Consider the following 68,504-nt stretch of genomic DNA (forward strand, 5'->3'; position numbering starts at 1 on the left):
TTCGGGTTAGGGTTCGGGTTAGGGTTAGGGTTCGTGTTAGGGTTAGGGTTAGGGTTAGGGTTCGGGTTCCGGTTAGGGTTAGGGTTAGGGTTAGGTTTCAGGTTAGGGATAGGGTTAGGGTTAGGGTCAGGTTAGGTTTAGTGTTCGGGTTAGGGTTACGGGTAGGGTTAGGGTTCGGGTTCGGGTTAGGCTTAGGGTAAGAGTTAGGGTTAGGGTTAGGGTTCAGGTTAGGGTTAGGGTTAGGGTTACGGTTCGGGTTCGGGTTCGGGTTAGGGTTCGGGTTAGGCTTAGGGTTAGGGTTCGGGTTAGGGTTTGGGTTAGGGTTAGGGTTTGGATTCAGGTTCGGGTTCTCATTAGGGTTAGGGTTAGGGTTAGAGTTCGGGTTAGGGTTAGGTTGCGGGATCAGTTTTGGTTTAGGGTTCGGGTTCGGGTATCGTTTGGGTTATGGTTAGTGTTTGGCTTCGGGTTCGGGTTAGGTTTAGAGTTAGGGTTAGGGTTAGGTTTAGGGTTAGTGTTCGGATTAGGGTTAGGGTTAGGGTTAGGGTTAGGGTTCGGGTTAGTTTTCCGGTTAGGTATAGGGTTAGGGTTAGGGTCGGCTTAGGGTTAGGGTTCGGGTTAGGGTTAGCATTCGGGTTAGGGGTACGGTTAGGGTTAGGGTTAGGGTTCGGGTTAGGGTTACGATTAGGTTTCAGGTTAGGGATAGGGTTAGCGTTAGGGTTCGAGTCAGGGTTAGGGTTCCGGTTATGGTTAGGGCTAGGGTTAGGTTTCGGGTTAGGGTTAGGGTGCGGGATCGGTTTTTTTTTAGGGTTCGGGTTCGGGTATCGTTTGGGTTATGGTTAGTGTTTGGCTTCGGGTTCGGGTTAGGTTTAGAGTTAGGGTTCATGTTAGGGTTAGGGTTAGGGTTAGGTTTCGGGTTCGGTTTAGAGTTAGGGTTAGGGTTAGGGTTAGGGTTAGGGTTCGGTTTCGGGTTCGGGTTCGGGTTAGGGTTAGGTTTCCGGTTAGGGATAGGGTTATGGTTAGGGTCGGGTTAGGGTTAGGGTTAGGGTTAGGGTTAGGGTTAGGGTTACGGTTAGGGTTTGGGTTAGGGTTAGGGTTCGGATAGGGTTAGGGTTAGAGTTAGGGCTCAGATTCGGGTTAGGGTTAAGTTTAATGTTAGTGTTAGAGTCAGGGTTAGGGTTAGCGTTCGTGTTAGGGTTCGGGTGAGGGTTAGGGTTAGGGTTAGGGTTAGGGTTACGGTTCGGGTTAGGGTTCGGGTCAGGGTTCGGGTTAGGGTGAGGGTCAGGGTCAGTGTCAGGGTTTATGGTTTAGGGTCAGGGTCAGGGTCAGTTTTAAGGTTAGGTTCAGGGTCAGGTTTGAGGGTTTAGGGTCAGGGTTAGGGTCAGGGTCATGGTCAGGGTCAGGGTTAGGTTTCGTGATTAGGGTTCGGGTCAGGTTCGGGTTCGGTTTAGGGATAGGGTTCGGGTTAGGGTTCGGGTGAGGGTTCGCATTAGGGTTTGGGTTCATGTAAGGGTTCGGGTTAGGGTTAGGCTTAGGGTTAGGGGTTTGGTTTCGGGTTCAGGTTCGGGGTTTGGGTTCGGGTTCAGGTTCGCGTCAGGGTTAGGGTTATGGTTAGGGTTAGGGTTAGGGTTACGGTTAGGGTTAGGGTTACGATTCGGTTTAGGGTTAGCGTTCGGGTTAGGGTTACGGTTAGGGTTAGGGTTCAGGTTAGGGTTAGGGTTAGGTTAGGGTTAGGGTTAGAGTTCGGGTTAGGGTTCGGGTTAGGGTTAGGTTTTGGATTCGGGTTCGGGTTCACGTTAGGGTTAGGGTTAGGGTTCGGGTTAGGGTTAGTGTTCGGGTTCCGATTATGGTTAGGGTTAGGGTTAGGGTTAGAGTTAGGGTTACGGTTAGTGTTCGGGTTAGGGTTAGGGTTACCGTTAGGATTTGGGTTAGGGTTAGGGTTCGGATAGGGTTAGGGTTAGGGATAGGGTTAGGGTTAGGGTTAGGATTAGGGTTAGTGTTCGGGTTAGGGTTACGGTTAGGGTTTGGGTTAGGGTTAGGGTTCGGATAGGGTTAGGGTTAGAGTTAGGGCTCAGATTCGGGTTAGGGTTAAGTTTAATGTCAGTGTTAGAGTCAGGGTTAGGGTTAGCGTTCGTGTTAGGGTTCGGGTGAGGGTTAGGGTTAGGGTTAGGGTTAGGGTTAGGGTTAGGGGTTCGGGTTAGGGTTCGGGTTAGGTTTCGGGTTGATGTTCGCGTCAGGGTTAGTGTTCAGGTTCGGGTCAGGGTTCGGGTTATGGTGAGGGTCAGGGTCAGTGTCAGGGTTTAGGGTTTAGGGTCAGGGTCAGGGTCAGGTTTAAGGTTAGGTTCAGGGTCAGGTTTGAGGGTTTAGGGTGAGGGTTAGGGTCAGGGTCATGGTCAGGGTCAGGGTTAGGTTTCGTGATTAGGGTTCGGGTCAGGTTCGGGTTCGGTAGGGATAGGGTTCGGTTTAGGGTTCGGGTGAGGGTTCGCATTAGGGTTTGGGTTCATGTAAGGGTTCGGGTTAGGGTTAGGCTTAGGGTTAGGGGTTTGGTTTCGGGTTCAGGTTCGGGGTTTGGGTTCGGGTTCAGGTTCGCGTCAGGGTTAGGCTTCAGGTTCCGGTCAGGGTTCGGGTTAGGGTTAGGGTCAGGGTCAGTGTCAGGGTTAGGGTTAGGGTCAAGGTCAGTGTTTAGGGATTAGGGTTAGGGTGAGGGTACGGGTTAGGGTTAGGGTTACGGTTAGGGTTCGGGTTAGGGTTTGGGTTAGGGTTAGGGTTCGGGTAGGGTTAGGGTTAGGGTTCGGGTATGGGTTAGGGTTAGGGAAGGGTTCGGGTTCGGGTTAGGGTTAGGGTTCGGGTTAGGGTTTGAGTTAGGGTTAGGGTTAGGGTTAGGGTACGGGTTAGGGTTAGGGTTACGGTTAGGGTTCGGGTTAGGGTTAGGGTTCGGGTTAGGGTTAGGGTTCGGGGAGGGTTAGGGTTAGGGTTCGGGTATGGGTTAGGGTTAGGGAAGGGTTCGGGTTCGGGTTAGGGTTAGGGTTCGGGTTAGGGTTTGAGTTAGGGTTAGGGTTAGGGTTCGGGTTAGGGTTTGAGTTAGGGCCAGGGTTCGGGTTAGTTTTAGGGTTAGGGTTAGGGTTCTTGTAGGGTTAGGGTTAGGGTTAGGGTTAGGGGTTCGGGTTCGGGGTTCGGGTTCGGGTTAGGTTTTGGGTTCAAATTCGCGTCAGGTTTAGTGTTCTGGTTCGGGTCAGGTTTCGGTTAGCGTTCGGTTTCGGGTTAAGGTTAGGGTTAGGGTTATGGTTATGGTTCGGGTTAGGGTTAGGGTTAGGTTTAGGGTTAGGGTTTGGTTTAGGATTAGGGTTAGGGTTAGGGTTAGGGTTAGGGTTACTGTTAGGGTTAGGGTTAGGGTTAGGGTTAGGGTGAGGATTAGGGTTAGGGTTAGTGTTCGGGTTAGGGTTAGGTTTCGGGATAGGGTTACTGTTAGGGTTAGGTTTCGGGTTGGGGTTATGGTTAGGGTTAGAGTTCGGGTTAGGGTGAGGGTTCGGGTTAGGGTTAGGGTTCGGGTTAGGGTTAGGGTTAGGGTTAGGGTTCACGTTATGGTTAGGGTTAGGGTTAGGTTTAGTGTTTGTGTTAGGGTTAGGGTTAGGGTTAGGTTTCGGTTTTCTGTTCATGTTAGGGTTAGGGTTAGGGTTAGGGTTTGTGGTAGGATTCGGGTGAGGGTTAGGGTTAGGGTTCGGGTTAGGTTTAGGGTTAGGGTTTGGTTTAGGGTTAGGGTTCGGGTAGGGTTAGGGTTAGGTTTAGGGTTTGGTCTAGGGTTAGGGTTCGGGTAGGGTTAGGGTTAGGGTTCGGCTTCAGGTTAGGGTTAGGTTTACGGTTAGGGTTTGTTTTAGGGTTAGGGTTCGGGTAGGGTTAGTGTTAGGCTGAGGTTAGGGTTAGGGTTAGGGTTAGGGTTAGGGTTAGAATTGGTGTTCGGGTTAGGGTTCGGGTTAGGGTTAGGTTTAGGGTTAGGGTTAGGGTTAGGGGTTCGGGTTAGGGTTAGGGTTCGGGTTCAGATTCATGTCAGGGTTAGCGTTCGGGTTCCGGTCAGGGTTCGGGTTAGGGTAGGGTCAGGGTCAGGGTCAGGGTTTAGGGTTTAGAGTCAGGGTCAGGGTCAGGGTTAGGTTTGGGGTCAGGGTCAGGTATTAGGGTTTAGGGTTAGGATTAGGGTCAGGGTCATGGTCAGGATCAGGGTCAGGGTCAGAGTCAGGGTTAGGGTTCGTGTTCGGTTGACAGTTCGCGTCGGGTTCCGGTTCGGGTTAGGGATGGGGTTAGGGTTAGTGTTCGGGTTAGGGTTCGGCTTAGGGTTAGGTTTCGGGTAAGGGTTCGGGTTCGGGTTCGGGTTACGGTACGGGTTATGGTTAGGGTTTGGGTTAGGGTTAGGGTTAGGGTCGGGTTAGTTTTAGGGTTAGGTTAGGGTTATGGTTAGGGTTCGGGTTAGGGTTAGGTTTCAGCTTAGGGTTAGGGTTCGGGTTAGGGTTAGGGTTCGGGTTAGGGTTAGGATCAGGGTCAGGGTTTAGGGATTAGGGTCAGTGTCAGGGTCAGCGTTAGGTTTAGGGTGAGGGTCATGCTTAGGGTTAGGGTCAGGGTCAGGTTTTACGGTTTGGGGTTAGGGTTAGGTTCAGGGTTAGGATTAGGGTTAGGGTTAGGGTTAGGGTTCGGGTTCGGTTTAGGCTTAGGGTTAGGGTTTGTGTTCGGGTTAGGGTTAGGTTTAGGGTTAGGGTTAGGCTGAGGTTTAGGGTTAGGTTTAGGGTTAGGGTTAGGGTTCGGGTTAGGCTGAGGGTTAGTGTTAGGGTTAGGGTTTGGTTTAAGGTTAGGGTTCAGGTTCAAAATCACGTCAGGGTTAGTGTTCGGGTTAGGGTTAGGATAAGGGTTAAGTTAGGGTTAGAATTCGGATTCGGGTTAGGCTGAGGGTTAGGGTTAGGTTTAGTGTCCTTTTAGGGTTCAGGTTAGGGTTAGCGTTCGGTTTAGGACTAGGGTTCGGGTTAGGGTTACGGTTCAGTTTAGGTTTAGGGTTCGGGTAAGGGTTCGGGTTCGGGTTAGGGTACGGGTTAGGGTTAGGGTTAGGGTTAGTGTTCGGGTTCCGGTTAGGGTTAAGTTAGGGTTAGGGTTCGGGTTAGGGATCGGGTTAGGGTTTGAGTTAGGGTTAGGGTTAGGGTTAGGGTTAGGGTTAGGCTTAGGGTTAGGGTTTGGTTTAGGGTTAGGGTTCGGGTAGCATTAGGGTTAGGGTTAGGGTTAGGGTTAGGGTTAGGGTTAGGTTTCGAGTTCGGGTTATGGTTAGGGTTAGGGTTAGGGTTACGGTTAGGGTTAGGGTTACGATTCGGTTTAGGGTTAGCGTTCGGGTTAGGGTTACGGTTAGGGTTAGGGTTAGGGTTCGGGTTAGGGTTAGGGTTAGGTTAGGGTTAGGGTTAGAGTTCGGGTTAGGGTTCGGGTTAGGTTTTGAATTCGGGTTCGGGTTCACGTTAGGGTTAGGGTTAGGGTTCGGGTTAGGGTTAGTGTTCGGGTTCCGATTATGGTTAGGGTTAGGGTTAGGGTTAGAGTTAGGGTTACGGTTAGTGTTAGGGTTAGGGTTAGGGTTAGGGTTAGGGTTAGGGTTAGTGTTCGGGTTAGGGTTAGGGTTAGGGTTAGGTTTCGGGTTAGGGTTAGGGTTTGGGTTAGGGTTAGGGTTCGGGGACGGTTAGGGTTAGGGTTCGGGTATGGGTTAGGGTTAGGGAAGGGTTCGGGTTCGGGTGTGGGTTAGGGTTCGGGTTAGGGTTTGAGTTAGGGTTAGGGTTAGGGTTAGGGTTCGGGTTAGGGTTTGAGTTAGGGCCAGGGTTCGGGTTAGTTTTAGGGTTAGGGTTAGGGTTCTTGTAGGGTGAGGGTTAGGGTTAGGGTTAGGGGTTCGGTGTCGGGGTTCGGGTTCAGGTTAGGTTTTGGGTTCAAATTCGCGTCAGGTTTAGTGTTCTGGTTCGGGTCAGGTTTCGGTTAGCGTTCGGTTTCGGGTTAAGGTTAGGGTTAGGGTTAGGGTTAGGGTTAGGGTTAGGGTTAGGGTTCGGATAGGGTTAGGGTTAGGGTTAGGTTTCGGGTTAGGGTTAGGGTTTGGGTTAGGGTTAGGGTTCTTGTAGGGTTAGGGTTAGGGTTAGGGTTAGGGGTTCGGTGTCGGGGTTCGGGTTCAGCTTAGGTTTTGGGTTCAAATTCGCGTCAGGTTTAGTGTTCTGGTTCGGGTCAGGTTTCGGTTAGCGTTCGGTTTCGGGTTAAGGTTAGGGTTAGGGTTAGGGTTAGGGTTAGGGTTCGGCTTAGGGTTAGGGTTAGGGTTAGGGTTAGGGATCGAGTTTGGGGTTAGGGTTAGGGTTAGGGTTCGGGTTAGGGTTAGGGTTATGGTTAGGGTTAGGGTTCGGGTTAGGCTGAGGGTTAGTGTTAGGGTTAGGGTTTGGTTTAAGGTTAGGGTTCGGGTTCAAGTTCACGTCAGGGTTAGTGTTCGGGTTAGGGTTAGGGTAAGGGTTAAGTTAGGGTTAGAATTCGGATTCGGGTTAGGCTGAGGGTTAGGGTTAGGTTTAGGGTCCTTTTAGGGTTCAGGTTAGGGTTAGCGTTCGGTTTAGGACTAGGGTTCGGGTTAGGGTTACGGTTCAGTTTATGGTTAGGGTTCGGGTAAGGGTTCGGGTTCGGGTTAGGGTACGGGTTAGGGTTAGGGTTAGGGTTAGCGTTCGGGTTCGGGTTAGGGTTAAGTTAGGGTTAGGGTTAGGGTTAGGGTTCGGGTTAGGGTTTGAGTTAGGGTTAGGGTTAGGGTTAGGGTTAGGCTTAGGGTTAGGGTTTGGTTTAGGGTTAGGGTTCGGGTAGCGTTAGGGTTAGGGTTAGGGTTAGGGTTAGGGTTAGGTTTCGGGTTCGGGTTATGGTTAGGGTTAGGGTTATGGTTACGGTTAGGGTTAGGGTTACGATTCGGTTTAGGGTTAGCGTTCGGGTTAGGGTTACGGTTAGGGTTAGGGTTAGGGTTCGGGTTAGGGTTAGATTAGGGTTAGGGTTAGGGTTAGGGTTAGAGTTCGGGTTAGGGTTCGGGTTAGGGGTAGGTTTTGGATTCGGGTTCGGGTTCACGTTAGGGTTAGGGTTAGGGTTCGGGTTAGGGTTAGTGTTCGGGTTCCGATTATGGTTAGGGTTAGGGTTAGGGTTAGAGTTAGGGTTACGGTTAGGGTTAGGGTTAGGATTACGGTTAGGGTTAGGGTTAGTGTTCGGGTTAGGGTTAGGGTTAGGGTTTGGGTTAGGGTTAGGGTTCGGGGAGGGTTAGGGTTAGGGTTCGGGTATGGGTTAGGGTTAGGGAAGGGTTCGGGTTCGGGTTAGGGTTAGGGTTCGGTTTAGGGTTTGAGTTAGGGTTAGGGTTAGGGTTAGGGTTCGGATAGGGTTAGGGTTAGGGTTAGGTTTCGGGTTAGGGTTAGGGTTTGGGTTAGGGTTAGGGTTCTTGTAGGGTTAGGGTTAGGGTTAGGGTTAGGGGTTCGGTGTCGGGGTTCGGGTTCAGCTTAGGTTTTGGGTTCAAATTCGCGTCAGGTTTAGTGTTCTGGTTCGGGTCAGGTTTCGGTTAGCGTTCGGTTTCGGGTTAAGGTTAGGGTTAGGGTTAGGGTTAGGGTTAGGGTTAGGGTTCGGCTTAGGGTTAGGGTTAGGGTTAGGGTTAGGGATCGAGTTTGGGGTTAGGGTTAGGGTTAGGGTTCGGGTTAGGGTTAGGGTTATGGTTAGGGTTAGGGTTCGGGTTAGGCTGAGGGTTAGTGTTAGGGTTAGGGTTTGGTTTAAGGTTAGGGTTCGGGTTCAAGTTCACGTCAGGGTTAGTGTTCGGGTTAGGGTTAGGGTAAGGGTTAAGTTAGGGTTAGAATTCGGATTCGGGTTAGGCTGAGGGTTAGGGTTAGGTTTAGGGTCCTTTTAGGGTTCAGGTTAGGGTTAGCGTTCGGTTTAGGACTAGGGTTCGGGTTAGGGTTACGGTTCAGTTTATGGTTAGGGTTCGGGTAAGGGTTCGGGTTCGGGTTAGGGTACGGGTTAGGGTTAGGGTTAGGGTTAGCGTTCGGGTTCGGGTTAGGGTTAAGTTAGGGTTAGGGTTAGGGTTAGGGTTCGGGTTAGGGTTTGAGTTAGGGTTAGGGTTAGGGTTAGGGTTAGGCTTAGGGTTAGGGTTTGGTTTAGGGTTAGGGTTCGGGTAGCGTTAGGGTTAGGGTTAGGGTTAGGGTTAGGGTTAGGTTTCGGGTTCGGGTTATGGTTAGGGTTAGGGTTATGGTTACGGTTAGGGTTAGGGTTACGATTCGGTTTAGGGTAAGCGTTCGGGTTAGGGTTACGGTTAGGGTTAGGGTTAGGGTTCGGGTTAGGGTTAGATTAGGGTTAGGGTTAGGGTTAGGGTTAGAGTTCGGGTTAGGGTTCGGGTTAGGGGTAGGTTTTGGATTCGGGTTCGGGTTCACGTTAGGGTTAGGGTTAGGGTTCGGGTTAGGGTTAGTGTTCGGGTTCCGATTATGGTTAGGGTTAGGGTTAGGGTTAGAGTTAGGGTTACGGTTAGGGTTAGGGTTAGGATTACGGTTAGGGTTAGGGTTAGTGTTCGGGTTAGGGTTAGGGTTAGGGTTTGGGTTAGGGTTAGGGTTCGGGGAGGGTTAGGGTTAGGGTTCGGGTATGGGTTAGGGTTAGGGAAGGGTTCGGGTTCGGGTTAGGGTTAGGGTTCGGTTTAGGGTTTGATTTAGGGTTAGGGTTAGGGTTCGGGTTAGGGTTTGAGTTAGGGCCAGGGTTCGGGTTAGTTTTAGGGTTAGGGTTAGGGTTCTTGTAGGGTTAGGGTTAGGGTTAGGGTTAGGGGTTCGGTTTCGGGGTTCGGGTTCGGGTTAGGTTTTGGGTTCAAATTCGCGTCAGGTTTAGTGTTCTGGTTCGGGTCAGGTTTCGGTTCGCGTTCGGTTTCGGGTTAAGGTTAGGGTTAGGGTTAGGGTTACTGTTAGGGTTAGGGTTTGGTTTAGGATTAGGGTTAGGGTTAGGGTTAGGGTTAGGGTTAGGGTTAGGGTTAGGGTGAGGATTAGGGCTGGGTTAGTGTTCGGGTTAGGGTTAGGTTTCGGGATAGGGTTACTGTTAGGGTTAGGTTTCGGGTTGGGGTTATGGTTAGGGTTAGAGTTCGGGTTAGGGTGAGGGTTCGGGTTAGGGTTAGGGTTCGGGTTAGGGTTAGGGTTAGGGTTAGGTTTCGGGTTTCTGTTCATGTTAGGGTTAGGGTTAGGGTTAGGGTTTGTGGTAGGATTCGGGTGAGGGTTAGGGTTAGAGTTCGGGTTAGGTTTAGGGTTAGGGTTTGGTTTAGGGTTAGGGTTCGGGTAGGGTTAGGGTTAGGGTTAGGGTTTGGTTTCGGGTTAGGGTTAGGGTTCGGGTAGGGTTAGGGTTAGGGTTCGGCTTCAGGTTAGGGTTAGGTTTACGGTTAGGGTTTGTTTTAGGGTTAGGGTTCGGGTAGGGTTAGGGTTAGGCTGAGGTTAGGGTTAGCGTTAGGGTTAGGGTTAGGGTTAGAATTGGTGTTCGGGTTAGGGTTCGGGTTAGGGTTAGGTTTAGGGTTAGGGTTAGGGTTAGGGTTAGGTTTAGGGTTAGGGTTAGGGGTTCGGGTTTGGGGTCAGGTTAGGGGTTCGCGTTCAGGTTCGGGTTCAAGTTCGCATCACGGTTAGTGTTCAGGTTCGGGTCAGGGTTCGGTTTAGGGTTAGGGTCAGGGTCAGGGTCAGGGTTTAGGGTTTAGGGTCAAGGTAAGGGTCAGCGTCAGGTTTAGGGTTAGGGTTAGGGTTATGGTTCGGGTTAGGGTTAGGGTTCGGGTTAGGGTTCGGTTTCGGGTTAAGGTTAGGGTTAGGGTTATGGTTAGGGTTCGCGTTAGCGTTAGGGTTAGGGTTAGGGTTAGGGTTTGGTTTAGGGTTAGGGTTAGGGTTAGGGTTCACGTTAGGGTTAGGTTTAGGGTTAGGGTTAGTTTTCGTGTTAGGGTTAGGGTTAGGGTTAGGTTTCGGGTTCAGGTTCATGTTAAGGTTAGGGTTCGGGTTAGGGTTAGGGTTAGGTTTCGTGTTAGGGTTAGGATTAAGGTTAGGGTTCGGGTTAGGGCTAGGGTTCTGGTTAGGGTTATGGTTCGGTTTAGGGTTAGGGTTTGGGTTAGGGTCCTGTTTCGAGTAGGGTTACGGTTAGGATTCGGGTTCAGGTTCGTGTTAGGCTGAGGGTTAGGGTTAGTGTTAGGTTTAGGGTTCGGGTTACGTTTCAGGTTCGGGTTCGAGTAAGGGTTAGGGTAAGGGTTAGGATTAGGAGAGGGTTAGGGTTAGGGTTACTGTTAGGGTTAGGTTTTGGGTTAGGGTTCGTGTTAGGGTACGGGTTAGGGTTAGGGTTCGGGTTAGGGTTAGGTTTAGGGTTATATTTCGGGTATGGTTAGGGTTAGGGTTAGAGTTCTGGTTAGGATTCGGGTTCGGGTTAGGGTTCGGGTTAGGGCTAGGGTTCAGGTTAGGGTTAGGGTTCGGGTTAGGGGTTCGGGTTTGGGTTCGTGTTAGGGATTCAGGTTCGGGTTAGGGTTAGGGTTCGGGTTCAGATTCATGTCAGGGTTAGCGTTCGGGTTCCGGTCAGGGTTCGGGTTAGGGTAGGGTCAGGGTCAGGGTCAGGGTTTAGGGTTTAGAGTCAGGGTCAGGGTCAGGGTTAGGTTTGGGGTCAGGGTCAGGTATTAGGGTTTAGGGTTAGGATTAGGGTCAGGGTCATGGTCAGGATCAGGGTCAGGGTCAGTGTCAGGGTTAGGGTTCGTGTTCGGTTGACAGTTCGCGTCGGGTTCTGGTTCGGGTTAGGGATGGGGTTAGAGTTAGTGTTCGGGTTAGGGTTCGGCTTAGGGTTAGGTTTCGGGTAAGGGTTCGGGTTCGGGTTCGGGTTACGGTACGGGTTATGGTTAGGGTTCGGGTTAGGGTTAGGGTTAGGGTCGGGTTAGTTTTAGGGTTAGGGTTAGGGTTATGGTTAGGGTTCGGGTTAGGGTTAGGATCAGGGTCAGGGTTTAGGGATTAGGGTCAGTGTCAGGGTCAGCGTTAGGTTTAGGGTGAGGGTCATGCTTAGGGTTAGGGTCAGGGTCAGGTTTTACGTTTTGGGGTTAGGGTTAGGTTCAGGGTTAGGATTAGGGTTTGGTTTAGGGTTAGGGTTCGGGTAGCGTTAGGGTTAGGGTTAGGGATAGGGTTAGGGTTAGGGTTATGTTTCGGGTTCGGGTTATGGTTAGGGTTAGGGTTAGGGTTACGTTTAGGGTTAGGGTTAGGTTAGGGTTAGGGTTAGAGTTCGGGTTAGGGTTCGGGTTAGGGTTAGGTTTTGGATTCGGGTTCGGGTTCACGTTAGGGTTAGGGTTAGGGTTCGGGTTAGGCTGAGGGTTAGTGTTAGGGTTAGGGTTTGGTTTAAGGTTAGGGTTCAGGTTCAAAATCACGTCAGGGTTAGTGTTCGGGTTAGGGTTAGGATAAGGGTTAAGTTAGGGTTAGAATTCGGATTCGGGTTAGGCTGAGGGTTAGGGTTAGGTTTAGGGTCCTTTTAGGGTTCAGGTTAGGGTTAGCGTTCGGTTTAGGAATAGGATTCGGGTTAGGGTTACGGTTCAGTTTAGGGTTAGGGTTCGGGTAAGGGTTCGGGTTCGGGTTAGGGTACGGGTTAGGGTTAGGGTTAGGGTTAGCGTTCGGGTTCAGGTTAGGGTTAAGTTAGGGTTACGGTTCGGGTTAGGGTTTGAGTTAGGGTTAGGGTTAGGGTTAGGGTTAGGCTTAGGGTTAGGGTTTGGTTTAGGGTTAGGGTTCGGGTAGCATTAGGGTTAGGGTTAGGGTTAGGGTTAGGTTTCGAGTTCGGGTTATGGTTAGGGTTAGGGTTATGGTTACGGTTAGGGTTAGGGTTACGATTCGGTTTAGGGTTAGCGTTCGGGTTAGGGTTACGGTTAGGGTTAGGCTTAGGGTTCGGGTTAGTGTTAGGGTTAGGTTAGGGTTAGGGTTAGAGTTCGGGTTAGGGTTCGGGTTAGGTTTTGAATTCGGGTTCGGGTTCACGTTAGGGTTAGGGTTCGGGTTAGGGTTAGTGTTCGGGTTCCGATTATGGTTAGGGTTAGGGTTAGGGTTAGAGTTAGGGTTATGGTTAGGGTTAGGGTTAGGGTTAGGGTGAGGGTTAGGGTTAGTGTTCGGGTTAGTGTTAGGGTTAGGGTTAGGGTTCGGGTTAGGGTTAGGGTTTGGGTTAGGGTTAGGGTTCGGGGAGGGTTAGGGTTAGGGTTCGGATATGGGTTAGGGTTAGGGAAGGGTTCGGGTTCGGGTTACGGTTAGGGTTCGGGTTAGGGTTTGAGTTAGGGTTAGGGTTAGGGTTAGGGTTCGGGTTAGGGTTTGAGTTAGGGCCAGGGTTCGGGTTAGTTTTAGGGTTAGGGTTAGGGTTCTTGTAGGGTTAGGGTTAGGGTTAGGGTTAGGGGTTCGGGTTCGGGGTTCGGGTTCAGGTTAGGTTTTCGGTTCAAATTCGCGTCAGGTTTAGTGTTCTGGTTCGGGTCAGGTTTCGGTTAGCGTTCGGTTTCGGGTTAAGGTTAGGGTTAGGGTTATGGTTACGGTTCGGGTTAGGGTTAGGGTTAGGTTTAGGGTTAGGGTTTGGTTTAGGATTAGGGTTAGGGTTAGGGTTAGGGTTACTGTTAGGGTTAGGGTTAGGGTTAGGGTTAGGGTTAGGGTTAGGGTGAGGATTAGGGCTGGGTTAGTGTTCGGGTTAGGGTTAGGATAAGGGTTAAGTTAGGGTTAGAATTCGGATTCGGGTTAGGCTGAGGGTTAGGGTTAGGTTTAGGGTCCTTTTAGGGTTCAGGTTAGGGTTAGCGTTCGGTTTAGGACTAGGATTCGGGTTAGGGTTACGGTTCAGTTTAGGGTTAGGGTTCGGGTAAGGGTTCGGGTTCGGGTTAGGGTACGGGTTAGGGTTAGGGTTAGGGTTAGCGTTCGGGTTCAGGTTAGGGTTAAGTTAGGGTTACGGTTCGGGTTAGGGTTTGAGTTAGGGTTAGGGTTAGGGTTAGGGTTAGGCTTAGGGTTAGGGTTTGGTTTAGGGTTAGGGTTCGGGTAGCGTTAGGGTTAGGGTTAGGGTTAGGGTTAGGTTTCGAGTTCGGGTTATGGTTAGGGTTAGGGTTATGGTTACGGTTAGGGTTAGGGTTACGATTCGGTTTAGGGTTAGCGTTCGGGTTAGGGTTACGGTTAGGGTTAGGCTTAGGGTTCGGGTTAGTGTTAGGGTTAGGTTAGGGTTAGGGTTAGAGTTCGGGTTAGGGTTCGGGTTAGGTTTTGAATTCGGGTTCGGGTTCACGTTAGGGTTAGGGTTCGGGTTAGGGTTAGTGTTCGGGTTCCGATTATGGTTAGGGTTAGGGTTAGGGTTAGAGTTAGGGTTATGGTTAGGGTTAGGGTTAGGGTTAGGGTTAGGGTTAGTGTTCGGGTTAGGGTTAGGTTTAGGGTTAGGGTTTGGGTTAGGGTTAGGGTTTGGGTTAGGGTTAGGGTTCGGGGAGGGTTAGGGTTAGGGTTCGGATATGGGTTAGGGTTAGGGAAGGGTTCGGGTTCGGGTTACGGTTAGGGTTCGGGTTAGGGTTTGAGTTAGGGTTAGGGTTAGGGTTAGGGTTCGGGTTAGGGTTTGAGTTAGGGCCAGGGTTCGGGTTAGTTTTAGGGTTAGGGTTAGGGTTCTTGTAGGGTTAGGGTTAGGGTTAGGGTTAGGGGTTCGGGTTCGGGGTTCTGGTTCAGGTTAGGTTTTGGGTTCAAATTCGCGTCAGGTTTAGTGTTCTGGTTCGGGTCAGGTTTCGGTTAGCGTTCGGTTTCGGGTTAAGGTTAGGGTTAGGGTTATGGTTACGGTTCGGGTTAGGGTTAGGGTTAGGTTTAGGGTTAGGGTTTGGTTTAGGATTAGGGTTAGGGTTAGGGTTAGGGTTACTGTTAGGGTTAGGGTTAGGGTTAGGGTTAGGGTTAGGGTTAGGGTGAGGATTAGGGCTGGGTTAGTGTTCGGGTTAGGGTTAGGTTTCGGGATAGGGTTCCTGTTAGGGTTAGGTTTCGGGTTGGGGTTATGGTTAGGGTTAGAGTTTGGGTTACGGTGAGGGTTCGGGTTAGGGTTAGGGTTCGGGTTAGGGTTAGGGTTTGGGTTAGGGTTCACGTTATGGTTAGGGTTAGGGTTAAGTTTAGTGTTCGTGTTATGGTTAGGGTTAGGGTTAGGTTTCGGGTTTCTGTTCATGTTAGGGTTAGGGTTAGGGTTAGGGTTTGTGGTAGGATTCGGGTGAGGATTAGGGTTAGGGTTCGGGTTAGGTTTAGGGTTAGGGTTTGGTTTAGGGTTAGGGTTCGGGTAGGGTTAGGGTTAGGTTTAGGGTTTGGTTTACGGTTAGGGTTCGGGTAGGGTTAGGGTTAGGGTTCGGCTTCAGGTTAGGGTTAGGTTTACGGTTAGGGTTTGTTTTAGGGTTAGGGTTCGGGTAGGGTTAGGGTTAGGCTGAGGTTAGGGTTAGCGTTAGGGTTAGGGTTAGGGTTAGGGTTAGAATTGTTGTTCGGGTTAGGGTTCGGGTTAGGGTTAGGTTTAGGGTTAGGGTTAGGGTTAGGGGTTCGGGTTTGGGGTCAGGTTAGGGGTTCGCGTTCAGGTTCGGGTTCAAGTTCGCATCACGGTTAGTGTTCAGGTTCGGGTCAGGGTTCGGTTTAGGGTTAGGGTCAGGGTCAGGGTCAGGGTTTAGGGTTTAGGGTCAGGGTAAGGGTCAGCGTCAGGTTTAGGGTTAGGGTTAGGGTTATGATTTGGGTTAGGGTTCGGGTTAGGGTTAGGGTTCGGGTTAGGGTTCGGTTTCGGGTTAAGGTTAGGGTTAGGGTTATGGTTAGGGTTCGCGTTAGCGTTAGGGTTAGGGTTAGGGTTAGGGTTTGGTTTAGGGTTAGGGTTAGGGTTAGGGTTCACGTTAGGGTTAGGTTTAGGGTTAGGGTTAGTTTTCGTGTTAGGGTTAGGGTTAGGGTTAGGTTTCGGGTTCAGGTTCATGTTAAGGTTAGGGTTCGGGTTAGGGTTAGGGTTAGGTTTCGTGTTAGGGTTAGGATTAAGGTTAGGGTTCGGGTTAGGGCTAGGGTTCTGGTTAGGGTTATGGTTCGGTTTAGGGTTAGGGTTTGGGTTAGGGTTCTGTTTCGAGTAGGGTTACGGTTAGGATTCGGGTTCAGGTTCGTGTTAGGCTGAGGGTTAGGGTTAGTGTTAGGTTTAGGGTTCGGGTTACGTTTCAGGTTCGGGTTCGAGTAAGGGTTAGGGTAAGGGTTAGGATTAGGAGTGGGTTAGGGTTAGGGTTACTGTTAGGGTTAGGTTTTGGGTTAGGGTTCGTGTAGGGTACGGGTTAGGGTTAGGGTTCGGGTTAGGGTTAGGTTTAGGGTTATATTTCGGGTATGGTTAGGGTTAGGGTTAGAGTTCTGGTTAGGATTCGGGTTCGGGTTAGGGTTCGGGTTAGGGCTAGGGTTCGGGTTAGGGTTAGGGTTCGGGTTAGGGGTTCGGGTTTGGGTTCGTGTTAGGGATTCAGGTTCGGGTTAGGGTTAGGGTTCGGGTTCAGATTCATGTCAGGGTTAGCGTTCGGGTTCCGGTCAGGGTTCGGGTTAGGGTAGGGTCAGGGTCAGGGTCAGGGTTTAGGGTTTAGAGTCAGGGTCAGGGTCAGGGTTAGGTTTGGGGTCAGGGTCAGGTATTAGGGTTTAGGGTTAGGATTAGGGTCAGGGTCATGGTCAGGATCAGGGTCAGGGTCAGTGTCAGGGTTAGGGTTCGTGTTCGGTTGACAGTTCGCGTCGGGTTCTGGTTCGGGTTAGGGATGGGGTTAGAGTTAGTGTTCGGGTTAGGGTTCGGCTTAGGGTTAGGTTTCGGGTAAGGGTTCGGGTTCGGGTTCGGGTTACGGTACGGGTTATGGTTAGGGTTCGGGTTAGGGTTAGGGTTAGGGTCGGGTTATGGTTAGGATCAGGGTCAGGGTTTAGGGATTAGGGTCAGTGTCAGGGTCAGCGTTAGGTTTAGGGTGAGGGTCATGCTTAGGGTTAGGGTCAGGGTCAGGTTTTACGTTTTGGGGTTAGGGTTAGGTTCAGGGTTAGGATTAGGGTTTGGTTTAGGGTTAGGGTTCGGGTAGCGTTAGGGTTAGGGTTAGGGATAGGGTTAGGGTTAGGGTTATGTTTCGGGTTCGGGTTATGGTTAGGGTTAGGGTTAGGGTTACGTTTAGGGTTAGGGTTAGGTTAGGGTTAGGGTTAGAGTTCGGGTTAGGGTTCGGGTTAGGGTTAGGTTTTGGATTCGGGTTCGGGTTCACGTTAGGGTTAGGGTTAGGGTTCGGGTTAGGCTGAGGGTTAGTGTTAGGGTTAGGGTTTGGTTTAAGGTTAGGGTTCAGGTTCAAAATCACGTCAGGGTTAGTGTTCGGGTTAGGGTTAGGATAAGGGTTAAGTTAGGGTTAGAATTCGGATTCGGGTTAGGCTGAGGGTTAGGGTTAGGTTTAGGGTCCTTTTAGGGTTCAGGTTAGGGTTAGCGTTCGGTTTAGGACTAGGATTCGGGTTAGGGTTACGGTTCAGTTTAGGGTTAGGGTTCGGGTAAGGGTTCGGGTTCGGGTTAGGGTACGGGTTAGGGTTAGGGTTAGGGTTAGCGTTCGGGTTCAGGTTAGGGTTAAGTTAGGGTTACGGTTCGGGTTAGGGTTTGAGTTAGGGTTAGGGTTAGGGTTAGGGTTAGGCTTAGGGTTAGGGTTTGGTTTAGGGTTAGGGTTCGGGTAGCGTTAGGGTTAGGGTTAGGGTTAGGGTTAGGTTTCGAGTTCGGGTTATGGTTAGGGTTAGGGTTATGGTTACGGTTAGGGTTAGGGTTACGATTCGGTTTAGGGTTAGCGTTCGGGTTAGGGTTACGGTTAGGGTTAGGCTTAGGGTTCGGGTTAGTGTTAGGGTTAGGTTAGGGTTAGGGTTAGAGTTCGGGTTAGGGTTCGGGTTAGGTTTTGAATTCGGGTTCGGGTTCACGTTAGGGTTAGGGTTCGGGTTAGGGTTAGTGTTCGGGTTCCGATTATGGTTAGGGTTAGGGTTAGGGTTAGAGTTAGGGTTATGGTTAGGGTTAGGGTTAGGGTTAGGGTTAGGGTTAGGGTTAGTGTTCGGGTTAGGGTTAGGGTTAGGGTTAGGGTTCGGGTTAGGGTTAGGGTTTGGGTTAGGGTTAGGGTTCGGGGAGGGTTAGGGTTAGGGTTCGGATATGGGTTAGGGTTAGGGAAGGGTTCGGGTTCGGGTTAGGGTTAGGGTTCGGGTTAGGGTTTGAGTTAGGGTTAGGGTTAGGGTTAGGGTTCGGGTTAGGGTTTGAGTTAGGGCCAGGGTTCGGGTTAGTTTTAGGGTTAGGGTTAGGGTTCTTGTAGGGTTAGGGTTAGGGTTAGGGTTAGGGGTTCGGGTTCGGGGTTCGGGTTCAGGTTAGGTTTTGGGTTCAAATTCGCGTCAGGTTTAGTGTTCTGGTTTAGTGTTCAGGTTTCGGTTAGCGTTCGGTTTCGGGTTAAGGTTAGGGTTAGGGTTATGGTTACGGTTCGGGTTAGGGTTAGGGTTAGGTTTAGGGTTAGGGTTTGGTTTAGGATTAGGGTTAGGGTTAGGGTTAGGGTTACTGTTAGGGTTAGGGTTAGGGTTAGGGTTAGGGTTAGGGTGAGGATTAGGGTTAGGGTTAGGGTTAGGGTTAGGGTTAGGGTTAGTTTTAGGGTTAGGGTTAGGGTTCTTGTAGGGTTAGGGTTAGGGTTAGGGTTAGGGGTTCGGGTTCGGGGTTCGGGTTCAGGTTAGGTTTTGGGTTCAAATTCGCGTCAGGTTTAGTGTTCTGGTTCGGGTCAGGTTTCGGTTAGCGTTCGGTTTCGGGTTAAGGTTAGGGTTAGGGTTATGGTTACGGTTCGGGTTAGGGTTAGGGTTAGGTTTAGGGTTAGGGTTTGGTTTAGGATTAGGGTTAGGGTTAGGGTTAGGGTTAGGGTTACTGTTAGGGTTAGGGTTAGGGTTAGGGTTAGGGTTAGGGTGAGGATTAGGGCTGGGTTAGTGTTCGGGTTAGGGTTAGGTTTCGGGATAGGGTTACTGTTAGGGTTAGTTTTCGGGTTGGGGTTATGGTTAGGGTTAGAGTTCGGGTTAGGGTGAGGGTTTGGGTTAGGGTTAGGGTTCGGGTTCGGGTTAGGGTTAGGGTTAGGGTTAGGGTTCACGTTATGGTTAGGGTTAGGGTTAGGTTTAGTGTTCGTGTTAGGGTTAGGGTTAGGGTTAGGTTTCGGGTTTCTGTTCATGTTAGGGTTAGGGTTAGGGTTAGGGTTTGTGGTAGGATTCGGGTGAGGGTTAGGGTTAGGGTTCGGGTTAGGTTTAGGGTTAGGGTTTGGTTTAGGGTTAGGGTTCGGGTAGGGTTAGGGTTAGGTTTAGGGTTTGGTTTAGGGTTAGGGTTCGGGTAGGGTTAGGGTTAGGGTTCGGCTTCAGGTTAGGGTTAGGTTTAGGGTTAGGGTTTGTTTTAGGGTTAGGGTTCGGGTAGGGTTAGGGTTAGGCTGAGGTTAGGGTTAGGGTTAGGGTTAGGGTTAGGGTTAGAATTGTTGTTCGGGTTAGGGTTCGGGTTAGGGTTAGGTTTAGGGTTAGGGTTAGGGTTAGGGGTTCGGGTTTGGGGTCAGGTTAGGTGTTCGCGTTCAGGTTCGGGTTCAAGTTCGCATCACGGTTAGTGTTCAGGTTCGGGTCAGGGTTCGGTTTAGGGTTAGGGTCAGGGTCAGGGTCAGGGTTTAGGGTTTAGGGTCAGGGTAAGGGTCAGCGTCAGGTTTAGGGTTAGGGTTAGGGTTATGATTTGGGTTAGGGTTCGGGTTAGGGTTAGGGTTCGGGTTAGGGTTCGGTTTCGGGTTAAGGTTAGGGTTAGGGTTATGGTTAGGGTTCGCGTTAGCGTTAGGGTTAGGGTTAGGGTTAGGGTTTGGTTTAGGGTTAGGGTTAGGGTTAGGGTTCACGTTAGGGTTAGGTTTAGGGTTAGGGTTAGTTTTCGTGTTAGGGTTAGGGTTAGGGTTAGGTTTCGGGTTCAGGTTCATGTTAAGGTTAGGGTTCGGGTTAGGGTTAGGGTTAGGTTTCGTGTTAGGGTTAGGATTAAGGTTAGGGTTCGGGTTAGGGCTAGGGTTCTGGTTAGGGTTATGGTTCGGTTTAGGGTTAGGGTTTGGGTTAGGGTTCTGTTTCGAGTAGGGTTACGGTTAGGATTCGGGTTCAGGTTCGTGTTAGGCTGAGGGTTAGGGTTAGTGTTAGGTTTAGGGTTCGGGTTACGTTTCAGGTTCGGGTTCGAGTAAGGGTTAGGGTAAGGGTTAGGATTAGGAGAGGGTTAGGGTTAGGGTTACTGTTAGGGTTAGGTTTTGGGTTAGGGTTCGTGTAGGGTACGGGTTAGGGTTAGGGTTCGGGTTAGGGTTAGGTTTAGGGTTATATTTCGGGTATGGTTAGGGTTAGGGTTAGAGTTCTGGTTAGGATTCGGGTTCGGGTTAGGGTTCGGGTTAGGGCTAGGGTTCGGGTTAGGGTTAGGGTTCGGGTTAGGGGTTCGGGTTTGGGTTCGTGTTAGGGATTCAGGTTCGGGTTAGGGTTAGGGTTCGGGTTCAGATTCATGTCAGGGTTAGCGTTCGGGTTCCGGTCAGGGTTCGGGTTAGGGTAGGGTCAGGGTCAGGGTCAGGGTTTAGGGTTTAGAGTCAGGGTCAGGGTCAGGGTTAGGTTTGGGGTCAGGGTCAGGTATTAGGGTTTAGGGTTAGGATTAGGGTCAGGGTCATGGTCAGGATCAGGGTCAGGGTCAGTGTCAGGGTTAGGGTTCGTGTTCGGTTGACAGTTCGCGTCGGGTTCTGGTTCGGGTTAGGGATGGGGTTAGAGTTAGTGTTCGGGTTAGGGTTCGGCTTAGGGTTAGGTTTCGGGTAAGGGTTCGGGTTCGGGTTCGGGTTACGGTACGGGTTATGGTTAGGGTTCGGGTTAGGGTTAGGGTTAGGGTCGGGTTAGTTTTAGGGTTAGGGTTAGGGTTATGGTTAGGGTTCGGGTTAGGGTTAGGATCAGGGTCAGGGTTTAGGGATTAGGGTCAGTGTCAGGGTCAGCGTTAGGTTTAGGGTGAGGGTCATGCTTAGGGTTAGGGTCAGGGTCAGGTTTTACGTTTTGGGGTTAGGGTTAGGTTCAGGGTTAGGATTAGGGTTTGGTTTAGGGTTAGGGTTCGGGTAGCGTTAGGGTTAGGGTTAGGGATAGGGTTAGGGTTAGGGTTATGTTTCGGGTTCGGGTTATGGTTAGGGTTAGGGTTAGGGTTACGTTTAGGGTTAGGGTTAGGTTAGGGTTAGGGTTAGAGTTCGGGTTAGGGTTCGGGTTAGGGTTAGGTTTTGGATTCGGGTTCGGGTTCACGTTAGGGTTAGGGTTAGGGTTCGGGTTAGGCTGAGGGTTAGTGTTAGGGTTAGGGTTTGGTTTAAGGTTAGGGTTCAGGTTCAAAATCACGTCAGGGTTAGTGTTCGGGTTAGGGTTAGGATAAGGGTTAAGTTAGGGTTAGAATTCGGATTCGGGTTAGGCTGAGGGTTAGGGTTAGGTTTAGGGTCCTTTTAGGGTTCAGGTTAGGGTTAGCGTTCGGTTTAGGACTAGGGATCGGGTTAGGGTTACGGTTCAGTTTAGGGTTAGGGTTCGGGTAAGGGTTCGGGTTCGGGTTAGGGTACGGGTTAGGGTTAGGGTTAGGGTTAGCGTTCGGGTTCGGGTTAGGGTTAAGTTAGGGTTAGGGTTCGGGTTAGGGTTCGGGTTAGGGTTTGAGTTAGGGTTAGGGTTCGGGTTAGGGTTAGGCTTAGGGTTAGGGTTTGGTGTAGGGTTAGGGTTCGGGTAGCGTTAGGGTTAGGGTTAGGGTTAGGGTTAGAGTTAGGGTTACGGTTAGGGTTAGGGTTAGGGTTAGGGTTAGTGTTCGGGTTAGGGTTAGGGTTAGGGTTAGGGTTCGGGTTAGGGTTAGGGTTTGGGTTAGGGTTATGGTTCGGGGAGGGTTAGGGTTAGGGTTCGGGTATGGGTTAGGGTTAGGGAAGGGTTCGGGTTCGGGTTCGGGTTCGGGTTCGGGTTCGGGTTAGGGTTCTTGTAGGGTTAGGGTTAGGGTTAGGGTTAGGGGTTCGGTGTCAGTGTTCGGGTTCAGGTTAGGTTTTGGGTTCAAATTCGCGTCAGGTTTAGTGTTCTGGTTCGGGTCAGGTTTCGGTTAGCGTTCGGTTTCGGGTTAAGGTTAGGGTTAGGGTTATGGTTACGGTTCGGGTTAGGGTTTGGGTTAGGTTTAGGGTTAGGGTTTGGTTTAGGATTAGGGTTAGGGTTAGGGTTAGGGTTACTGTTAGGGTTAGGGTTAGGGTTAGGGTTAGGTTTAGGGTTAGGGTGAGGATTAGGGCTGGGTTAGTGTTCGGGTTAGGGTTAGGTTTCGGGATAGGGTTCCTGTTAGGGTTAGGTTTCGGGTTGGGGTTATGGTTAGGGTTAGAGTTCGGGTTACGGTGAGGGTTAGGGTTAGGGTTCGGGTTCGGGTTAGGGTTAGGGTTAGGGTTAGGGTTCACGTTATGGTTAGGGTTAGGGTTAAGTTTAGTGTTCGTGTTATGGTTAGGGTTAGGGTTAGGTTTCGGGTTTCTGTTCATGTTAGGGTTAGGGTTAGGGTTAGGGTTTGTGGTAGGATTCGGGTGAGGGTTAGGGTTAGGGTTCGGGTTAGGTTTAGGGTTAGGGTTTGGTTTAGGGTTAGGGTTCGGGTAGGGTTAGGGTTACGTTTAAGGTTTGGTTTAGGGTTAGGGTTCGGGTAGGGTTAGGGTTAGGGTTCGGCTTCAGGTTTCGGGTTAGGGTTAGGATTATTGTTAGGGTTCGGGTTAGGGTTCGGGTTAGGGTTTGAGTTAGGGTTAGGGTTAGGGTTAGGGTTAGGGTTAGGCTTAGGGTTAGGGTTTGGTTTAGGGTTAGGGTTCGGGTAGCGTTAGGGTTAGGGTTAGGGTTAGGGTTAGGGTTAGGGTTAGGTTTCGAGTTCGGGTTATGGTTAGGGTTAGGGTTACGGTTAGGGTTAGGGTTACGATTCGGTTTAGGGTTAGCGTTCGGGTTAGGGTTACGGTTAGCGTTAGGGTTAGGGTTCGGGTTAGCGTTAGGGTTAGGTTAGGGTTAGGGTTAGATTTCGGGTTAGGGTTCGGGTTAGGTTTTGAATTCGGGTTCGGGTTCACGTTAGGGTTAGGGTTAGGGTTCGGGTTAGGGTTAGGTTTAGGGAAGGGTTCGGGTTCGGGTTCGGGTTAGGGTTCGGGTTCGGGTTAGGGTTAGGGTTCTTGTAGGGTTAGCATTAGGGTTAGGGTTAGGGGTTCGGTGTCGGGGTTCGGGTTCAGGTTAGGTTTTGGGTTCAAATTCGCGTCAGGTTTAGTGTTCTGGTTCGGGTCAGGTTTCGGTTAGCGTTCGGTTTCGGGTTAAGGTTAGGGTTAGGGTTATGGTTACGGTTCGGGTTAGGGTTGGGTTAGGTTTAGGGTTAGGGTTTGGTTTAGGATTAGGGTTAGGGTTAGGGTTAGGGTTAGGGTTAGGGTTACTCTTAGGGTTAGGGTTAGGGTTAGGGTTAGGGTTCGGGTTAGGGTTAGGGTTTGGGTTAGGGTTATGGTTCGGGGAGGGTTAGGGTTAGGGTTCGGGTATGGGTTAGGGTTAGGGAAGGGTTCGGGTTCGGGTTCGGGTTAGGGTTCGGGTTAGGGTTAGGGTTAGGGTTAGGGTTCTTGTAGGGTTAGGGTTAGGGTTAGGGTTAGGGGTTCGGTGTCAGGGTTCGGGTTCAGGTTAGGTTTTGGGTTCAAATTCGCGTCAGGTTTAGTGTTCTGGTTCGGGTCAGGTTTCGGTTAGCGTTCGGTTTCGGGTTAAGGTTAGGGTTAGGGTTATGGTTACGGTTCGGGTTAGGGTTAGGGTTAGGTTTAGGGTTAGGGTTTGGTTTAGGATTAGGGTTAGGGTTAGGGTTAGGGTTAGGGTTAGGGTTACTCTTAGGGTTAGGGTTAGGGTTAGGGTTAGGGTTAGGGTGAGGATTAGGGCTGGGTTAGTGTTCGGGTTAGGGTTAGGTTTCGGGATAGGGTTACTGTTAGGGTTAGGTTTCGGGTTGGGGTTATGGTTAGGGTTAGAGTTCGGTTTAGGGTGAGGGTACGGGTTAGGGTTAGGGTTCGGGTTAGGGTTAGGGTTAGGGTTAGGGTTAGGGTTTGGTTTAGGATTAGGGTTAGGGTTAGGGTTAGGGTTAGGGTTACTCTTAGGGTTAGGGTTAGGGTTAGGGTTAGGGTTAGGGTTAGGGTGAGGATTAGGGCTGGGTTAGTGTTCGGGTTAGGGTTAGGTTTCGGGATAGGGTTACTGTTAGGGTTAGGTTTCGGGTTGGGGTTATGGTTAGGGTTAGAGTTCGGGTTAGGGTTAGGTTTCGGGATAGGGTTACTGTTAGGGTTAGGTTTCGGGTTGGGGTTATGGTTAGGGTTAGAGTTCGGTTTAGGGTGAGGGTTCGGGTTAGGGTTAGGGTTCGGGTTAGGGTTAGGGTTAGGGTTAGGGTTCACGTTATGGTTAGGGTTAGGGTTAGGTTTAGTGTTCGTGTTCGTGTTAGGGTTAGGGTTAGGTTTCGGGTTTCTGTTCATGTTAGGGTTAGGGTTAGGGTTTGTGGTAGGATTCGGGTGAGGGTTAGGGTTAGGGTTCGGGTTAGGTTTAGGGTTAGGGTTTGGTTTAGGGTTAGGGTTCGGGTAGGGTTAGGGTTAGGTTTAAGGTTTGGTTTCGGGTTAGGTTTAGGATTAGTGTTAGGGTTCGGGTTAGGGCTAGGGTTCTGGTTAGGTTAGGGTTAGGGTTAGGGTCAGGGTAATGGTCAGGATCAGGCTAAGGGTCTGGGTCAGGGTATAGGGTTTGGGTTCTAGTTAGGGTACGGGTCAGGTAAGAGACCACAGTGCCCAGGCACAGTCTGAGCCCTTCCCTCATCCCGGCGGTTTTGCTAGCAGGAGGTCCACCGCAAGGAACACAGCCCGGAGACCCCCTGGGGCCCAAACGGCTTCCGACGAACAATATGCTCTTGCTGCGGAAAACCTATCCCAAGTGGGGGTAGCCAGGTCAACAAAATGCCACACACCCAGGTGTAAGAAACAACATTGCCCAGGCATGGTCTAAGCTACTCACCTCGTCCCTGTGCTTTGGGGAGCTGGAGGGACACCCGAGGACCACGGCCCTGAGACCCCTTTGCAAAAAGCCGGCTTCCCACGGAAACAGTTTTCTTGAGGTGCAGACCCTATCCCAAGTGGTTGTGGCAAGGTAATGCAAATGCCCTCCACTTCTCTGGAAGAAACCACAGTGCCCACCCATGTTCTAAGCCCTCCCATCCTCCCTCGGCTTCTGGCAGCAGGAGTGAAAAGAGAGGAGCAGAGCACTGGGACCCGTTTGACAGAAACCGGCTTCCCACGAGAAAGTCCTTCTCCACGTGCAGACATGCTCCCCAGTGCCTGTGGCAAGGTTAAAGAAATGCCATACACTGATCTGGAAGAGACCACAGGGCCCAGGCACAGTCTGAACCCTTCCCTCATCCCGGCGGTTTTGCTTGCGGGAGTTCAACCCCAAAGAACACAGCCCGGAGACCCTGAGGCAAAAACGGCTTCCGACGAACAAGAGGTGCTTGCTGTGGAAAAGCTATCCCAAGTGGGGGTAGCCAGGTCAACGAAATGCCACACACCCAGGTGTAAGAAACAACATTGCCCAGGCACGGTCTAAGCCCCTCACCTCGTCCCTGTGCTTTGGGGAGCCGGAGGGACACCCGAGGCCCACGGCCCTGAGACCCCTTTGCAAAAAGCCGGCTTCCCACGGAAACAGTTCTCCTGAGGTGCACACCCTATCCCAAGTGGTTGTGGCAAGGTAATGCAAATGCCCTCCACTTCTCTGGAAGAAACTACAGTGCCCAGCCATGTTCTAAGCCCTCCCATCCTCCCTGGGCTTCTGGCACCAGGAGTGAAAAGAGTGGAGCAGAGCACTGGGACCCGTTTGAGAAAAACCGGCTACCACGGGAAAGTCTTTCTCCACGTGCAGACATGCTCCCAGGTGCCTGTGGCAAGGGGAAGGAAACGCCATACACTGACCTGGAATAGACCACAGGGCCCAGGCACAGTCTGAACCCTGCCCTCATCCCGGCGGTTTTGCTAGCAGGAGTTCAACCCCAACGAACACAGCCCGGAGACCCCTGAGGCAAAAATGGCTTCAGACGAACAAGAGGTGCTTGCTGTGGAAAACCTATCCCAAGTGGGGGTAGCCAGGTCAACAAAATGCCACACACCCAGGTGTAAGAAACAACATTGTCCAGGCACGGTCTAAGCCCCTCACCTCGTCCCTGTGCTTTGGGGAGCCGGAGGGACACCCGAGGCCCACTGCCCTGAGACCCCTTTGCAAAAAGCCGGCTTCCCACGGAAACAGTTTTCCTGAGGTGCAGATCCTATCCCAAGTGGTTGTGGCAAGGTAATGCAAATGCCCTCCACTTCTCTGGAAGAAACCACAGTGCCCAGCCATGTTCTAAGCCCTCCCATCCTCACTGGGCTTCTGGCAGCAGGAGTGAAAAGAGAGGAGCACAGCACTGGGACCCGTTTGACAAAAACCGGCTTCCCACGGGAAAGTCTTTCTCCACGTGCAGACATGCTCCCAGGTGCCTGTGGCAAGGGGAAGGAAATGCCATACACTGACCTGGAAGAGACCACAGTGCCCAGGCACAGTCTGAACCCTTCCCTCATCCCGGCGGTTTTGCTAGCAGGAGTTCAACCTCAATGAACACAGCCCGGAGACCCCTGGGGCAGAAACGGCTTTCGACCAAGAAGAGGTGCTTGCTGTGGAAAACCTATCCCAAGTGGGGGTAGCCAGGTCAAGAAAATGCCACACACCCAGGTGTAAGAAACAACATTGCTCAGGCATGGTCTAAGCCCCTCACCTCGTCCCTGTGCTTTGGGGAGCCGGAGGTACACCCGAGGACCACGGCCCTGAGACCCCTTTGCAAAAAGCCGGCTTCCCACGGAAACAGTTCTCCTGAGGTGCACACCCTATCCCAGGTGGTTGTGGCAAGGTAATGCAAATACCCTCCACTTCTCTGGAAGAAACCACAGTGCCCAGCCATGTTCTAAGCCCTCCCATCTTCACTGGGCTTCTGGCAGCAGGAGTGAAAAGAGAGGAGCACAGCACTGGGACCCGATTGACAAAACCGGGCTTCCCACGGGAAAGTATTTCTCCACGTGCAGACATGCTCCCCAGTGCCTGTGGCAAGGTGAAAGAAATGCCATACACTGACCTGGAAGAGACCACAGGGCCCAGGCACAGTCTGAGCCCTTCCCTCATCCCGCCGGTTTTGCTAGCGGGAGTTCAACCCCAACGAACACAGCCCGGAGACCCCTGAGGCAAAAACGGCTTCCGACGAACAAGAGGTGCTTGCTGTTGAAAACCTATCCCAAGTGGGGGTAGCCAGGTCAACGAAATGCCACACACCCAGGTGTAAGAAACAACATTTCCAGGCACGGTCTAATCCCCTCACCTCGTCCCTGTGCTTTGGGGAGCCGGAAAGACAGCGGAGGCCCACGGCCCTGAAACCCCTTTGCAAAAAGCCGGCTTCCCACGGAAACAGTTTTCGTGAGGTGCAGACCCTCTCACAAGTGGTTGTGGCAAGGTAAAGCAAATGCCCTCCACTTCTCTGGAAGAAACCACAGTGCCCAGCCATGTTCTAAGCCCTCCCATCCTCCCTGGGCTTCTGGCAGCAGGAGTGAAAAGAGAGAAGCAGAGCACTGGGACCCGTTTGACAGAAACCGGCTTCCCACGAGAAAGTCCTTCTCCACGTGCAGACATGCTCCCAGGTGCCTGTGGCAAGGGGAAGGAAATGCCATACACTGACCTGGAAGAGACCACAGGGCCCAGGCACAGTCTGAACCCTTCCCTCATCCCGGCGGTTTTGCTAGCAGGAGTTCAACCCCAACGAACACAGCCCGGAGACCCCTGAGGCAAAAACGGCTTCCGAGGAACAATAGGCGCTTGCTGTGGAAAACCTATCCCAAGTGGGGGTAGCCAGGTCAACAAAATGCCACACACCCAGGTGTAAGAAACAACATTGCCCAGGCAGGGTCTAAGCCCCTCACCTCGTCCCTGTGCTTTGGGAAGCCGGAGGGACTCCCGAGGCCCACGGCCCTGAGACCCCTTTGCAAAAAGCCAGCTTCCCACGGAAACAGTTTTCTTGAGGTGCAGACCCTATCCCAAGTGGTTGTGGCAAGGTAATGCAAATGCCCTCCACTTCTCTGGAAGAAACCACAGTGCCCAGCCATGTTCTAAACCCTCCCATCCTCCCTGGGCTTCTGGCAGCAGGAGTGAAAAGACAGGAGCAGAGCACTGGGACCCGTTTGACAAAAACCGGCTTCCCACGGGAAAGTCTTTCTCCACGAGCACACATGCTCCCAGGTGCCTGTGGCAAGGGGAAGGAAATGCCATACACCGACCTGGAAGAGACCACAGTGCCCAGGCACAGTATGAACCCTTCCCTCATCCCGGCGGTTTTGCTAGCAGGAGTTCAACCTCAACGAACACAGCCCGGAGACCCCTGGGGCAGAAACGGCTTCCGACGAACAATAGGTGCTTGCTGTGGAAAACCTATCCCAAGTGGGGGTAGCCAGGTCAACAAAATGCCACACACCCAGGTGTAAGAAACAACATTGCCCAGGCATGGTCTAAGCCCCTCACCTTGTCCCTGTGCTTTGGGGAGCCGGAGGGACACCCGAGGCCCACGGCCCTGAGACCCCTTTGCAAAAAGCCGGCTTCCCACCGAAACAGTTTTCCTGAGGTGCAGACCCTCTCACAAGTGGTTGTGGCAAGGTAAAGCAAATGCCCTCCACTTCTCTGGAAGAAACCACAGTGCCCAGCCATGTTCTAAGCCGTCCCATCCTCCCTGGGCTTCTGGCAGCAGGAGTGAAAAGAGAGGACCAGAGCACTGGGACCCGTTTGACAGAAACCGGCTTCCCACGAGAAAGTCCTTCTCCACGTGCAGACATGCTCCCCAGTGCCTGTGGAAAGGTGAAAGAAATGCCATTCACTGACCTGGAAGAGACCACAGGGCCCAGGCACAGTCTGAGACCTTCCCTCATCCCGGCGGTTTTGCTAGCGGGAGTTCAACCCCAACGAACACAGCCCGGAGGCCCCTGAGGCAAAAACGGCTTCCGACGAACAAGAGGTGCTTGCTGTGGAAAACCTATCCCAAGTGGGGGTAGCCAGGTCAACGAAATGCCACACACCCAGGTGTAAGAAACAACATTGCCCAGGCACGGTCTAATCCCCTCACCTCGTCCCTGTGCTTTGGGGAGCCGGAGGGACAGCCGAGGCCCACGGCCCTGAAACCCCTTTGCAAAAAGCCGGCTTCCCACGGAAACAGTTCTCCTGAGGTGCACACCCTATCCCAAGTGGTTGTGGCAAGGTAATGCAAATGCCCTCCACTTCTCTGGAAGAAACCACAGTGCCCAGCCATGTTCTAAGCCCTCCCATCCTCCCTGGGCTTCTGGCAGCAGGAGTGAAAAGAGAGGAGCACAGCACTGGGACCCGTTTGACAAAAACCGGCTTCCCACGGGAAAGTCTTTCTCCACGTGCAGACATGCTCCCAGGTGCCTGTGGCAAGGGGAAGGAAACGCCATACACTGACCTGGAAGAGACCACAGGGCCCAGGCACAGTCTGAACCCTTCCCTAATCCCGGCGGTTTTGCTAGCAGGAATTCAACCTCAACGAACACAGCCCGGAGGCCCCTGGGGCAGAAACGGCTTCCGACGAACAAGAGGTGCTTGCTGTGGAAAACCTATCCCAAGTGGGGGTAGCCAGGTCAACGAAATGCCACACACCCAGGTGTAAGAAACAACATTGCCCAGGCACGGTCTAATCCCCTCACCTCGTCCCTGTGCTTTGGGGAGCCGGAGGGACAGCGGAGGCCCACGGCCCTGAAACCCCTTTGCAAAAAGCCGGCTTCCCACGGAAACAGTTTTCCTGAGGTGCAGACCGTATCCCAAGTGGTTGTGGCTAGGTAATGCAAATGCCCTCCACTTCTCTGGAAGAAACCACAGTGCCCAGCCATGTTCTAAGCCCTCCCATCCTCCCTGGGCTTCTGGCAGCTGGAGTGAAAAGAGAGGAGCAGAGCACTGGGACCCGTTTGACAAAAACCGGCTGACCACAGGAAAGTCTTTCTCCACGTGCAGACATGCTCCCAGGTGCCTGTGGCAAGGGGAAGGAAACGCCATACACTGACCTGGAAGAGACCACAGGGCCCAGGCACAGTCTGAACCCTTCCCTCATCCCGGAGGTTTTGCTAGCAGGAGTTCAACCCCAACGAACACAGCCCGGAGACCCCTGAGGCAAAAACGGCTTCCGAGGAACAATAGGCGCTTGCTGTGGAAAACCTATCCCAAGTGGGGGTAGCCAGGTCAACAAAATGCCACACACCCAGGTGTAAGAAACAACATTGCCCAGGCAGGGTCTAAGCCCCTCACCTCGTCCCTGTGCTTTGGGGAGCCGGAGGGACACCCGAGGCCCACGGCCCTGAGACCCCTTTGCAAAAAGCCGGCTTCCCACGGAAACAGTTTTCCTGAGGTGCAGACCCTATCCCAAGTGGTTGTGGCAAGGTGATGCAAATGACCTCCACTTCTCTGGAAGAAACCACAGTGCCCAGCCATGTTCTAAGCCCTCCCATCCTCCATGGGCTTCTGGCAGCAGGAGTGAAAAGAGAGGAGCACAGCACTGGGACCCGTTTGAGAAAAACCGGCTTCCCACGGGAAAGTCTTTCTCCACGTGCAGACATGCTCCCAGGTGCCTGTGGCAAGGGGAAGGAAATGCCATAAACTCACCTGGAAGAGACCACAGGGCCCAGGCACAATCTGAACCCTTCCCTCATCCCGGCGGTTTTGCTAGCAGGAGTTCAACCCCAACGAACACAGCCCGGAGACCCCTGAGGCAGAAACGGCTTCCGAGGAACAATAGGCGCTTGCTGTGGAAAACCTATCCCAAGTGGGGGTAGCCAGGTCAACAAAATGCCACACACCCAGGTGTAAGAAACAACATTGCCCAGGCAGGGTCTAAGCCCCTCACCTCGTCCCTGTGCTTTGGGAAGCCGGAGGGACTCCCGAGGCCCACGGCCCTGAGACCCCTTTGCAAAAAGCCAGCTTCCCACGGAAACAGTTTTCCTGAGGTGCAGACCCTCTCACAAGCGGTTGTGGCAAGGTAAAGCAAATGCCCTCCACTTCTCTGGAAGAAACCACAGTGCCCAGCCATGTTCTAAACCCTCCCATCCTCCCTGAGCTTCTGGCAGCAGGAGTTAAAAGAGAGGAGCAGAGCACTGGGACCCGTTTGACAGAAACCGGCTTCCCACGAGAAAGTCCTTCTCCACGTGCAGACATGCTCCCCAGTGCCTGTGGCAAGGTGAAAGAAATGCCATACACTGACCTGGAAGAGACCACAGGGCCCAGGCACAGTCTGAGCCCTTCCCTCATCCCGGCGGTTTTGCTAGCGGGAGTTCAACCCCAACGAACACAGCCCGGAGACCCCTGAGGCAAAAACGGCTTCCGACGAACAAGAGGTGCTTGCTGTGGAAAACCTATCCCAAGTGGGGGTAGCCAGGTCAACGAAATGCCACACACCCAGGTGTAAGAAACAACATTGCCCAGGCACGGTCTAATCCCCTCACCTCGTCCCTGTGCTTTGGGGAGCCGGAGGGACAGCGGAGGCCCACGGCCCTGAAACCCCTTTGCAAAAAGTCGGCTTCCCACGGAAACAGTTTTCCTGAGGTGCAGACCCTATCCCAAGTGGTTGTGGCAAGGTAATGCAAATGCCCTCCACTTCTCTGGAAGAAACCACAGTGCCCAGCCTTGTTTTAAGCCCTCCCATCCTCCCTGGGCTTCTGGCAGCAGGAGTGAAAAGAGAGGAGCAGAGCACTGGGACCCGTTTGACAAAAACCGGCTGACCACAGGAAAGTCTTTCTCCACGTGCAGACATGCTCCCAGGTGCCTGTGGCAAGGGGAAGGAAACGCCATACACTGACCTGGAAGAGACCACAGGGCCCAGGCACAGTCTGAACCCTTCCCTCATCCCGGAGGTTTTGCTAGCAGGAGTTCAACCCCAACGAACACAGCCCGGAGACCCCTGAGGCAAAAACGGCTTCCGACGAACAAGAGGTGCTTGCTGTGGAAAACCTATCCCAAGTGGGGGTAGCCAGGTCAACAAAATGCCACACACCCAGGTGTAAGAAACAACATTGCCCAGGCAGGGTCTAAGCCCCTCACCTCGTCCCTGTGCTTTGGGGAGCCGGAGGGACACCCGAGGCCCATTGCCCTGAGACCCCTTTGCAAAAAGCCGGCTTCCCACGGAAACAGTTTTCGTGAGGTGCAGACCCTATCCCAAGTGGTTGTGGCAAGGTAATGCAAATGCCCTCCACTTCTCTGGAAGAAACCACAGTGCCCACCCATGTTCTAAGCCCTCCCATCCTCCCTCGGCTTCTGGCAGCAGGAGTGAAAAGAGAGGAGCACAGCACTGGGACCCGTTTGACAAAAACAGGCTTCCCACGGGAAAGTCTTTCTCCACGTGCAGACATGATACCAGGTGCCTGTGGCAAGGGGAAGGAAATGCCATACACTGACCTGGAAGAGACCACAGGGCCCAGGCACAGTCTGAACCCTTCCCTCATCCCGGCGGTTTTGCTAGCAGGAGTTCAACCCCAACGAAAACAGCCCGGAGACCCCTGAGGCAAAAACGGCTTCTGAGGAACAATAGGCGCTTGCTGTGGAAAACCTATCCCAAGTGGGGGTAGCCAGGTCAACAAAATGCCACACACCCAGGTGTAAGAAACAACATTGCCCAGGCACGGTCTAAGCCCCTCACCTCGTCCCTGTGCTTTGGGGAGCCGGAGGGACACCCGAGGCCCACTGCCCTGAGACCCCTTTGCAAAAAGCCGGCTTCCCACGGAAACAGTTTTCCTGAGGTGCAGACCCTATCCCAAGTGGTTGTGGCAAGGTAATGCAAATGCCCTCCACTTCTCTGGAAGAAAGCACAGTGCCCACCCATGTTCTAAGCCCTCCCATCCTCCCTGGGCTTCTGGCAGCAGGAGTGAAAAGAGAGGAGCAGAGCACTGGGACCCGTTTGACAAAAACCGGCTTCCCACGGGAAAGTCTTTCTCCACGTGCACACATGCTCCCAGGTGCCTGTGGCAAGGGGAAGGAAATGCCATACACCGACCTGGAAGAGACCACAGTGCCCAGGCACAGTATGAACCCCTCCCTCATCCCGGCGGTTTTGCTAGCAGGAGTTCAACCTCAACGAACACAGCCCGGAGACCCCTGGGGCAGAAAGGGCTTCCGACGAACAATAGGTGCTTGCTGTGGAAAACCTATCCCAAGTGGGGGTAGCCAGGTCAACAAAATGCCACACAACCAGGTGGAAGAAACAACATGGCCCAGGCATGGTCTAAGCCCCTCACCTTGTCCCTGTGCTTTGGGTAGCCGGAGGGACACCCGAGGCCCACGGCCCTGAGACCCCTTTGCAAAAAGCCGGCTTCCCACCGAAACAGTTTTCCTGAGGTGCAGACCCTCTCACAAGTGGTTGTGGCAAGGTAAAGCAAATGCCCTCCACTTCTCTGGAAGAAACCACAGTGCCCAGCCATGTTCTAAGCCGTCCCATCCTCCCTGGGCTTCTGGCAGCAGGAGTGAAAAGAGAGGAGCAGAGCACTGGGACCCGTTTGACAGAAACCGGCTTCCCACGAGAAAGTCCTTCTCCACGTGCAGACATGCTCCCCAGTGACTGTGGCAAGGTGAAAGAAATGCCATACACTGACCTGGAAGAGACCACAGGGCCCAGGCACAGTCTGAGACCTTCCCTCATCCCGGCGGTTTTGCTAGCGGGAGTTCAACCCCAACGAACACAGCCCGGAGACCCCTGAGGCAAAAACGGCTTCCGAGGAACAATAGGCGCTTGCTGTGGAAAACCTATCCCAAGTGGGGGTAGCCAGGTCAACAAAATGCCACACACCCAGGTGTAAGAAACAACATTGCCCAGGCAGGGTCTAATCCCCTCACCTCGTCCCTGTGCTTTGGGGAGCCGGAGGGACAGCGGAGGCCCACGGCCCTGAAACCCCTTTGGAAAAAGCCGGCTTCCCACGGAAACAGTTTTCCTGAGGTGCAGACCCTATCCCAAGTGGTTGTGGCAAGGTAATGCAAATGCCCTCCACTTCTCTGGAAGAAACCACAGTGCCCAGCCATGTTCTAAGCCCTCCCATCCTCCCTGGGCTTCTGGCAGCAGGAGTGAAAAGAGAGGAGCAGAGCACTGGGACCCGTTTGACAAAAACCGGCTGACCACGGGAAAGTCTTTCTCCACGTGCAGACATGCTCCCAGGTGCCTGTGGCAAGGGGAAGGAAACGCCATACACTGACCTGGAAGAGACCACAGGGCCCAGGCACAGTCTGAACCCTTCCCTCATCCCGGAGGTTTTGCTAGCAGGAGTTCAACCCCAACGAACACAGCCCGGAGACCCCTGAGGCAAAAACGGCTTCCGACGAACAAGAGGTGCTTGCTGTGGAAAACCTATCCCAAGTGGGGGTAGCCAGGTCAACAAAATGCCACACACCCAGGTGTAAGAAACAACATTGCCCAGGCAGGGTCTAAGCCCCTCACCTCGTCCCTGTGCTTTGGGGAGCAGGAGGGACACCCGAGGCCCACTGCCCTGAAACCCCTTTGCAAAAAGCCGGCTTCCCAGGGAAACAGTTCTCCTGAGGTGCACACCCTATCCCAAGTGGTTGTGGCAAGGTAATGCAAATGCCCTCCACTTCTCTGGAAGAAACCACAGTGCCCAGCCATGTTCTAAGCCCTCCCATCCTCCCTGGGCTTCTGGCAGCAGGAGTGAAAAGAGAGGAGCAGAGCACTGGGACCCGTTTGACAAAAACCGGCTTCCCACGGGAAAGTCTTTCTCCACGTGCACACATGCTCCCAGGTGCCTGTGGCAAGGGGAAGGAAATGCCATACACTGACCTGGAAGAGACCACAGGGCCCAGGCACAGTCTGAGCCCTTCCCTCATCCCGGCGGTTTTGCTAGCAGGAGTTCAACCTCAAGGAACACAGCCCGGAGACCCCTGGGGCAAAAACGGCTTCCGACGAACAATAGGTGCTTGCTGTGGAAAACCTATCCCAAGTGGGGGTAGCCAGGTCAACAAAATGCCACACACCCAGGTGTAAGAAACAACATTGCCCAGGCATGGTCTAAGCCCCTCACCTCGTCCCTGTGCTTTGGGGAGCCGGAGGGAGATCCGAGGCCCACGGCCCTGAGACCCCTTTGCAAAAAGCCGGCTTCCCACGGAAACAGTTTTCCTGAGGTGCAGACCCTCTCACAAGTGGTTGTGGCAAGGTAAAGCAAATGCCCTCCACTTCTCTGGAAGAAAGCACAGTGCCCAGCCATGTTCTAAGCCCTCCCATCCTCCCTGGGCTTCTGGCAGCAGGAGTGAAAAGAGAGGAGCAGAGCACTGGGACCCCTTTTGACAAAAACCGGCTTCCCACGGGAAAGTCTTTCTCCACGTGCACACATGCTCCCAGGTGCCTGTGGCAAGGGGAAGGAAATGCCATACACCGACCTGGAAGAGACCACAGTGCCCAGGCACAGTATGAACCCCTCCCTCATCCCGGCGGTTTTGCTAGCAGGAGTTCAACCTCAACGAACACAGCCCGGAGACCCCTGGGGCAGAAAGGGCTTCCGACGAACAATAGGTGCTTGCTGTGGAAAACCTATCCCAAGTGGGGGTAGCCAGGTCAACAAAATGCCACACAACCAGGTGGAAGAAACAACATGGCCCAGGCATGGTCTAAGCCCCTCACCTTGTCCCTGTGCTTTGGGTAGCCGGAGGGACACCCGAGGCCCACGGCCCTGAGACCCCTTTGCAAAAAGCCGGCTTCCCACCGAAACAGTTTTCCTGAGGTGCAGACCCTCTCACAAGTGGTTGTGGCAAGGTAAAGCAAATGCCCTCCACTTCTCTGGAAGAAACCACAGTGCCCAGCCATGTTCTAAGCCGTCCCATCCTCCCTGGGCTCTCGGCAGCAGGAGTGAAAAGAGAGGAGCAGAGCACTGGGACCCGTTTGACAGAAACCGGCTTCCCACGAGAAAGTCCTTCTCCACGTGCAGACATGCTCCCCAGTGACTGTGGCAAGGTGAAAGAAATGCCATACACTGACCTGGAAGAGACCACAGGGCCCAGGCACAGTCTGAGACCTTCCCTCATCCCGGCGGTTTTGCTAGCGGGAGTTCAACCCCAACGAACACAGCCCGGAGACCCCTGAGGCAAAAACGGCTTCCGAGGAACAATAGGCGCTTGCTGTGGAAAACCTATCCCAAGTGGGGGTAGCCAGGTCAACAAAATGCCACACACCCAGGTGTAAGAAACAACATTGCCCAGGCAGGGTCTAATCCCCTCACCTCGTCCCTGTGCTTTGGGGAGCCGGAGGGACAGCGGAGGCCCACGGCCCTGAAACCCCTTTGGAAAAAGCCGGCTTCCCACGGAAACAGTTTTCCTGAGGTGCAGACCCTATCCCAAGTGGTTGTGGCAAGGTAATGCAAATGCCCTCCACTTCTCTGGAAGAAACCACAGTGCCCAGCCATGTTCTAAGCCCTCCCATCCTCCCTGGGCTTCTGGCAGCAGGAGTGAAAAGAGAGGAGCAGAGCACTGGGACCCGTTTGACAAAAACCGGCTGACCACGGGAAAGTCTTTCTCCACGTGCAGACATGCTCCCAGGTGCCTGTGGCAAGGGGAAGGAAACGCCATACACTGACCTGGAAGAGACCACAGGGCCCAGGCACAGTCTGAACCCTTCCCTCATCCCGGAGGTTTTGCTAGCAGGAGTTCAACCCCAACGAACACAGCCCGGAGACCCCTGAGGCAAAAACGGCTTCCGACGAACAAGAGGTGCTTGCTGTGGAAAACCTATCCCAAGTGGGGGTAGCCAGGTCAACAAAATGCCACACACCCAGGTGTAAGAAACAACATTGCCCAGGCAGGGTCTAAGCCCCTCACCTCGTCCCTGTGCTTTCGGGAGCCGGAGGGACACCCGAGGCCCACTGCCCTGAAACCCCTTTGCAAAAAGCCGGCTTCCCAGGGAAACAGTTCTCCTGAGGTGCACACCCTATCCCAAGTGGTTGTGGCAAGGTAATGCAAATGCCCTCCACTTCTCTGGAAGAAACCACAGTGCCCAGCCATGTTCTAAGCCCTCCCATCCTCCCTGGGCTTCTGGCAGCAGGAGTGAAAAGAGAGGAGCAGAGCACTGGGACCCGTTGGACAAAAACCGGCTTCCCACGGGAAAGTCTTTCTCCACGTGCAGACATGCTCCCAGGTGCCTGTGGCAAGGGGAAGGAAATGCCATACACTGACCTGGAAGAGACCACAGGGCCCAGGCACAGTCTGAGCCCTTCCCTCATCCCGGCGGTTTTGCTAGCAGGAGTTCAACCTCAAGGAACACAGCCCGGAGACCCCTGGGGCACAAACGGCTTCCGACGAACAATAGGTGCTTGCTGTGGAAAACCTATCCCAAGTGGGGGTAGCCAGGTCAACAAAATGCCACACACCCAGGTGTAAGAAACAACATTGCCCAGGCATGGTCTAAGCCCCTCACCTCGTCCCTGTGCTTTGGGGAGCCGGAGGGAGATCCGAGGCCCACGGCCCTGAGACCCCTTTGCAAAAAGCCGGCTTCCCACGGAAACAGTTTTCCTGAGGTGCAGACCCTCTCACAAGTGGTTGTGGCAAGGTAAAGCAAATGCCCTCCACTTCTCTGGAAGAAACCACAGTGCCCAGCCATGTTCTAAGCCCTCCCATCCTCCGTGGGCTTCTGGCAGCAGGAGTGAAAAGAGAGGAGCAGAGCACTGGGACCCGTTTGACAGAAACCGGCTTCCCACGAGAAAGTCCTTCTCCACGTGCAGACATGCTCCCAGGTGCCTGTGGCAAGGGGAAGGAAATGCCATACACTGACCTGGAAGAGACCACAGGGCCCAGGCACAGTCTGAACCCTTCCCTCATCTCGGCAGTTTTGCTAGCAGGAATTGAACCCCAACGAACACAGCCCGGAGACCCCTGGGGCAAAAACGGCTTCCTATGAACAAGAGGTGCTTGCTGTGGAAAACCTATCCCAATGGGGGTAGCCAGGTCAACGAAATGCCACACACCCAGGTGTAAGAAACAACATTGCCCAGGCATGGTCTAAGCCCCTCACCTCGTCCCTGTGCTTTGGGGAGCCGGAGGGACACCCGAGGCCCACGGCCCTGAGACCCCTTTGCAAAAAGCCGGCTTCCCACGGAAACAGTTCTCCTGAGGTGCACACCCTATCCCAAGTGGTTGTGGCAAGGTATTGCAAATGCCCTCCACTTCTCTGGAAGAAACCACAGTGCCCAGCCATGTTCTAAGCCCTCCCATCCTCCCTGGGCTTCTGGCAGCACGAGTGAAAAGACAGGAGCAGAGCACTGGGACCCGTTTGACAAAAACCGGCTTCCCACGGGAAAGTCTTTCTCCACATGCAGACATGCTCCCAGGTGCCTGTGGGAAGGGGAAGGAAATGCCATACACTGACCTGGAAGAGACCACAGGGCCCAGGCACAGTCTGAACCCTTCCCTCATCCCGGCAGTTTTGCTAGCAGGAGTTCAACCCCAACGAACACAGCCCGGAGACCCTGGGGCAAAAACGGCCGACGACGAACAATAGGTGCTTGCTGTGGAAAACCTATCCCAAGTGGGGGTAGCAAGGTCAACAAAATGCCACACACCCAGGTGTAAGAAACAACATTGCCCAGGCATGGTCTAAGCCCCTCACCTCCTCCCTGTGCTTTGGGGAGCCGAGGGACACCCGAGGCCCACGGCCCTGAGACCCGTTTGCAAAAAGCCGGCTTCCCACGGAAACAGTTTTCCTGAGGTGCAGACCCTCTCACAAGTGGTTGTGGCAAGGTAAAGTAAATGCCCTCCACTTCTCTGGAAGAAACCGCAGTGCCCAACCATGTTCTAAGCCCTCCCATCCTCCCTGGGCTTCTGGTAGCAGGAGTGAAAAGAGAGGAGCAGGGCACTGGGACCCGTTTGACAGAAACCGGCTTCCCACGAGAAAGTCCTTCTCCACGTGCAGACATGCTCCCCAGTGCCTGTGGCAAGGTGAAAGAAATGCCATACACTGACCTGGAAGAGACCACAGGGCCCAGGCACAGTCTGAGCCCTTCCCTCATCCCGGCGGTTTTGCTAGCGGGAGTTCAACCCCAAGGAACACAGCCCGGAGACCCTGAGGCAAAAACGGCTTCCGACGAACAAGAGGTGCTTCCTGTGGAAAACCTATCCCAAGTGGGGGTAGCCAGGTCAACGAAATGCCACACACCCAGGTGTAAGAAACAACATTGCCCAGGCACGGTCTAAGACCCTCACCTCGTCCCTGTGCTTTGGGGAGCCGGAGGGACACCCGAGGCCCACGGCCCTGAGACCCCTTTGCAAAAAGCCGGCTTCCCACAGAAACAGTTTTCCCGAGATACAGACCCTCTCCCAAGTGGTTGTGGCAAGGTAAAGCAAATGCCCTCCACTTCTCTGGAAGAAACCACAGTGCCCAGCCATGTTCTAAACCCTCCCATCCTCCCTGGGCTTCTGGCAGCAGGAGTGAAAAGAGAGGAGCAGAGCACTGGGACCCATTTGACAAAACCCGGCTTCCCACGGGAAAGTCTTTCTCCACGTGAGACATGCTCCCAGGTGCCTGTGGTAAGGGGAAGGAAATGCCATACACTGACCTGGAAGAGACCACAGGGCCCAGGCACAGTCTGAACCCTTCCCTCATCCCGGCGGTTTTGCTAGCAGGAGTTCAACCCCAACGAACACAGCCCGGAGACCCTGAGGCAAAAACGGCTTCCGACGAACAAGAGGTGCTTGCTGTGGAAAACCTATCCCAAGTGGGGGTAGCCAGGTCAACGAAATGCCACACACCCAGGTGTAAGAAACAACATTGCCCAGGCACGGTCTAAGACCCTCACCTCGTCCCTGTGCTTTGGGGAGCCGGAGGGACACCCGAGGCCCACGGCCCTGAGACCCCTTTGCAAAAAGCCGGCTTCCCACGGAAATTTTTCCTAAGTTGCAGACCCTCTCACAAGTGGTTGTGGCAAGGTAAAGCAAATGCCCTCCACTTCTCTGGAAGAAACCACAGTGCCCAGCCATGTTCTAAGCCCTCCCATCCTCCCAGGGCCTCTGGCAGCAGGAGTGAAAAGAGAGGAGCAGGGCACTGGGACCCGTTTGACAAAAACCGGCTTCCCACGGGAAAGTCTTTCTCCACGTGCAGACATGCTCCCAGGTGCCTGTGGCAAGGGGAAGGAAATGCCATACACTGACCTGGAAGAGACCACAGGGCCCAGGCACAGTGTGAACCCTTCCCTCATCCCGGCAGTTTTGCTAGCAGGAGGTCAACCCCAACGAACACAGCCCGGAGACCCTGAGGCAAAAACGGCTTCCGACGAACAAGAGGTGCTTGCTGTGGAAAACCTATCCCAAGTGGGGGTAGCCAGGTCAAAAAATGCCACACACCCATTTGTAAGAAACAACATTGCCCAGGCACGGTCTAAGCCCCTCACCTCGTCCCTGCGCTTTGGGGAGCCGGAGGGAGAACCGAGGCCCACGGCCCTGAGACCCCTTTGCAAAAAGCCGGCTTCCCACGGAAACAGTTTTCCTGAGGTACAGACCCTCTCCCAAGTGGTTGTGGCAAGGTAAAGCAAATGCCCTCCACTTCTCTGGAAGAAACCCCAGTGCCCAGCCATGTTCTAAGCCCTCCCATCCTCCCTGGGCTTCTGGCAGCAGGAGTGAAAAGAGAGGAGCACGGCACTGGGACCCGTTTGACAAAAACCGGCTTCCCACGGGAAAGTCTTTCTCCACGTGCAGTCATGCTCCCAGGTGCCTGTGGCAAGGGGAAGGAAATGCCATACACTGACCTGGAAGAGACCACAGGGCCCAGGCACAGTCTGAACCCTTCCCTCATCCCGGCGGGTTTGCTAGCAGTAGTTCAACCCCAACGAACACAGCCCGGAGACCCTGAGGCAAAAACGGCTTCAGTCGAACAAGAGGTGCTTGCTGTGGAAAACCTATCCCAAGTGGGGGTAGCCAGGTCAACAAAATGCCACACACCCAGGTGTAAGAAACAACATTGCCCAGGGACGGTGTAAGCCCCTCACCTCGTCCCTGTGCTTTGTGGAGCCGGAGGGACAGCCGAGCCCCCCGGCCCTGAGACCCCTTTGGAAAAAGCCGGCTTCCCACGGAAACAGTTTTCCTGAGGTGCAGACCCTATCCCAAGTGGTTGTGGCAAGGTAATGCAAATGCCCTCCACTTCTCTGGAAGAAACCACAGTGCCCAGCCATGTTCTAAGCCCTCCCATCCTCCCTGGGCTTCTGGCAGCAGGAGTGAAAAGTGAGGAGCAGAGCACTGGGACCCGTTTGACAAAACCCGGCTTCCCACGGGAAAGTCTTTCTCCACGTGCAGACATGCTCCCAGGTGCCTGTGGCAAGGGGAAGGAAATGCCATACAGTGACATGGAAGAGACCACAGGGCCCAGAACCAGTCTGAACCCTTTCCTCATCCCGCCGATTTTGACAGCAGGAGGTCAACCCCAACGAACACAGCCCGGAGACCCCTGGGGCAAAAACGGCTTCCTATGAACAAGAGGTGCTTGCTGTGGAAAACCTATCCCAAGTGGGAGTAGCCAGGTCAACGAAATGCCACATACCCAGGTTTAAGAAACAACATTGCCCAGGCACGGTCTAAGCCCCTCACCTCGTCCCTGTGCTTTGGGGAGCCGGAGGGACAGCCGAGCCCCACGGCCCTGAGACCACTTTGCAAAAAGCCGGCTTCCCACGGAAACAGTTTTCCTGAGGTGCAGACCCTCTCACAAGTGGTTGTCGCAAGGTAATGCAAATGCCCTCCACTTTTCTGGAAGAAACCACAGTGCCCAGCCATGTTCTAAGCCCTCCCATCCTCCCTGGGCTTCTGGCAGCAGGAGTGAAAAGAGAGGAGCAGGGCACTTGGACCCGTTTGACAAAAACCGGCTTCCCACGGGAAAGTCTTTCTCCACGTGCAGACATGCTCCCAGGTGCCTGTGGGAAGGGGAAGGAAATGCCATACACTGACCTGGAAGAGACCACAGGGCCCAGGCACAGTCTGAACCCTTCCCTCATCCCGGCAGTTTTGCTAGCAGGAGTTCAACCCCAACGAACACAGCTCGGAGACACTGAGGCAAAAAAGGCTTCCGACGAACAAGAGGTGCTTGCTGTGGAAAACCTATCCCAAGTGGGGGTAGCCAGGTCAACAAAATGCCACACACCCAGGTGTAAGAAACAACATTGCCCAGGCACGGTCTAAGCCACTCACCTCGTCCCTGTGCTTTGGGGAGCCGGAGGGACACCGAGGCCCACGGCCCTGAGACCCCTTTGATAAAAGGCGGCTTCCCACGGAAACAGTTTTCCTGAGGTGCAGACCCTATCCCAAGTGGTAGTGGCAAGGTAATGCAAATGCCCTCCACTTCTCTGGAAGAAACCACAGTGCCCTGCCATGTTCTAAGCCCTCCCATCCTCCCTGGGCTTCTGGCAGCAGGAGTGAAAAGAGAGGAGCAGGGCACTGGGACCCGTTGGACAAAAACCGGCTTCCCACGGGAAAGTCTTTCTCCACGTGCACACATGCTCCCAGGTGCCTGTGACAAGGGGAAGGAAACGCCATACACTGACCTGGAAGAGACCACAGGGCCCAGGCACAGTCTGTACCCTTCCCTCATCCCGGCGGTTTTGCTAGCAGGAGTTCAACCCCAACGAACACATTCCGGAGACACCTGGGGCAAAAACGGCTTCCGACGAACAAGAGGTGCATGCTGTGGAAAACCTATCCCAAGTGGGGGTAGCCAGGTCAACAAAATGCCACACACCCAGGTGTAAGAAACAACATTGCCCAGGCACGGTGTAAGCCCCTCACCTCGTCCCTGTGCTTTGGGGAGCCGGAGGGACAGCCGAGCCCCACGGCCCTGAGACCACTTTGCAAAAAGCAGGATTCCCACGGAAACAGTTTTCCTGAGGTGCACAACCTATCCCAAGTGGTTGTGGCAAGGTAAAGCAAATGCCCTCCACTTCTCTGGTAGAAACCACAGTGCCCAGCCATGTTCTAAGCCCTCCCATCCTCCCTGGGCTTCTGGCAGCGGAGTGAAAAGAGAGGAGCAGAGCACTGGGACCCGTTTGACAAAAACCGGCTTCCCACGGGAAAGTCTTCTCCACGTGCAGACATGCTCCCAGGTGCCTGGGACAAGGGGAAGGAAATGCCATACACTGACCTGGAAGAGACCACAGGGCCCAGGCACAGTCTGAACCCTTCCCTCATCCCGGCAGTTTTGCTACCAGGAGTCCAACCCCAACGAACACAGCACGGAGCCCCATGGGGCAAACACGGCTTCCGAGGAACAAGAGGTGCTTGCTGTGGAAAACCTATCCCAAGTGGGAGTAGCCAGGTCAACGAAATGCCACACACCCAGGTGTAAGAAACAACATTGCCCAGGAACTATCTAAGCCCCCCACCTCGTCCCTGTGCTTTGGGGAGCCGGAGCGACAGCCGAGGCCCACGGCCCTGAGACCCCTTAGCAAAAAGCCGGCTTCCCACGGAAACAGTTTTCCTGAGGTGCAGACCCTCTCACAAGTGGTTGTCGCAAGGTAAAGCAAATGCCCTCCACTTTTCTGGAAGAAACAACAGTGCCCAGCCATGTTCTAAGCCCTCCCATCCTCCCTGGGCTTCTGGCAGCAGGAGTGAAAAGAGAGGAGCAGGGCACTTGGACCCGTTTGACAAAAACCGGCTTCCCACGGGAAAGTCTTTCTCCGCGTGCAGACATGCTCCCAGGTGCCTGTGGCAAGGGGAAGGAAATGCCATTCACTGACCTGGAAGAGACCACAGGGCCCAGGCACAGTCTGAACCCTTCCCTCATCCCGGCAGTTTTGCTAGCAGGAGTTCAACCCCAACGAACACAGCTCGGAGACACTGAGGCAAAAACGGCTTCCGACGAACAAGAGGTGCTTGCTATGGAAAACCTATCCCAAGTGGGGGTAGCCAGGTCAACAAAATGCCACACACCCAGGTGTAAGAAACAACATTGCCCAGGCACGGTCTAAGCCCCTCACCTCGTCCCTGTGCTTTGGGGAGCCGGAGGGACAGCCGAGCCCCACGGCCCTGAGACCCCTTTGCAAAAAGGCGGCTTCCCACGGAAACAGTTTTCCTGAGGTGCAGACCCTATCCCAAGTGGTAGTGGCAAGGTAATGCACATGCCCTCCACTTCTCTGGAAGAAACCACAGTGCCCTGCCATGTTCTAAGCCCTCCCATCCTCCCTGGCCTCCTGGCAGCAGGAGTGAAGAGAGGAGCAGGGCACTGGTACCCGTTTGACAAAAACCGGCTTCCCACGGGAAAATCTTTCTCCATGTGCAGACATGCTCCCAGGTGCCTGTGACAAGGGGAAGGAAATGCCATACACTGACCTGGAAGAGACCACAGGGCCCAGGCACACTGTGAACACTTCCCTCATCTCGGCGGTTTTTCTAGCAGGAGTTCAACCCCAACGAACACAGCCCGGAGACCCCTGGGGCAAAAACGGCTTCCGACGAACAAGAGGTGCTTGCTGTGGAAAACCTATCCCAAGTGGGAGTAGCCAGGTCAACGAAATGCCACACACCCAGGTGTAAGAAACAACATTGCCCAGGCACGGTCTAAACCCCTCACCTCGTCCCTGTGCTTTGGGGAGCCGGAGGGACACCCGAGGCCCACGGCCCTGAGACCCCTTTGCAAAAAGCCGGCTTCCCACGGAAACAGTTTTCCTGAGGTGCAGACCCTATCCCAAGTGGTTGTGGCAAGGTAATGCAAATGCCCTCCACTTCTCTGGAAGAAACCACAGTGCACAGCCATGTTCTAAGCCCTCCCATCCTCCCTGGGCTTCTGGCAGCAGGAGTGAAAACAGAGGAGCAGAGCACTGGGACCCGTTTGACAAAAACCGGCTTCCCACGGGAAAGTTTTTCTCCACGTGCAGACATGCTCCCAGGTGCCTGTGGCAAGGGGAAGGAAATGCCATACACTGACCTGGAAGAGACCACAGGGCCCAGGCACAGTCTGAACCCTTCCCTCATCCCGGCGGTTTTGCTAGCAGGAGTTCATCCCCAACGAACACAACCCGGAGACCCCTGGGGCAAAAACGGCTTCTGATGAACAAGAGGTGCTTGCTGTGGAAAACCTATCCCAAGTGGGGGTAGCCAGGTCAACAAAATGCCACACACCCAGGTGTAAGAAACAACATTGCCCAGGCAGGGTCTAAGCCCCTCACCTCGTCCCTGTGCTTTGGGGAGCCGGAGGGACACCCGAGGCCCACGGCCCTGAGACCCCTTTGCAAAAAGCCGGCTTCCCACGGAAACAGTTCTCCTGAGGTGCACACCCTATCCCAAGTGGTTGTGGGAAGGTAATGCAAATGCCCTCCGCTTCTCTGGAAGAAACCACAGTGCCCAGCCATGTTCTAAGCCCTCCCATCCTCCCTGGGCTTCTGGCAGCAGGAGTGAAAAGAGAGGAGCAGAGCACTGGGACCCGTTTGACAAAAACCGGCTTCCCACGGGAAAGTCTTTCTCCATGTGCAGACATGCTCCCAGGTGCCTGTGGCAAGGGGAAGGAAATGCCATACACTGACCTGGAAGAGACCACAGTGCCCAGGCACAGTCTGAACCCTTCCCTCATCCCGGCGGTTTTGCTAGCAGGAGTTCAACCCCAACGAACACAGCCCGGAGACCCCTGAGGCAAAAACGGCTTCCGACGAACAAGAGGTGCTTGCTGTGGAAAACCTATCCCAAGTGGGGGTAGCCAGGTCAACGAAATGCCACACACCCAGGTGTAAGAAACAACATTGCCCAGGCACGGTCTAATCCCCTCACCTCGTCCCTGTGCTTTGGGGAGCCGGAGGGACAGCCGAGGCCCACGGCCCTGAAACCCCTTTGCAAAAAGCCGGCTTCCCAAGAAAAAGTTTTCCTGGGGTGCAGACCCTATCCCAAGTGGTTGTGGCAAGGTAATGCTAATGCCCTCCACTTCTCTGGAAGAAACCACAGTGCCCAGCCATGTTCTAAGCCCTCCCATCCTCCCTGGGCTTCTGGCAGCAGGAGTGAAAAGAGAGGAGCAGAGCACTGGGACCCGTTTGACAAAAACCGGCTTCCCACGGGAAAGTCTTTCTCCACGTGCAGACATGCTCCCAGGTGCCTGTGGCAAGGGGAAGGAAACGCCATACACTGACCTGGAAGAGACCACAGGGCCCAGGCACAGTCTCAACCCTTCCCTCATCCCGGCGGTTTTGCGAGCAGGAGTTCAACCCCAAGGAACACAGCCCGGAGACCCCTGAGGCAAAAACGGCTTCCGACGAACAAGAGGTGCTTGCTGTAGAAAACCTATCCCAAGTGGGGGTAGCCAGGTCAACGAAATGCCACACACCCAGGTGTAAGAAACAACATTGCCCAGGCAGGGTCTAAGCCCCTCACCTCGTCCCTGTGCTTTGGGGAGCCGGAGGGACAGCCGAGGCCCACGGCCCTGAGACCCCTTTGCAAAAAGCCGGCTTCCCACGGAAACAGTTCTCCTGAGGTGCACACCCTATCCCAAGTGGTTGTGGCAAGGTAATGCAAATGCCCTCCGCTTCTCTGGAAGAAACCACAGTGCCCAGCCATGTTCTAAGCCCTCCCATCCTCCCTGGGCTTCTGGCAGCAGGAGTGAAAAGAGAGGAGCACAGCACTGGGACCCGTTTGACAAAAACCGACTTCCTACGGGAAAGTCTTTCTCCACGTGCAGACATGCTCCCAGGTGCCTGTGGCAAGGGGAAGGAAATGCCATACACTGACCTGCAAGAGACCACAGGGCCCAGGCACAGTCTGAACCCTTCCCTCATCCCGGCGGTTTTGCTAGCAGGAGTTCAACCCCAACGAACACAGCCCGGAGACCCCTGGGGCAAAAACGGCTTCCGACGAACAAGATGTGCTTGCTGTGGAAAACCTATCCCAAGTGGGGGTAGCCAGGTCAACGAAATGCCACACACCAAGGTGGAAGAGACAACATGGCCCAGGCACGGTCTAATCCCCTCACCTCGTCCCTGTGCTTTGGGGAGCCGGAGGGACAGCCGAGGCCCACGGCCCTAAAACCCCTTTGCAAAAAGCCGGCTTCCCACGGAAACAGTTCTCCTGAGGTGCACACCCTATCCCAAGTGGTTGTGGCAAGGTAATGCAAATGCCCTCCACTTCTCTGGAAGAAACCACAGTGCCCAGCCATGTTCTAAGCCCTCCCCTCCTCCCTGGGCTTCTGGCAGCAGGAGTGAAAAGAGAGGAGCAGAGCACTGGGACCCGTTTGACAAAAACCGGCTTCCCACGGGAAAGTCTTTCTCCACGTGCAGACATGCTCCCAGGTGCCTGTGGCAAGGGGAAGGAAACGCCATACACTGACCTGGAAGAGACCACATGGCCCAGGCACAGTCTCAACCCTTCCCTCATCCCGGCGGTTTTGCGAGCAGGAGTTCAACCCCAACGAACACAGCCCGGAGACCCCTGAGGCAAAAACGGCTTCCGACGAACAAGAGGTGCTTGCTGTGGAAAACCTATCCCACGTGGGGGTAGCCAGGTCAACGAAATGCCACACACCCAGGTGTAAGGAACAACATTGCCCAGGCAGGGTCTAAGCCCCTCACCTCGTCCCTGTGCTTTGGGGAGCCGGAGGGACAGCCGAGGCCCACGGCCCTGAGACCCCTTTGCAAAAAGCCGGCTTCCCACGGAAACAGTTCTCCTGAGGTGCACACCCTATCCCAAGTGGTTGTGGCAAGGTAATGCAAATGCCCTCCGCTTCTCTGGAAGAAACCACAGTGCCCAGCCATGTTCTAAGCCCTCCCCTCCTCCCTGGGCTTCTGGCAGCAGGAGTGAAAAGAGAGGAGCACAGCACTGGGACCCGTTTGACAAAAACCGACTTCCTACGGGAAAGTCTTTCTCCACGTGCAGACATGCTCCCAGGTGCCTGTGGCAAGGGTAAGGAAATGCCATACACTGACCTGCAAGAGACCACAGGGCCCAGGCACCGTCTGAACCCTTCCCTCATCCCGGCGATTTTGCTAGCAGGAGTTCAACCCCAACGAACACAGCCCGGAGACCCCTGGGGCAAAAACGGCTTCCGACGAACAAGATGTGCTTGCTGTGGAAAACCTATCCCAAGTGGGGGTAGCCAGGTCAACAAAATGCCACACACCAAGGTGGAAGAGACAACATGGCCCAGGCAAGGTCTAATCCCCTCACCTCGTCCCTGTGCTTTGGGGAGCCGGAGGGACAGCCGAGGCCCACGGCCTTAAAACCCCTTTGCAAAAAGCCGGCTTCCCACGGAAACAGTTCTCCTGAGGTGCACACCCTATCCCAAGTGGTTGTGGCAAGGTAATGCAAATGCCCTCCACTTCTCTGGAAGAAACCACAGTGCCCAGCCATGTTCTAAGCCCTCCCATCCTCCCTGGGCTTCTGGCAGCAGGAGTGAAAAGAGAGGAGCAGAGCACTGGGACCCGTTTGACAAAAACCGGCTTCCCACGGGAAAGTCTTTCTCCACGTGCAGACATGCTCCCAGGTGCCTGTGGCAAGGGGAAGGAAACGCCATACACTGACCTGGAAGAGACCACAGGGCCCAGGCACAGTCTCAACCCTTCCCTCATCCCGGCGGTTTTGCGAGCAGGAGTTCAACCCCAACGAACACAGCCCGGAGACCCCTGAGGCAAAAACGGCTTCCGACGAACAAGAGGTGCTTGCTGTGGAAAACCTATCCCAAGTGGGGGTAGCCAGGTCAACGAAATGCCACACACCCAGGTGTAAGAAACAACATTGCCCAGGCAGGGTCTAAGCCCCTCACCTCGTCCCTGTGCTTTGGGGAGCCGGAGGGACAGCCGAGGCCCACGGCCCTGAGACCCCTTTGCAAAAAGCCGGCTTCCCACGGAAACAGTTCTCCTGAGGTGCACACCCTATCCCAAGTGGTTGTGGCAAGGTAATGCAAATGCCCTCCGCTTCTCTGGAAGAAACCACAGTGCCCAGCCATGTTCTAAGCCCTCCCATCCTCCCTGGGCTTCTGGCAGCAGGAGTGAAAAGAGAGGAGCACAGCACTGGGACCCGTTTGACAAAAACCGACTTCCTACGGGAAAGTCTTTCTCCACGTGCAGACATGCTCCCAGGTGCCTGTGGCAAGGGGAAGGAAATGCCATACACTGACCTGCAAGAGACCACAGGGCCCAGGCACAGTCTGAACCCTTCCCTCATCCCGGCGGTTTTGCTAGCAGGAGTTCAACCCCAACGAACACAGCCCGGAGACCCCTGGGGCAAAAACGGCTTCCGACGAACAAGATGTGCTTGCTGTGGAAAACCTATCCCAAGTGGGGGTAGCCAGGTCAACAAAATGCCACACACCAAGGTGGAAGAGACAACATGGCCCAGGCACGGTCTAATCCCCTCACCTCGTCCCTGTGCTTTGGGGAGCCGGAGGGACAGCCGAGGCCCACGGCCCTAAAACCCCTTTGCAAAAAGCCGGCTTCCCACGGAAACAGTTCTCCTGAGGTGCACACCCTATCCCAAGTGGTTGTGGCAAGGTAATGCAAATGCCCTCCACTTCTCTGGAAGAAACCACAGTGCCCAGCCATGTTCTAAGCCCTCCCCTCGTCCCTGGGCTTCTGGCAGCAGGAGTGAATAGAGAGGAGCAGAGCACTGGGACCCGTTTGACAAAAACCGGCTTCCCACGGGAAAGTCTTTCTCCACGTGCAGACATGCTCCCAGGTGCCTGTGGCAAGGGGAAGGAAACGCCATACACTGACCTGGAAGAGACCACAGGGCCCAGGCACAGTCTCAACCCTTCCCTCATCCCGGCGGTTTTGCGAGCAGGAGTTCAACCCCAAGGAACACAGCCCGGAGACCCCTGAGGCAAAAACGGCTTCCGACGAACAAGAGGTGCTTGCTGTGGAAAACCTATCCCAAGTGGGGGTAGCCAGGTCAACGAAATGCCACACACCCAGGTGTAAGAAACAACATTGCCCAGGCAGGGTCTAAGCCCCTCACCTCGTCCCTGTGCTTTGGGGAGCCGGAGGGACAGCCGAGGCCCACGGCCCTGAGACCCCTTTGCAAAAAGCCGGCTTCCCACGGAAACAGTTCTCCTGAGGTGCACACCCTATCCCAAGTGGTTGTGGCAAGGTAATGCAAATGCCCTCCGCTTCTCTGGAAGAAACCACAGTGCCCAGCCATGTTCTAAGCCCTCCCATCCTCCCTGGGCTTCTGGCAGCAGGAGTGAAAAGAGAGGAGCACAGCACTGGGACCCGTTTGACAAAAACCGACTTCCTACGGGAAAGTCTTTCTCCACGTGCAGACATGCTCCCAGGTGCCTGTGGCAAGGGGAAGGAAATGCCATACACTGACCTGCAAGAGACCACAGGGCCCAGGCACAGTCTGAACCCTTCCCTCATCCCGGCGGTTTTGCTAGCAGGAGTTCAACCCCAACGAACACAGCCCGGAGACCCCTGGGGCAAAAACGGCTTCCGACGAACAAGATGTGCTTGCTGTGGAAAACCTATCCCAAGTGGGGGTAGCCAGGTCAACAAAATGCCACACACCAAGGTGGAAGAGACAACATGGCCCAGGCACGGTCTAATCCCCTCACCTCGTCCCTGTGCTTTGGGGAGCCGGAGGGACAGCCGAGGCCCACGGCCCTAAAACCCCTTTGCAAAAAGCCGGCTTCCCACGGAAACAGTTCTCCTGAGGTGCACACCCTATCCCAAGTGGTTGTGGCAAGGTAATGCAAATGCCCTCCACTTCTCTGGAAGAAACCCCAGTGCCCAGCCATGTTCTAAGCCCTCCCCTCCTCCCTGGGCTTCTGGCAGCAGGAGTGAAAAGAGAGGAGCAGAGCACTGGGACCCGTTTGACAAAAACCGGCTTCCCACGGGAAAGTCTTTCTCCACGTGCAGACATGCTCCCAGGTGCCTGTGGCAAGGGGAAGGAAACGCCATACACTGACCTGGAAGAGACCACAGGGCCCAGGCACAGTCTGAACCCTTCCCTCATCCCGGCGGTTTTGCTAGCAGGAGTTCAACCCCAAGGAACACAGCCCGGAGACCCCCTGTGGCCCAAAGGGCTTCTGATGAACAATATGCTCTTGCTGTGGAAAACCTATCCCAAGTGGGGGTGGCCTGGTCAACAAAATGCCATGCACCCAGGTGGAAGAAAGAACATGGGTCAGGCATGGTCAAAGCCCATCACCTCGTCCCTGTGCTTTGGGGAGCCGGAGGGACCCCCGAAGCCCACGGCCCTGAGGCACGTTTGGCAGAAAGCCGGCGTCCCAAGGAAACAGCTTTCCTGAGGTGCAGAGCCTATCCCAAGGGGTGGTGCCAATGAAAGCAAATGCCATCCCCTTCTCTGGAAGAAACCCCAGTGCCCAGCCATGTTCTAAGCCCTCCCCTCCTCCCTGGACTTCTGGCAGCAGGAGTGAAAAGAGAGGAGCACAGCATTGGGACCATTTTACAGAAACCGGTTTCCCAGGGGGAAGTCCTTATCCACATGCAGACATGCTCCCCAGTGCCTGTGGCAAGGTGAAGGAAATACCATACACTGACCTGGAAGAGACCACAGGGCCCAGGCACAGTCTGAGCCCTTCCCTCATCCCAGCAGTTTAGCTAGCAGGAGTTCAAGCCCAAGGAACACTGCCTGGAGACCCCTGGGGAAAAAACTGCTTCTGAGGAACAATAGGTGCTTGCTTTGGAAAACATATGCAAATGGGAGTAGCCAGGTCAACAAAATGCCACACACCCAGGTGGAAGAAACAACATGGCCCAGGCATGGTCTAAGTCCCTCACCTCCTCTCTGTGCTTTGGGGAGCCGGAGGGACCCCCGAGGCCCACGGCCCTGAGGCCCGTTGGGCAGAAAGCCGGCTTCCCACGGAAACAGCTTTCCTGAGGTGCAGCCCCTATCCCAAGGGGTGGTGGCAAGGGAAAGCAAATGCCATCCCCTTCTCTGAAAGAAACCCCAGTGCCCAGGGATGTTCTCAGCCCTCCCCTCCTCCCTGGGCTTCTGGCAGCAGGAGTGAAAAGAGAGGAGCAAAGCATTGGGACCATTTTACAGAAACCGGTTTCCCAGGGGGAAGTCCTTATCCACATGCAGACATGCTCCCAGTGCCTGTGGCAAGGGGAAGGAAATACCATACACTGACCTGGAAGAGAACACAGGGCCCAGGCACAGTCTGAGCCCTTCCCTCATCCCAGCAGTTTAGCTAGCAGGAGTTCAAGCCCAAGGAACACTGCCCAGAGACCCCTGGGGCAACAACTGCTTCTGAGGAACAATAGGTGCTTGCTGTGGAAAACATATGCAAATGGGAGTAGCCAGGTCAACAAAATGCCACACACCCAGGCGGAAGAAACAACATGGCCCAGGCGTGGTCTAAGTCCCTCACCTCCTCTCTGTGCTTTGGGGAGCCGGAGGGACCCCCGAGGCCCACGGCCCTGAGGCCCGTTGGGCAGAAAGCCGGCTTCCCACGGAAACAGCTTTCCTGAGGTGCAGCCCCTATCCCAAGGGGTGGTGGCAAGGGAAAGCAAATGCCATCCCCTTCTCTGGAAGAAACCCCAGTGCCCAGCCATGTTCTAAGCCCTCCCATCCTCCCTGGGCTTCTGGCAGCAGGAGTGAAAAGAGAGGAGCACAGCACTGGGACTCTTTGACAGAAACCGGCTTCCCACGAGGAAGTCCTTCTCCACGTGCAGACATGCTCCCCAGTGCCTGTGGCAAGGTGAAGGAAATGCCATACACTGACCTGGAAGAGACCACAGGGCCCAGGCACAGTCTGAGCCCTTCCCTCATCCCGGCGGTTTTGCTAGCAGGAGTTCAACCCCAACGAACACAGCCCGGAGACCCCTGGGGCCCAAACGGCTTCCGACGAACAATATGCTCTTGCTGTGGAAAACCTATCCCAAGTGGGGGTAGCCAGGTCAACAAAATGCCACACACCAAGGTGGAAGAGACAACATGGCCCAGGCACGGTCTAATCCCCTCACCTCGTCCCTGTGCTTTGGGGAGCCGGAGGGACAGCCGAGGCCCACGGCCCTAAAACCCCTTTGCAAAAAGCCGGCTTCCCACGGAAACAGTTCTCCTGAGGTGCACACCCTATCCCAAGTGGTTGTGGCAAGGTAATGCAAATGCCCTCCACTTCTCTGGAAGAAACCACAGTGCCCAGCCATGTTCTAAGCCCTCCCCTCCTCCCTGGGCTTCTGGCAGCAGGAGTGAAAAGAGAGGAGCAGAGCACTGGGACCCGTTTGACAAAAACCGGCTTCCCACGGGAAAGTCTTTCTCCACGTGCAGACATGCTCCCAGGTGCCTGTGGCAAGGGGAAGGAAACGCCATACACTGACCTGGAAGAGACCACAGGGCCCAGGCACAGTCTCAACCCTTCCCTCATCCCGGCGGTTTTGCGAGCAGGAGTTCAACCCCAACGAACACAGCCCGGAGACCCCTGAGGCAAAAACGGCTTCCGACGAACAAGAGGTGCTTGCTGTGGAAAACCTATCCCAAGTGGGGGTAGCCAGGTCAACGAAATGCCACACACCCAGGTGTAAGAAACAACATTGCCCAGGCAGGGTCTAAGCCCCTCACCTCGTCCCTGTGCTTTGGGGAGCCGGAGGGACAGCCGAGGCCCACGGAACTGAGACCCCTTTGTAAAAAGCCGGCTTCCCACGGAAACAGTTCTCCTGAGGTGCACACCCTATCCCAAGTGGTTGTGGCAAGGTAATGCAAATGCCCTCCGCTTCTCTGGAAGAAACCACAGTGCCCAGCCATGTTCTAAGCCCTCCCATCCTCCCTGGGCTTCTGGCAGCAGGAGTGAAAAGAGAGGAGCACAGCACTGGGACCCGTTTGACAAAAACCGACTTCCTACGGGAAAGTCTTTCTCCACGTGCAGACATGCTCCCAGGTGCCTGTGGCAAGGGGAAGGAAATGCCATACACTGACCTGCAAGAGACCACAGGGCCCAGGCACAGTCTGAACCCTTCCCTCATCCCGGCGGTTTTGCTAGCAGGAGTTCAACCCCAACGAACACAGCCCGGAGACCCCTGGGGCAAAAACGGCTTCCGACGAACAAGATGTGCTTGCTGTGGAAAACCTATCCCAAGTGGGGGTAGCCAGGTCAACAAAATGCCACACACCAAGGTGGAAGAGACAACATGGCCCAGGCACGGTCTAATCCCCTCACCTCGTCCCTGTGCTTTGGGGAGCCGGAGGGACAGCCGAGGCCCACGGCCCTAAAACCCCTTTGCAAAAAGCCGGCTTCCCACGGAAACAGTTCTCCTGAGGTGCACACCCTATCCCAAGTGGTTGTGGCAAGGTAATGCAAATGCCCTCCACTTCTCTGGAAGAAACCCCAGTGCCCAGCCATGTTCTAAGCCCTCCCCTCCTCCCTGGGCTTCTGGCAGCAGGAGTGAAAAGAGAGGAGCAGAGCACTGGGACCCGTTTGACAAAAACCGGCTTCCCACGGGAAAGTCTTTCTCCACGTGCAGACATGCTCCCAGGTGCCTGTGGCAAGGGGAAGGAAACGCCATACACTGACCTGGAAGAGACCACAGGGCCCAGGCACAGTCTGAACCCTTCCCTCATCCCGGCGGTTTTGCTAGCAGGAGTTCAACCCCAAGGAACACAGCCCGGAGACCCCCTGTGGCCCAAAGGGCTTCTGATGAACAATATGCTCTTGCTGTGGAAAACCTATCCCAAGTGGGGGTGGCCTGGTCAACAAAATGCCATGCACCCAGGTGGAAGAAAGAACATGGGTCAGGCATGGTCAAAGCCCATCACCTCGTCCCTGTGCTTTGGGGAGCCGGAGGGACCCCCGAAGCCCACGGCCCTGAGGCACGTTTGGCAGAAAGCCGGCGTCCCAAGGAAACAGCTTTCCTGAGGTGCAGAGCCTATCCCAAGGGGTGGTGCCAATGAAAGCAAATGCCATCCCCTTCTCTGGAAGAAACCCCAGTGCCCAGCCATGTTCTAAGCCCTCCCCTCCTCCCTGGACTTCTGGCAGCAGGAGTGAAAAGAGAGGAGCACAGCATTGGGACCATTTTACAGAAACCGGTTTCCCAGGGGGAAGTCCTTATCCACATGCAGACATGCTCCCCAGTGCCTGTGGCAAGGTGAAGGAAATACCATACACTGACCTGGAAGAGACCACAGGGCCCAGGCACAGTCTGAGCCCTTCCCTCATCCCAGCAGTTTAGCTAGCAGGAGTTCAAGCCCAAGGAACACTGCCTGGAGACCCCTGGGGAAAAAACTGCTTCTGAGGAACAATAGGTGCTTGCTTTGGAAAACATATGCAAATGGGAGTAGCCAGGTCAACAAAATGCCACACACCCAGGTGGAAGAAACAACATGGCCCAGGCATGGTCTAAGTCCCTCACCTCCTCTCTGTGCTTTGGGGAGCCGGAGGGACCCCCGAGGCCCACGGCCCTGAGGCCCGTTGGGCAGAAAGCCGGCTTCCCACGGAAACAGCTTTCCTGAGGTGCAGCCCCTATCCCAAGGGGTGGTGGCAAGGGAAAGCAAATGCCATCCCCTTCTCTGAAAGAAACCCCAGTGCCCAGGGATGTTCTCAGCCCTCCCCTCCTCCCTGGGCTTCTGGCAGCAGGAGTGAAAAGAGAGGAGCAAAGCATTGGGACCATTTTACAGAAACCGGTTTCCCAGGGGGAAGTCCTTATCCACATGCAGACATGCTCCCAGTGCCTGTGGCAAGGGGAAGGAAATACCATACACTGACCTGGAAGAGAACACAGGGCCCAGGCACAGTCTGAGCCCTTCCCTCATCCCAGCAGTTTAGCTAGCAGGAGTTCAAGCCCAAGGAACACTGCCCAGAGACCCCTGGGGCAACAACTGCTTCTGAGGAACAATAGGTGCTTGCTGTGGAAAACATATGCAAATGGGAGTAGCCAGGTCAACAAAATGCCACACACCCAGGCGGAAGAAACAACATGGCCCAGGCGTGGTCTAAGTCCCTCACCTCGTCTCTGTGCTTTGGGGAGCCGGAGGGACCCCCGAGGCCCACGGCCCTGAGGCCCGTTGGGCAGAAAGCCGGCTTCCCACGGAAACAGCTTTCCTGAGGTGCAGCCCCTATCCCAAGGGGTGGTGGCAAGGGAAAGCAAATGCCATCCCCTTCTCTGGAAGAAACCCCAGTGCCCAGCCATGTTCTAAGCCCTCCCATCCTCCCTGGGCTTCTGGCAGCAGGAGTGAAAAGAGAGGAGCACAGCACTGGGACTCTTTGACAGAAACCGGCTTCCCACGAGGAAGTCCTTCTCCACGTGCAGACATGCTCCCCAGTGCCTGTGGCAAGGTGAAGGAAATGCCATACACTGACCTGGAAGAGACCACAGGGCCCAGGCACAGTCTGAGCCCTTCCCTCATCCCGGCGGTTTTGCTAGCAGGAGTTCAACCCCAACGAACACAGCCCGGAGACCCCTGGGGCCCAAACGGCTTCCGACGAACAATATGCTCTTGCTGTGGAAAACCTATCCCAAGTGGGGGTAGCCAGGTCAACAAAATGCCACACACCAAGGTGGAAGAGACAACATGGCCCAGGCACGGTCTAATCCCCTCACCTCGTCCCTGTGCTTTGGGGAGCCGGAGGGACAGCCGAGGCCCACGGCCCTAAAACCCCTTTGCAAAAAGCCGGCTTCCCACGGAAACAGTTCTCCTGAGGTGCACACCCTATCCCAAGTGGTTGTGGCAAGGTAATGCAAATGCCCTCCACTTCTCTGGAAGAAACCACAGTGCCCAGCCATGTTCTAAGCCCTCCCCTCCTCCCTGGGCTTCTGGCAGCAGGAGTGAAAAGAGAGGAGCAGAGCACTGGGACCCGTTTGACAAAAACCGGCTTCCCACGGGAAAGTCTTTCTCCACGTGCAGACATGCTCCCAGGTGCCTGTGGCAAGGGGAAGGAAACGCCATACACTGACCTGGAAGAGACCACAGGGCCCAGGCACAGTCTCAACCCTTCCCTCATCCCGGCGGTTTTGCGAGCAGGAGTTCAACCCCAACGAACACAGCCCGGAGACCCCTGAGGCAAAAACGGCTTCCGACGAACAAGAGGTGCTTGCTGTGGAAAACCTATCCCAAGTGGGGGTAGCCAGGTCAACGAAATGCCACACACCCAGGTGTAAGAAACAACATTGCCCAGGCAGGGTCTAAGCCCCTCACCTCGTCCCTGTGCTTTGGGGAGCCGGAGGGACAGCCGAGGCCCACGGAACTGAGACCCCTTTGTAAAAAGCCGGCTTCCCACGGAAACAGTTCTCCTGAGGTGCACACCCTATCCCAAGTGGTTGTGGCAAGGTAATGCAAATGCCCTCCGCTTCTCTGGAAGAAACCACAGTGCCCAGCCATGTTCTAAGCCCTCCCATCCTCCCTGGGCTTCTGGCAGCAGGAGTGAAAAGAGAGGAGCACAGCACTGGGACCCGTTTGACAAAAACCGACTTCCTACGGGAAAGTCTTTCTCCACGTGCAGACATGCTCCCAGGTGCCTGTGGCAAGGGGAAGGAAATGCCATACACTGACCTGCAAGAGACCACAGGGCCCAGGCACAGTCTGAACCCTTCCCTCATCCCGGCGGTTTTGCTAGCAGGAGTTCAACCCCAACGAACACAGCCCGGAGACCCCTGGGGCAAAAACGGCTTCCGACGAACAAGATGTGCTTGCTGTGGAAAACCTATCCCAAGTGGGGGTAGCCAGGTCAACAAAATGCCACACACCAAGGTGGAAGAGACAACATGGCCCAGGCACGGTCTAATCCCCTCACCTCGTCCCTGTGCTTTGGGGAGCCGGAGGGACAGCCGAGGCCCACGGCCCTAAAACCCCTTTGCAAAAAGCCGGCTTCCCACGGAAACAGTTCTCCTGAGGTGCACACCCTATCCCAAGTGGTTGTGGCAAGGTAATGCAAATGCCCTCCACTTCTCTGGAAGAAACCCCAGTGCCCAGCCATGTTCTAAGCCCTCCCCTCCTCCCTGGGCTTCTGGCAGCAGGAGTGAAAAGAGAGGAGCAGAGCACTGGGACCCGTTTGACAAAAACCGGCTTCCCACGGGAAAGTCTTTCTCCACGTGCAGACATGCTCCCAGGTGCCTGTGGCAAGGGGAAGGAAACGCCATACACTGACCTGGAAGAGACCACAGGGCCCAGGCACAGTCTGAACCCTTCCCTCATCCCGGCGGTTTTGCTAGCAGGAGTTCAACCCCAAGGAACACAGCCCGGAGACCCCCTGTGGCCCAAAGGGCTTCTGATGAACAATATGCTCTTGCTGTGGAAAACCTATCCCAAGTGGGGGTGGCCTGGTCAACAAAATGCCATGCACCCAGGTGGAAGAAAGAACATGGGTCAGGCATGGTCAAAGCCCATCACCTCGTCCCTGTGCTTTGGGGAGCCGGAGGGACCCCCGAAGCCCACGGCCCTGAGGCACGTTTGGCAGAAAGCCGGCGTCCCAAGGAAACAGCTTTCCTGAGGTGCAGAGCCTATCCCAAGGGGTGGTGCCAATGAAAGCAAATGCCATCCCCTTCTCTGGAAGAAACCCCAGTGCCCAGCCATGTTCTAAGCCCTCCCCTCCTCCCTGGACTTCTGGCAGCAGGAGTGAAAAGAGAGGAGCACAGCATTGGGACCATTTTACAGAAACCGGTTTCCCAGGGGGAAGTCCTTATCCACATGCAGACATGCTCCCCAGTGCCTGTGGCAAGGTGAAGGAAATACCATACACTGACCTGGAAGAGACCACAGGGCCCAGGCACAGTCTGAGCCCTTCCCTCATCCCAGCAGTTTAGCTAGCAGGAGTTCAAGCCCAAGGAACACTGCCTGGAGACCCCTGGGGAAAAAACTGCTTCTGAGGAACAATAGGTGCTTGCTTTGGAAAACATATGCAAATGGGAGTAGCCAGGTCAACAAAATGCCACACACCCAGGTGGAAGAAACAACATGGCCCAGGCATGGTCTAAGTCCCTCACCTCCTCTCTGTGCTTTGGGGAGCCGGAGGGACCCCCGAGGCCCACGGCCCTGAGGCCCGTTGGGCAGAAAGCCGGCTTCCCACGGAAACAGCTTTCCTGAGGTGCAGCCCCTATCCCAAGGGGTGGTGGCAAGGGAAAGCAAATGCCATCCCCTTCTCTGAAAGAAACCCCAGTGCCCAGGGATGTTCTCAGCCCTCCCCTCCTCCCTGGGCTTCTGGCAGCAGGAGTGAAAAGAGAGGAGCAAAGCATTGGGACCATTTTACAGAAACCGGTTTCCCAGGGGGAAGTCCTTATCCACATGCAGACATGCTCCCAGTGCCTGTGGCAAGGGGAAGGAAATACCATACACTGACCTGGAAGAGAACACAGGGCCCAGGCACAGTCTGAGCCCTTCCCTCATCCCAGCAGTTTAGCTAGCAGGAGTTCAAGCCCAAGGAACACTGCCCAGAGACCCCTGGGGCAACAACTGCTTCTGAGGAACAATAGGTGCTTGCTGTGGAAAACATATGCAAATGGGAGTAGCCAGGTCAACAAAATGCCACACACCCAGGCGGAAGAAACAACATGGCCCAGGCGTGGTCTAAGTCCCTCACCTCGTCTCTGTGCTTTGGGGAGCCGGAGGGACCCCCGAGGCCCACGGCCCTGAGGCCCGTTGGGCAGAAAGCCGGCTTCCCACGGAAACAGCTTTCCTGAGGTGCAGCCCCTATCCCAAGGGGTGGTGGCAAGGGAAAGCAAATGCCATCCCCTTCTCTGGAAGAAACCCCAGTGCCCAGCCATGTTCTAAGCCCTCCCATCCTCCCTGGGCTTCTGGCAGCAGGAGTGAAAAGAGAGGAGCACAGCACTGGGACTCTTTGACAGAAACCGGCTTCCCACGAGGAAGTCCTTCTCCACGTGCAGACATGCTCCCCAGTGCCTGTGGCAAGGTGAAGGAAATGCCATACACTGACCTGGAAGAGACCACAGGGCCCAGGCACAGTCTGAGCCCTTCCCTCATCCCGGCGGTTTTGCTAGCAGGAGTTCAACCCCAACGAACACAGCCCGGAGACCCCTGGGGCCCAAACGGCTTCCGACGAACAATATGCTCTTGCTGTGGAAAACCTATCCCAAGTGGGGGTAGCCAGGTCAACAAAATGCCACACACCAAGGTGGAAGAGACAACATGGCCCAGGCACGGTCTAATCCCCTCACCTCGTCCCTGTGCTTTGGGGAGCCGGAGGGACAGCCGAGGCCCACGGCCCTAAAACCCCTTTGCAAAAAGCCGGCTTCCCACGGAAACAGTTCTCCTGAGGTGCACACCCTATCCCAAGTGGTTGTGGCAAGGTAATGCAAATGCCCTCCACTTCTCTGGAAGAAACCACAGTGCCCAGCCATGTTCTAAGCCCTCCCATCCTCCCTGGGCTTCTGGCAGCAGGAGTGAAAAGAGAGGAGCACAGCCCTGGGACCCGTTTGACAAAAGCCGGCTTCCCACGAAAAAGTCTTTCTCCACGTGCAGACATCCTCCCAAGTGCTGAGGACATAGTACTGAGACATATTTGGCAGAAACGGGTTCAAATGAAAAATATTTCTTGATGTGCAAACTCTATCTTCATTTGTTGTGGCAAGGTAAAGGATGTGCCATATGCTTATTTGTAAGAAATAACTGGTCCCATGGATGGTCTGAGCCCTAAGATCATCACTGTTCTTTTGGTATCATGAGTTAAAACCGAGGCAAACAGCTGAGAAAATTTGGCAAAAACCGCCTTTCAATGAAATAAATTTTCTCTTTTGCAAACTCTATCATAATTGTTTGTGCCAATGTAAAGAAAATGCCATACGCTTATCTGTAAGAAACAGAAGTTTCCAGGATCGGTCTGAGCCCTCACATCATCATAGTGATTTCGGTAGCATTAGTTAATCCCAAACAACACGGTATTGAGACACATTTGACAAAAAACCGCTTCCAACGAAAAATATTTTGTTCATGTTGAAACCCTATCATATGTGGTTGTGGCAATGTAAAGAAAATGCCACACCCTTATGTGTAAGAAACAACATTACCCAGGAACAGTCTAAGCCCTAACATCATCACTGTGCTTTTGGTAGCATGAGTGAAACCCGAGGAATACAGCACTTAGACACATTTGGGAAAAACCGGCTTCCAATGAAAACTATTTTCTTAACGTGGAAACCCTATCACAAGGGGTTGTGGAAGGTAAAGTAAAAAAGCGGAGTTCCGACGAGAAATATTTTCTTCACGTAGAAACCCGTTCCTGGGCACTGTTGTTTCTTACACATAAGGGTGTGGCATTTATTTATCTGGCCACAACCACTTACGTTTGGGTTTGAAAGGGAAGAAAATATTATTCATTGGAACGCGATTTTTGCCAAATGTGTCTTAGTGCTGTTTGCCTCCGCTTTAACTCCCGCTCCCAAAAGCACAGTGCTGATATTAAGGCTCAGACTGTTCCAGGGCACTGTTGTTTCTTACAGATAAGCGTATGGCATTTTCTTTACATTGGCACAAACAATTATGGGTTTCGGGTTCGGGTTCGGGTTAGGGGTTTGGGTTCTGGTTCTGGTTCTGGTTCGGGTAGGTTTCGGGTTCGGGTTCGGGTTCGGGTAGGGTTCGGTTTCAGTTACGGTTCGGGTTCGGTATCGGTTTCGCTTTCAGTTATGGATTCGGGTTCGGGTTCGGGTTAGGGGTTAGGGTTCGGGTTCTGGTTCGATATTGGTTTCGCTTTCGAGTATGGATTCGGGTTCGGGTTCGGGTTAGGATTAGGGTTCGGGTTCGGGTTAGGATTAGGGTTCGGGTTCGGGTTCAGGCTCGGGTTAGGGTTCGCGTTAGGGTTAGGGTAAGGGTTCGGGTTAGGGTTCGGGTTCGGGTTCGGGTTAGGGTTCGGTTTAGGGTTAGGGTTCGGGTTACGGTTAGGGTTAGGGTTCGGGTTAGGGTTAGGGTTAGGGGTCGGGTTCGGGTTCGGGTTAGGGTTAGGGTAAGGGTTAGGGTTAGGGTTAGGGTTCGGGTTCGGGTTAGGGTTAGGGTTCGGTTTCGGGTTAGGGTTCGGGTTCGGGTTAGGGTTAGGGTTCGTGTTAGGGTTAGGGTTCGGGTTCGGGTTAGGGTTAGGGTTCGGGTTCGGTTTCGGGTTAGGATTCGGGTTAGGTTTCAGGTTAAGGATAGGGTTAGGGTTTGGGTCAGGTTAGGGTTAGTGTTCGGGTTAGGGTTAGGGTTAGGGTTAGGGTTCAGGTTAGGGTTCGTTTTCGGGTTAGGGTTCGGGTTAAGGTTAGGGTTCGGGTTCGGGTTCGGGTTAGGTTTCGGTTTAGGTTTAGGGTTCGGGTTAGGGTTAGGGTTAGGGTTCGGGTTCTGTTTCGGGTTAGGGGTCGGGTTCGGGTTCGGGTTAGGGTTAGGGTAAGGGTTAGGGTTAGGGTTAGGGTTCTGGTTAGGGTTAGGGTTAGGGTTAGGGTTAGGTTTCAGGTTAGGGATAGGGTTAGGGTTAGGGCCAGGTTAGGTTTAGTGTTCGGGTTAGGGTTACGGGTAGGGTTAGGGTTCGGGTTCGGGTTAGGCTTAGGGTAAGAGTTAGGGTTAGGGTTAGGGTTCAGGTTAGGGTTAGGGTTAGGGTTAGGGTTACGGTTCGGGTTCGGGTTCGGGTTAGGTTTAGGGTTAGGGTTCGGGTTAGGTTTTGGGTTAGGGTTAGGGTTTGGATTCAGGTTCGGGTTCTCATTAGGGTTAGGGGTAGGGTTAGGGTTAGGGTTCGGGTTAGGGTTAGGGTTCGGGTTATGTTTTAGGGTTAGGGTTAGTGTTCGGGTTCGGGTTAGGGTTAGGGTTAGGTTTCAGGTTAGGGATAGGGTTAGGGTTAGGGTCGGGTTAGGTTTAGTGTTCGGCTTAGGGTTACGGTTAGGGTTAGGGTTCCGGTTCGGTTTTGGGTTAGGTTTAGGGTTAGGGTTAGGGTTAGGGTTAGGGTTCGGGTTAGGGTTTGAGTTAGGGCCAGGGTTCGGGTTAGTTTTAGGGTTAGGGTTAGGGTTCTTGTAGGGTTAGGGTTAGGGTTAGGGTTAGGGGTTCGGGTTCGGGGTTCAGGTTCGGGTTAGGTTTTGGGTTCAAATTCGCGTCAGGTTTAGTGTTCTGGTTCGGGTCAGGTTTCGGTTAGCGTTCGGTTTCGGGTTAAGGTTAGGGTTAGGGTTATGGTTACGGTTCAGGTTAGGGTTAGGGTTAGGTTTAGGGTTAGGGTTTGGTTTAGGATTAGGGTTCAGGTAGGGTTAGCGTTAGGGTTCGGGTTCGGGTTAGGCTGAAGATTAGGGTTAGGGTTAGTGTTCGGGTTAGGGTTAGGTTTTGGGTTAGGGTTACTGTTAGGGTTAGGTTTCGGGTTGGGGTTATGGTTAGGGTTAGAGTTCGGGTTAGGGTGAGGGTTCGGGTTAGGGTTAGGGTTAGGGTTCGGGTTAGGGTTAGGGTTCAAGTTATGGTTAGGGTTAGGGTTAGGTTTAGTGTTCGTGTTAGGGTTAGGGTTAGGGTTAGGTTTCGGGTTTCTGTTCATGTTAGGGTTAGGGTTAGGGTTAGGGTTAGGGTTTAGGTTAGGATTCGGGTGAGGGTTAGGGTTAGGGTTCGGGTTAGGTTTAGGTTTAGGGTTAGGGTTCGGGTAGGGTTAGGGTTAGGGTTCGGCTTCAGGTTAGGGTTAGGTTTACGGTTAGGGTTTGTTTTAGGGTTAGGGTTCGGGTAGGGTTAGGGTTAGGGTTAGGGTTAGGGTTCGGGTCAGGTTTTGGGTTTGGGTTAGGGTCAGGGTCAGCGTCAGGGTTTAGGGTCTAGGGTCAGGGTCAGGTTCATGGTCAGGATCAGGGTTAGTGTTAGGGTCACGGTGAGGTTTTAGGGTTTAAGTTTAGGGTTAGGGATAGGGTTCGGGTTCGGGTTAGGGTTAGGGTTCGCGTTTGGGTTATGGTTCGGGTTCGGGTTCGTTTTCGGTTAGGGTTAGGGTTAGGGTTAGGGTTAGAATTGGTGTTCGGGTTAGGGTTCGGGTTAGGGTTAGGTTTAGGGTTAGGGTTAGGGTTAGGGGTTCGGGTTTGGGGACAGGTTAGGGGTTCGCGTTCAGGTTCGGGTTCAAGTTCGCATCACGGTTAGTGTTCAGGTTCGGGTCAGGGTTCGGTTTAGGGTTAGGGTCAGGGTCAGGGTCAGGGTTTAGGGTTTAGGGTCAGGGTAAGGGTCAGGGTCAGGTTTAGGGTTAGGGTTAGGGTTATGGTTCGGGTTAGGGTTCGGGTTATGGTTAGGGTTCGGGTTAGGGTTCGGTTTCAGGTTAAGGGTAGGGTTAGGGTTATGGTTAGGGTTCGCGTTAGCGTTAGGGTTAGGGTTAGGGTTAGGGTTTGGTTTAGGGTTAGGGTTAGGGTTAGGGTTCACGTTAGGGTTAGGTTTAGGGTTAGGGTTAGTTTTCGTGTTAGGGTTAGGGTTAGGGTTACGTTTTGGGTTCAGGTTCATGTTAAGGTTAGGGTTCGGGTTAGGGTTAGGGTTAGGTTTCGTGTTAGGGTTAGGATTAAGGTTAGGGTTCGGGTTAGGGCTAGGGTTCTGGTTAGGGTTATGGTTCGGTTTAGGGTTAGGGTTTGGGTTAGGGTTCTGTTTCTAGTAGGGTTACGGTTAGGATTCGGGTTCAGGTTCGTGTTAGGCTGAGGGTTAGGGTTAGTGTTAGGTTTAGGGTTCGGGTTACGTTTCAGGTTCGGGTTCGAGTAAGGGTTAGGGTAAGGGTTAGGATTAGGAGAGGGTTAGGGTTAGGGTTACTGTTAGGGTTAGGTTTTGGGTTAGGGTTCGTGTTAGGGTACGGGTTAGGGTTAGGGTTCAGGTTAGGGTTAGGTTTAGGGTTATATTTCGGGTATGGTTAGGGTTAGGGTTAGAGTTCTGGTTAGGATTCGGGTTCGGGTTAGGGTTCGGGTTAGGGCTAGGGTTCGGGTTAGGGTTAGGGTTCGGGTTAGGGGTTCGGGTTTGGGTTCGTGTTAGGGATTCGGGTTCGGGTTAGGGTTAGGGTTCGGGTTCAGATTCATGTCAGGGTTAGGGTTCGGGTTCCGGTCAGGGTTTGGGTTAGGGTAGGGTCAGGGTCAGGGTCAGGGTTTAGGGTTTAGAGTCAGGGTCAGGGTCAGGGTTAGGTTTGGGGTCAGGGTTTAGGGTTTAGAGTCAGGGTCAGGGTCAGGGTTAGGTTTGGGGTCAGGGTCAGGTATTAGGGTTTAGGGTTAGGATTAGGGTCAGGGTTTAGGGATTAGGGTTAGGGTGAGGGTACGGGTTTAGAGTCAGGATCAGGGTCATGGTCAGGATCAGGGTCAGGGTCAGTGTCAGGGTTAGGGTTAGGGTTCGTGTTCGTGTTCGGTTGACAGTTCGCGTCGGGTTCCGGTTCGGGTTAGGGATGGGGTTAGGGTTAGTGTTCGGGTTAGGGTTCGGCTTAGGGTTAGGTTTCAGGTAAGGGTTCGGGTTCGGGTTCGGGTTACGGTACGGGTTATGGTTAGGGTTCGGGTTAGGGTTAGGGTTAGGGTCGGGTTAGTTTTAGGGTTAGGGTTAGGGTTAGGGTTAGGGTTAGGGTTCGGGTTAGGGTTAGGTTTCAGCTTAGGGTTAGGGTTCGGGTTAGGGTTAGGGTTCGGGTTAGGGTTAGGATCAGGGTCAGGGTTTAGGGATTAAGGTCAGTGTCAGGGTCAGCGTTAGGTTTAGGGTGAGGGTCATGGTTAGGGTTAGGGTCAGGGTCAGGTTTTAGGGTTTGGGGTTAGGGTTAGGTTCAGGGTTAGGATTAGGGTTAGGGTTAGGGTTAGGGTTCGGATTCAGTTTAGGCTTAGGGTTAGGGTTTGTGTTTGGGTTAGGGTTAGGTTTAGGGTTAGGGTTAGGCTGAGGTTTAGGGTTAGGGTTATGGTTAGGGTTAGGGTTCGGGTTAGGCTGAGGGTTAGTGTTAGGGTTAGGGTTTGGTTTAAGGTTAGGGTTCGGGTTCAAGTTCACGTCAGGGTTAGTGTTCGGGTTAGGGTTAGGGTAAGGGTTAAGTTAGGGTTAGAATTCGGATTCGGGTTAGGCTGAGGGTGAGGGTTAGGTTTAGGGTCCTTTTAGGGTTCAGGTTAGGGTTAGCGTTCGGTTTAGGACTAGGGTTCGGGTTAGGGTTACGGTTCAGTTTAGGGTTAGGGTTCGGGTAAGGGTTCGGGTTCGGGTTAGGGTACGGGTTAGGGTTAGCGTTCGGGTTCGGGTTAGGGTTAAGTTAGGGTTAGGGTTAGGGTTAGGGTTCGGGTTAGGGTTCGGGTTAGGGTTTGAGTTAGGGTTAGGGTTAGGGTTAGGGTTAGGCTTAGGGTTAGGGTTTGGTTTAGGGTTAGGTTTCGGGTAGCGTTAGGGTTAGGGTTAGGGTTAGGGTTAGGGTTAGGTTTAGGTTTCAGGTTCGGGTTATGGTTAGGGTTAGGGTTAGGGTTAGGGTTACGGTTAGGGTTAGGGTTAGGGTTCGGGTTAGGATTAGGGTTAGGTTAGGGTTAGGGTTAGGTTAGGGTTAGGGTTAGTGCTCGGGTTAGGGTTAGGGTTACGGTTAGGGTTTGGGTTAGGGTTAGGGTTCGGATAGGGTTAGGGTTAGGGTTAGGGTTAGGGTTAGGGTTAGGATTAGGGTTAGTGTTCGGGTTAGGGTTACGGTTAGGGTTTGGGTTAGGGTTAGGGTTCGGATAGGGTTAGGGTTAGAGTTAGGGCTCAGATTCAGGTTAGGGTTAAGTTTAATGTTAGTGTTAGAGTCAGGGTTAGGGTTAGCGTTCGTGTTAGGGTTCGGGTGAGGGTTAGGGTTAGGGTTAGGGTTAGGGTTCGGGTTAGGTTTCGGGTTGATGTTCGCGTCAGGGTTAGTGTTCAGGTTCGGGTCAGGGTTCGGGTTAGGGTGAGGGTCATGGTCAGTGTCAGGGTTTAGGGTTTAGGGTCAGCGTCAGGGTCAGGTTTAAGGTTAGGTTCAGGGTCAGGTTTGAGGGTTTAGGGTGATGGTTAGGGTCAGGGTCATGGTCAGGGTCAGGGTTACGTTTCGTTATTAGGGTTCGGGTCAGGTTCGGGTTCAGTTTAGGGATAGGGTTCGGGTTAGGGTTCGGGTGAGGGTTCGCATTAGGGTTTGGGTTCATGTAAGGGTTCGGGTTAGGGTTAGGCTTAGGGTTAGGGGTTTGGTTTCGGGTTCAGGTTCGGGGTTTGGGTTCGGGTTCAGGTTCGCGTCAGGGTTAGGCTTCAGGTTCCGGTCAGGGTTCGGTTTAGGGTTAGGGTCAGGGTCAGTGTCAGGGTTAGGGTTAGGGTCAAGGTCAGTGTTTAGGGATTAGGGTTAGGGTGAGGGTACGGGTTAGGGTTAGGGTTACGGTTAGGGTTCGGGTTAGGGTTAGGGTTTGGGTTAGGGTTAGGGTTCGGGGAGGGTTAGGGTTAGGGTTCGGGTATGGGTTAGGGTTAGGGAAGGGTTCGGGTTCGGGTTCGGGTTAGGGTTCGGGTTAGGGTTTGAGTTAGGGTTAGGGTTAGGGTTAGGGTTCGGGTTAGGGTTTGAGTTAGGGCCAGGGTTCGGGTTAGTTTTAGGGTTAGGGTTAGGGTTCTTGTAGGGTTAGGGTTAGGGTTAGGGTTAGGGGTTCGGGTTCGGGGTTCGGGTTCTGGTTAGGTTTTGGTTTCAAATTCGCGTCAGGTTTAGTGTTCTGGTTCGGGTCAGGTTTCGGTTAGCGTTCGGTTTCGGGTTAAGGTTAGGGTTAGGGTTATGGTTACGGTTCGGGTTAGGGTTAGGGTTAGGTTTAGGGTTAGGGTTTGGTTTAGGATTAGGGTTCAGGTAGGGTTAGCGTTAGGGTTCGGGTTCGGGTTAGGCTGAAGATTAGGGTTAGGGTTAGTGTTCGGGTTAGGGTTAGGTTTCGGGTTAGGGTTACTGTTAGGGTTAGGTTTCGGGTTGGGGTTATGGTTAGGGTTAGAGTTCGGGTTGGGGTTATGGTTAGGGTTAGATTTCGGGTTAGGGTGAGGGTTCGGGTTAGGGTTAGGGTTCGGGTTAGGGTTAGGGTTAGGGTTCACGTTATGGTTAGGGTTAGGGTTAGGTTTAGTGTTCGTGTTCGGGTTAGGGTTAGGGTTAGGTTTTGGGTTTCTGTTCATGTTAGGGCGAGGGTTAGGGTTAGGGTTTGGGGTAGGATTTGGGTGAGGGTTAGGGTTAGGGTTCGGGTTAGGTTTAGGGTTAGGGTTTGGTTTAGGGTTAGGGTTCGGGTAGGGTTAGGGTTAGGTTTAGGGTTTGGTTTAGGGTTAGGGTTCGGGTAGGGTTAGGGTTAGGGTTCGGCTTCATGTTAGGGTTAGGTTTACGGTTAGGGTTTGTTTTAGGGTTAGGGTTCGGGTAGGGTTAGGGTTAGGGTTAGGGTTAGGGTTCGGGTCAGGTTTTGGGTTTGGGTTAGGGTCAGGGTCAGCGTCAGGGTTTAGGGTCTAGGGTCAGGGTCAGGTTCATGGTCAGGATCAGGGTTAGTGTTAGGGTCACGGTGAGGTTTTAGGGTTTAAGTTTAGGGTTAGGGATAGGGTTCGGGTTCGGGTTAGGGTTAGGGTTCGCGTTTGGGTTATGGTTCGGGTTCGTTTTCGGTTAGGGTTAGGGTTAGGGTTAGGGTTAGAATTGGTGTTCGGGTTAGGGTTCGGGTTAGGGTTAGGTTTAGGGTTAGGGTTAGGGTTAGGGGTTCGGGTTTGGGGTCAGGTTAGGGGTTCGCGTTCAGGTTCGGGTTCAAGTTCGCATCACGGTTAGTGTTCAGGTTAGGGTCAGGGTTCGGTTAGGGTTAGGGTCAGGGTCAGGGTCAGGTTTAGGGTTAGGGTTAGGGTTAGGGTTAGGGTTAGGGTTTGGTTTAGGTTTAGGGTTAGGGTTAGGGTTCACGTTAGGGTTAGGTTTAGGGTTAGGGTTAGTTTTCGTGTTAGGGTTAGGGTTAGGGTAAGGGTTTGGTTTAGGGTTAGGGTTAGGGTTAGGGTTAGGGTTCACGTTACGCTTAGGGTTAGGTTTAGGGTTAGGGTTAGTTTTCGTGGTAGGGTTAGCGTTAGGGTTAGGGTTAGGTTTCGGGTTAGGGTTAGGATTACTGTTAGGGTTTGGGTTAGGGCTAGGGTTCTGGTTAGGGTTAGGGTTAGGGTTAGGGTCAGGGTAATGGTCAGGATCAGGCTAAGGGTCTGGGTCAGGGTATAGGGTTTGGGTTCCAGTTAGGGTACGGGTCGGGTAAGAGACCACAGTGCCCAGGCACCGTCTGAGCTCTTCCCTCATCCCGGCGGTTTTGCTAGCAGGAGTTCAACCCCAACGAACCCAGCACGGAGACACCTGGGGCAGAAACGGCTTCCGACAAGCACTATGCTCTTGCTGTGGAAAACCTATCCCAAGTGGGGGTAGCCAGGTAAACGAAATGGAACGCACCCAAGTGTAAGAAAAAACATTTCCCAGGCGTGGTCTAAGCATCTCAACGCGTCCCTGTGTTTTGGGGAGCCGGAGGGACACCCGAGTTCCACGGCTCTGAGACAAGTTTGGCCAAAAGCCGGCTTCTCATGGAAACAGTTTTCCTGAGGTGCAGACCCTCTCCCAAGTGGTTGTGGCCACGTAAAGCAAAAGCCATCCACTTCTCTGGAAGAAACCACTGTGCCCAGCCATGTTCTAAGCTCTCCCATCCTCACTGGGCTTCTGGCAGCAGGAGTGAAAAGAGAGGAGCACAGCACTGGGACCCGTTTGACAAAAACCGGCTTCCCACG

This window comes from Ursus americanus, chromosome 5, assembly GCF_024610735.1.
Source record: "Ursus americanus isolate L20-20 chromosome 5, mUrsAme1.1.p, whole genome shotgun sequence".
Lineage (NCBI taxonomy): Eukaryota > Metazoa > Chordata > Mammalia > Carnivora > Ursidae > Ursus > Ursus americanus.